This window comes from Zingiber officinale, chromosome 7B, assembly GCF_018446385.1.
Source record: "Zingiber officinale cultivar Zhangliang chromosome 7B, Zo_v1.1, whole genome shotgun sequence".
NCBI lineage: Eukaryota > Viridiplantae > Streptophyta > Magnoliopsida > Zingiberales > Zingiberaceae > Zingiber > Zingiber officinale.
This window is the reverse complement of record NC_055999.1, coordinates 115,269,895-115,341,983: the sequence shown is the minus strand read 5'-3', so window position 1 is coordinate 115,341,983 and position 72,089 is coordinate 115,269,895. Positions and strand designations below refer to the sequence as shown.

At 36.1% G+C, this 72,089-nt stretch overlaps 4 protein-coding genes and 2 long non-coding RNA genes across 7 annotated transcripts in view; 5 read left to right on the top strand and 1 right to left on the bottom strand.

The window, feature by feature from the left end:
* Window positions 1-4,856: 4,856 nt before the first annotated feature.
* Window positions 4,857-7,803, bottom strand: LOC122004696 (LRR receptor-like serine/threonine-protein kinase FLS2). Its single transcript, XM_042559543.1, has 2 exons — window positions 6,492-7,803; window positions 4,857-6,031 (listed from the first exon to the last, which is right to left on the bottom strand). The coding sequence occupies exons 1-2, from the start codon at window positions 7,801-7,803 to the stop codon at window positions 4,857-4,859; spliced, it is 2,487 nt and encodes an 828-aa protein (XP_042415477.1).
* A 17,621-nt stretch (window positions 7,804-25,424) lies between these two features.
* On the top strand, window positions 25,425-27,591 carry LOC122007048. Its single transcript, XR_006118834.1, has 2 exons — window positions 25,425-26,618; window positions 26,679-27,591. It is a non-coding gene; the product is annotated as an uncharacterized LOC122007048 (long non-coding RNA).
* Window positions 27,592-36,554: 8,963 nt separating this feature from the next.
* On the top strand, window positions 36,555-39,846 carry LOC122007047 (receptor-like protein EIX2). Of its 2 annotated transcripts, none has more exons than XM_042562806.1 (2): window positions 36,555-37,150; window positions 37,223-39,846. In XM_042562806.1, the coding sequence occupies exons 1-2, from the start codon at window positions 36,599-36,601 to the stop codon at window positions 39,614-39,616; spliced, it is 2,946 nt and encodes a 981-aa protein (XP_042418740.1). In that variant the 5' UTR covers window positions 36,555-36,598; the 3' UTR covers window positions 39,617-39,846. The 2 variants fall into 2 exon arrangements, with proteins under 2 accessions (XP_042418740.1, XP_042418739.1); XM_042562805.1 differs by having other exon boundaries at window positions 36,556-39,631; window positions 39,664-39,846.
* Window positions 39,847-43,633: 3,787 nt separating this feature from the next.
* Window positions 43,634-64,107, top strand: LOC122007044 (receptor-like protein EIX1). Its single transcript, XM_042562804.1, has 2 exons — window positions 43,634-43,777; window positions 61,091-64,107. Exons 1-2 carry the CDS (start codon window positions 43,649-43,651, stop codon window positions 63,926-63,928), a joined length of 2,967 nt encoding a protein of 988 aa, XP_042418738.1. The 5' UTR covers window positions 43,634-43,648; the 3' UTR covers window positions 63,929-64,107.
* LOC122007045 lies at window positions 46,435-47,495 on the top strand. The gene is made up of 2 exons (XR_006118833.1): window positions 46,435-46,732; window positions 47,425-47,495. It is a non-coding gene; the product is annotated as an uncharacterized LOC122007045 (long non-coding RNA).
* A 3,843-nt stretch (window positions 64,108-67,950) lies between the features above and the next one.
* LOC122004695 (receptor-like protein EIX1) overlaps window positions 67,951-72,089 on the top strand; it is a 9,655-nt gene continuing 5,516 nt past the window's right edge. Inside the window, exons 1-2 of the mRNA XM_042559542.1 lie at window positions 67,951-70,674; window positions 71,719-71,794. Coding sequence (XP_042415476.1) covers window positions 67,951-70,674; window positions 71,719-71,794 — 2,800 coding nt within the window. The remainder of the gene's footprint in view (window positions 70,675-71,718; window positions 71,795-72,089) is intronic.

Sequence of the window (72,089 nt, the reverse complement as noted above, 5' to 3'; positions counted from 1 at the left end):
ATGTTGGAAATGGGGATAGTGGGGAACGTGGCCCATGTTCCCCACTACACATAATGGAAAAGTCCATTATGCCCCTAGTATATTTCCCTATATAAAGGGGGTCCGTCCAAGACTCAGTGGGTGAAATCACGATCGTGCGAAGAGAGTAAGAGGAGAACATCCAAAGCGGCGGGATTTGGTTTGTGGAATTGCGGAGGGCTTTCCGATCTTGTGATCGCTCTTCCGATAGCGAGTTTCGCCATTGTCGATTGCGGATCTGCGGGAGATCGCTGTAAGTTTTTACCGCATTTAATTAATTCGTCTATCATGCATTTAGAACATATATACTACATCAACAACCTACGCATTAAGGGGGACTTATACTAATTAATATAAACTGGAAATATCATAAATGCATTCTTTATGTCATAGATTACATTGATGCCACAATCATAACATTGTTTAATTTGCAAAATATTACAATAATACGACTTCTAAAAGTACAATGTGTTGGTGCAGCGGAGGCCGGCAAGATGGGGGGTGAATTGCTCCTGAAAAAATAAATATACTCTCCTCGTACTTTCAACTCAATTAGTGCAATAGTTAAATAAAACAGTAAAATAAAGACACAGGAGAATTAACCTGGTTACAACCAAGGAGGTTGTTAATCCAGGACAGTAGAAAAAGCACAGTAAAAAAAAATCTCCTTTGCTGAAGGCCGAGAAGCCTTTTACACTTTCAAAAGCTCAGAACTATTGCTAAGAAACACTACAGATTGAATGCTTGAGTTGTTATTGAATTCCTAGCTCCAGGGGCCTTTATATAGGTCCTGGAAATTCTATCCTGAGGCTCCAAGGCGCCTCCAACGAGGGTCCAAGGTGCCTCCATGGGAGTCAGCGGATAAAACTTGATCCACGCCCAGAACGGTCACTTTGACTGGTTGAAGGCGCCTCCAACCTGACTGAAGGTGCCTCCAACCTGGTTGAAGGCGCCTTCAAGCTGGAGGCGCCTCCAGTCAGGTTGGAGGCGCCTCCAAGCTAGCAGCTCAGTTCCTTTGACTTTGTTTCCAGCTTGTTGCGACTTCCGATGTTCCGATCTTTTGGGTGATTGTGGCCAACCGAAATAGGGCTCACCCGAACCCAATTTCCGGCCTTCCTCGAGCAGCCTTCCGTCCCGGCTTAACGTCCCTCGAATGCCGCGCACGCTCTTCACGCCCACCAGAGTACTCTTCCGCAGCTCTCTCGTCCTTCGGACGCACCGAGCCCGTCGGCTCCCTTCCCGTGCCGTCCTTCTCGCTAGTTGCTTCTTCCGCTCGACTTCCTGTGCTCCTAAGATCCTGCACACTCAGACACAGGGATCAAATACAACGCATGACCTAACCAACTTGGTTGATCACATCAAAACTATCACAGGGTCCAACAATCTCCCCCTTTTTGATGTGCATCAACCCAAGTTCAAGTTAGGGACAACATAGACAAAAATAGTAATTTTAAAGGTAAATTACTAGACTAACAGGTTTAAGTACAATTTTGCAATAAATAAAATTGCAACACCTTTTTAAAAAAATTTACAATAAGTAAACATTTAAAATTTTATCTCCCCCTTGTTTAACTCCCCCTTGAACTTGTACCTTTCTCTCCCCCTTTGATCATAGCAAAAATGGGGTTAAGAAAATATGAAAAAAAATAACTTAAGTTAAGTGAAATGTATAGAATTTTTTAAAAAAAATCTAAGTTAAAAATGAGAAAAAAAAATTTAAGTCAAATTTTTGAATTTTCAGAAAAAATTTCTACGTCAATATGTATTTTTCAAAAAATTTCTAAGTCATAATGAAATTTTCAAAAAAATTTCTAAGTCAAATTTTTGAATTTTCAGAAAAAAAAATTTCTGCGACAATATGAATTTTTCAAAAAATTTCTAAGTCAAAATGAATTTTTTCCAAAAAAAAATTTCTAAGTCAAATTTTTGAGTTTTCAGAAAAAATTTTCTAAGTCATAATGAATTTTTCCCAAAAAAAAGTTTCTAAATCAAATTTTTGAATATTCAGAAAAAATTTTCTACGACAATATGAATTTTTCAAAAAAAATTTAAGTCAAAATGAATTTTTCAAAATATTTCTAAGTCAAATTTTTGAATTTTCACAATCTGACTTTTTAGAATTTTAAAAAGATTTAAAAACTTTTAAAGCATTATGTAATTCTAGTTTAATGCTTTTTCAAAAAGTTAATTAAACATTTTCTTTCAATATTTTAGCTTCCAGGTCGTGGCGAGGCACTAGGCCTTCTTGGTTATTGGAGCAACAACCAGAATTTCAATGTTTAATTTTCTCACTGTAAGCTTTTAATTTTTGATAGATTAATTAAGTACAGATTTTGGAACCCAATAGAGGTTCCTTCCTACAGAATTATTCAAAAATCTAGGGGGTACATAGTTTCTTGGTATTTTCCTAAGTTGTCCTTGATGATTCCTTATATACCAATTTAATTTACCATAAATTCTAATTTTTGACTTTGGAAATTTCTTTAAGCATGCATCATTTTTCAATTTTTCAATTTCTAATTTTAGATTTTTATTTTCAGATTTTAAATTTTCATTTTCTTTTTCTAAGTGATCTAATTCTTTAAACAAAGCTTTAATAAACTCAAAAGACTGCTTAGAGTTTAGGGCACGTACCTTACTTACCTCATCTTGCGATGCTCCCCCTTCATCATTGCTTTCTCCTTCTGATGTTCCTCCCCCTTCATCTATGCTCATTTCTGAGCTGGACGTTTCTTCTAGCTGATTGTTGGCCATCAGTGCTAGTCCCGAGAATTCTTCGACTTCGGAGTCTGAGGATGACAAATCATCCCACGTGGCCTTTAGATTGTGTTTGGGTCGAGTGAGCTTCTTGCTCCTTTCCTTACTTTTGCTCTTCAGTTTTGGACAGTCATCTTTGATATGTCCTTCTTCGTTGCAATTGTAGCAACGAACCACCCTTTTCTTTCGCTGGAGCTTTTTCGACTGCAATCTAAATTTGTTAGAATTTACAAATTTATTAAACCGTCTTACCAGTAGTGCCGCTTCGGATTCGTCGATCGAAGCTTCGGAATCGGGATCGTCTCTCCTTGCTTGTAGGGCGACGTCGAGGTTTGACTTCACGGCTTCTTTAGGCTCTACAATCCGAGACTCGTGAAGTTCAAAGGTAGAAAACAAACTTTCTAAGGTACTTACCTCAAGGTCCTTAGAGATGTAGTAAGCATCTACTAAGACGCCCAATCCGGAGTCCTCGGGAAGGCGTTGAGCGCGTATCGGATAGAGTCTCGGTTCGTTACCGTTTCGCCGAGATTCGTTAGTTGCGTTATCAGCTCCTTGATCCGTGCTTGGAGTTGCGCTACCTTCTCGCCGGTGTTTATTCGGAGATTCGTTAGTTGTGTTCGAAGAATGTCGCGCCTCGCTAGCTTTGCTTCCGAGGTGCCTTCGTGGAGCTCTAGGAATTTCTCCCAGAGGTCTTTTGCGGAGTCGTAGCTTCCGATCTGACTTACCTCTTGGGGCGGAAGAACGCTGAGCAAGTGAAACTCAGCTTTTCCGCTCGCCACAAAATCCGCCTGCTCCTTCGTCCATTGGAACTCTTCTTTGTCTTTAGGAGCTGCAAAATCGTATTTCATTGTTAGTAAGATATCGAACTCGGTTTTGAAGAATACCTCCATTTTTCGCTTCCAAGTGGCGAAGTCTCCGTCGAACTTCGAGGGATGGATGTTCGCTCCGGCCATTGTCTTGATCGTAGTGCTTCAGTTGGCGGTTAGTCCTTCTGAGGCGATCAGGCTCTGATACCACTTGTTGGTGCAGCGGAGGCCGGCAAGAGGGGGGGTGAATTGCTCCTGAAAAAATAAATATACCCTCCTCGTACTTTCAACTCAATTAGTGCAATAGTTAAATAAAACAGTAAAATAAAGACACAGGAGAATTAACCTGGTTACAACTAAGGAGGTTGTTAATCCAGGGCAGTAGAAAAAACGCAGTAAAAAAAATCTCCTTTGCTGAAGGCGGAGAAACCTTTTACACTTTCAAAAGCTCATAACTATTGCTAGGAAACACTACAGATTGAATGCTTGAGTTGTTATTGAATTCCTAGCTCCAGGGGCCTTTATATAGGTCATGGAAATTCTATCCCGAGACTCCAAGGCGCCTCCAACGAGGGTCCAAGGTGTCTCCATGGGAGTCAGCGGATAAAACTTTATCCGCGCGCAGAACGGTCACTTTGATTGGTTGAAGGCGCCTCCAACTTGGTTAAAGGCGCCTCCAACCTGGTTGAAGGCGCCTCCAACTTGGTTGAAGGCGCCTCCAACTTGGTTGAAGGCGCCTCCAACCTGGTTGAAGGCGCCTTCAAGCTGGAGGCGCCTCCAGTCAGGTTGGAGGCGCCTCCGAGCTGGCAGCTCAGTTCCTTTGACTTTGTTTCCAGCTTGTTGCGACTTCCGATGCTCCGATCTTTTGGGTGATTGTGGCCAACCGAAATAAGGCTCATCCGAACCCAATTTCCGGCCTTCCTCGAGCAGCCTTCCATCCCGGCTTAACGTCCCTCGAACGCCGCGCACGCTCTTCACGCCCACCGGAGTACTCTTCCGCAGCTCTCTCGTCCTTCGGACGCACCGAGCCCGTCGGCTCCCTTCCCGTGCCGTCCTTCTCGCTAGCTGCGTCTTCCGCTCGACTCCCTGTGCTCCTAAACTCCTGCACACTCAGACACAGGGATCAAATACAATGCAGGACCTAACCAACTTGGTTGATCACATCAAAACTATCACGGGGTCCAACACAATGCTTATATGAAGCAAACATTTGAAACATGAAAAAGTATTGATTGTTACATTGACCATTGACTTTTGTTTTTGTTAAAAAAAAATCTAATCATCCACTATTCTATTCAATCGTATCTTGATTGACACATAAGTTTTATCACAAATTTTATCGACTTTTATAAAGTAAGAGTACCTCCACTTTTCATTGAATAATAGGAGGACAAACATACTCCACAATCCAACAAAATATCCAAGTGTACTACTAAGATAGATTGATAGCATTGGAAACATTATGTGCTTTTTGCTTGTCATATTGATTTTGTTCCCATCAAAGCAACTCTTGTTTATTAAGTCTCCACAAAGATAAAGGTTGCCAATATAAATGCTTGCATCATCTAGTGTTTGAAGTTGATTCCCAGACGGGATGTTTCCTGATAGATTGTTGTATGACAAATTCAAGTGGCTTAGAGCATTCAATTCTGATAGGCCTTGAGGAATAACCCCTGATAAATTATTGAAAGACAAATCTAGAGTTTCCAATGAAATCATTTTGTCGATACTATTTGGGATTTTGCCACTCAAGTAGTTTCTTGATAAATTCAAAGTGTGAAGTCCAACAAGATACCCTAATCCTTCAGGAATCTCACCTGTCAAATTATTATTTGAAAGGTCTATGCTCTTCACAAGATAAAGAATAGATGAAAAGGTAAATTGATTTCCTTTTGTAATTAAAGTCATGCTCTCACTGCCCCCAAAATTCATATCTGAGAAATACTTAGTCTGAAAAGTTACTAGAAGTTGTTTTGCTGATGCCGAAATCATTGTGCTGAAATTTCCAAAGGAATGTGGTATTGACCCTGACAAATAGTTATTTGCAAGGTCGATGATTTGCAAATCCCTTAAATGTCCAAGTTGTGGATCAATATTTCCATTAAACATATTTGAGCACAATTGAAGAATGCGCAAGTTTTGCCAACTTTGTCCAATCCACAAAGGTATGCTCCCAGAGAGTTTATTGTCGCCAAGATCAACAACCAATAAACGAGTGCAATTTTGAAGTGATGATGGGATATGCCCTTTTAGATTGTTATTATTCAAGTGCAAAAACTCAAGTCCCATCAAGTTGCCAAGAGAGCTTGGAATTTCTCCAAAGAGCATATTATTTCCCAAATGAATATACTGAAGATATTGATCCTTCTTGAGGAATTTCTCCGGATATTTGATTGTTCGATAAGTTGAGACGTTCAAGTGCATAAGAATTGCACATATTAGATGGCATGCTTCCATTAATATGATTGTGCGAGAGAAGTAAATGTTGTAATTGTCGTGTGAATAAGGTCGGCGGTAGTTGTCCCGAAAATGCATTGACAGTTAGGTCTAAGAAATATAGGTTGGGCGGACAATCAAGAATTTGACCTTCGATTAGATTTGAACCAAGATCTAGATGAAATAATTTAGTTAAATTCTTTAGAGATGCTGGCAAAGTACCATTAATTTTGTTATGGGAGAGATCTAGAGAAGAAAGGATGGAAAAAGAGTTCCCAAACCATTCAGGCAAAGTGTCCTCAATACTTGTATTGTACAAATGAATGTGCATGATGGATCGTTGTGAACGGAGCCATGCAGGAAATCTAGGACCTAACTTACAAGAACCCAAGTTAATGGTTTGTAATTGGAAAGGAGGGGTCCAATTGTGGTTTGTTGCTATGGTAATGAAGGGGTTATCAGACAATAACAAACCCTTTAATTCAGTTAGGTTGGAAAGGTGGAGTTGAGAAATATCACCCTCGAGGAGAGTAGCAGAGAGGTCCAGAACATTTAAGTTGACTAATTTCCAAATCTCAACTGGTATTGGTCCAGAAAGTGAATTATATGCAAAAGAAAGAGAAACTAGTGTAGTCAAATTTCCAAACTCACTAGGAATTCGACCAATAAATGAACAATTATTGAGGATTAGTGTGGACAAGCTCGATAGATTCATAATCCCAAGTGGTAAAGAATTTCCAAACAAATTGTCTCTCAGCCTGAGATATGTTAGGTGCTTTAGTTTCCATATCACATCAGGAAGAGGACCAGAGAGCAAATTCCATGAAAGATCAAGATTTGTGAGACTAATTAAGTTTCCAATTTCATCAGGGAATGCCCCTCGAATTCCAGAGTGAGAAAGATGAAGAGAGGAGAGGCTTGTGAGATTCCACAACCAGTTAGGCAAAGAAGAGTTGAAGTTGTTAAAACCAAGATCGAGAGTTGCGAGAGAAGTGAGGTTGAGTTGACAATTAAGAGGAAGAGCGATAGTATTAATACTACAATCAACTAGTTTTAAGTGTTGTAAGGATGGTACTCTGTTGACTGCTGATACCAAACTATTGGAGACGGTGCTGAGATTCAAATAGGACATGTCCAGATAAATCAAAGAAGAAAGGCCGGAGAGCCAGTCTGGGCTGTGGAGAACTTTAGCAAAATTATTATTTGACCTGAGATCAAGATAAAGAAGATTAGTTAAGTTTCCGAGACGAGGGGGAATGGTTCCACTGAAGTTGGAGAATGAAAGATCAAGATGGCGTAGTTTGTGAAGAGAAGCAATGAGTGGTGGAATTTGGGTGCCATCAAAGTCATTATAACTTAGATTTAAGGTGTGCAAATGAGTTAAAGACAATAATGATGGATGCAGCAGCTCACCCCTCAAAGCCCTCTGCGTCCATTTGGGTTGGTGGGCATTTGGATTTTGAAGGTTGAGCACCGCCACCTGCACTCTGCCGGCCGTTGTGTTGTAGCATACGACGCCAGTCCATGCACAGCAGTCTACTTGGGCACGCCAAGAAGACAAGCGGGCAGAAGGATCTTTGATGGCGGCTTTGAGAAGCAAGAGAGCATCCCTCTCCCTCTGCAAGCACCCCGTGCTGCTCACTCTCGCTTCTACCTCCACAAGAAAGAAGGCGAGGATGATGAGCCAGCAGAGTTGTCTGACAAGACGAAGATAGTAGCAGCGGTGGGGGTGGAGCAGCGGCCATGGCTCACGGAAACGGACTCTGCTTCTCCAGGCCGTTGCCATACTACTCTTGGGTGGATTGTTATTCTGCAGCAGCAATGGCTACTTATCTTGAAGCCTGTGTCCGTTGAAAAGTAGTCTATTTAATTCCCTCGGAGATTATCAATTTCAAGAATTCAGTTGTTACCATCACAACTTTATTTACTATGAATACATCTAATAGGAGAATTAAGTAAGATTTGAAACTTCAAACAATCCAACCTAAAGTCTGGTTGATCTTTCAACTCATGACTTCAAATTCTTCCAGACTTTTACTTCCTCATTGCTGAAAAATCTTCAACACGACAGCTTCGACTCCAGAAAAGGATCAGCTATTTCTTATAAGACACAGCTAGCGTTGCAGGCTTGCAGGTTGCAGCATATACCCAATTGTCAGCCACTGCATGAGCTGTCAGTCATTATTTCACGTCTTAATTAGGAAAATGGACTTCTTCGCTGATTATTTTCCAAAAATCGCAATTTTCAATATGACGACTCACATGAGCCATGACTAATTCTTCTTCATCGATCCTAGTTAATTTCCGCACCAGAAATCAAAGGGATTTTCTTATTTCTATATTTGTTGAGTTCCTTATCTTTGTGCTGAGTTTACAAGAATCACAGAGATTTAAGACTTGGTAATTAAACAAGATTTTCTTTTACGAGAACAATATCAATGTGATAATTAAGAGCATACATTGAAGGTTACTTGTGCAGGAGTTGAATTTCTTATAATAGATCCCTCACAATAGATGACGGATTTATTGATTGTTTTCTCATTGTAGTAAATTTAAAATTGAAAATTTTGAAGGTAAAAATGAAATTTTCTACTAAAAAAAAAAAAAGCTTAAAACTGGTAATAAGATTCAATATCAAATGTTAGGATAAAAATAGTAATCAACTAAAAAACCTTGAGGGATATTTTGATAATTTTAAAAGTTCATGGAGATCTTGGAAAAAAACACTAAATTGATGGACCAAAATGACCAAAGTAAAATAATATAGTTTTATAAAAGAAATAAATGTGACATATAATTTAACAAATTTGAAGCGTTGAGAGGATAAATAGAAAATCATGAAGGCAAAGTAAAACTTCCTACCAAACAATCTCACTCATTGCATTACAGATTTTTAAAAATATATATATAAAGAAATGAATTTGTAGAGAATTTTAATAATTTGACTTTATAAATTGTTTGAAATAGAAAGGGGTGCTCAGTCCAGTCCCTAATGTCCAACATGACCCAAACTCTAGTCTAACTTGGCACGAGATAACTTATTCTTTAACGGGTTGTAAAAAGTGTTCGTGCTGCCTTAGATGTGAAATTTCGATGTTCGGCGGTATTTACTTATTTTATATTATTTCTTCTTATATTTTACTTAACTTTAAACTATGTTATCATAATTAAAAAGAAGGCATTGTTATTTGTTGGTGCATAAAATACTAAATAATCGAACCTAAATTTAAATTATGATAAAGAGTTTAAAGTTAAGATTTCTTAATGTCTAACCAGTTGAATTAAGTGTGCAAAAAAGTCTTAAGTGATCTTAGGCAAAGGAAAGTCTTAGCTGAGAATAGGCAGACGAAAAGTCCTAGTTGCTGTTAGGCAACGACGTCTTAGTCTGAGAGACTAAGCAAGGTCTTGGCAGGCTGAGGATGTTGGGCAAAATCCTAGAGTCGAGGATGCTAAGTGAAAATACTGGGGGTCGCAGACATTAGGTGAAAGACTACCTGGGTCGAGGATCGGACGTCCAGCATGAAGTCATGATGTCTCAGACACTGAGCAAAAGTCCAGACGGTCTACGAACCGATTTGGCCAAAGGTAATCTCTCCTGAAAGAAGTAGATGAGGACGTGCTCACCAAAGAGGGAACAGTAAGTGTCGATTCGACCTAGAGTTTCAACGAAACTCAAAGTCAAAACTGGATAGTCTGAAGGCTATCAAAAATTATTATGCTTCGTATATTATTGTTCGGACTAACCTTATTTTGTAGAAAGAAAGTTGTAGCAGAAAGCTGGTCTAGGCGCCCACGGGCAAGTGCCTCACCCAGGCGTTCCGAATGCCCGGATGACAAAAATTTCATCGACATGCTGAGCTGGAGTGCGACGACGGGGAATACAAATGGGCTCTAGAATTTTTTTTAATACCAACGGAATCAATATTCCATTGGTAAATATCCACTGTTGACGATGAAAATACTATTTCCATTGGTAAAACTTACTAAGGAATTTAATTTCCGTTGAAAATATTACCAACGGGATTTAGATTCTATCGGTATATACCAACGGGATCTAGATTCTGTCGATATATACCAACAGAATTTAAGTTCTGTCAGTAAAATTATTTCTGACGAATTATCTCTCGACAAATGAACTTCCGTCATAATGTCGTAACTAAATCATTACACTGATGGTATTACGATGGAATATTTCGTCAGTAATCCTGATTTTTTTTATGGATATATTTGACAATAAGTAAAATTAAAGGAAGATAAAATTGCAAACTATTATATGTCATGGTAACAGCAAGGCAAGCATCGTACATCTTATATATTCTTTTAATTTATTTGGGAAGGATTTGACAGATTTTGCGAGTAAACCATTTGTGATTTTATCTACCTCTATTAATATTATATTTGATCTTGTCTAAAATCGGGGAGAATGGAACATCGGGCACATGGCGTCAAGGTGACTCTGATGTTGACTATACAAAGACTGTGAATGGGAAGAACGTGGTTGAGCAAACTTGGAGCTAGAAACTGCGAGCTTGCACACACCATACAGAGAGCCAACAGAAACATTAGAGTGAGAACCGAAGAGGGGGCCCTGGTACAGGCACTCTGACGCTCAAGTCAGAAATATAGCTAAAAAGATGATAAATACTAGTAGAACAATAGTAGATGTGCGCGTAAGCGTATGAGCGTGCGTAGCGTACCTGGCCAATTGAGAAGACCGCCCTTTTTATAATGTCTCATGTAACCTCAGTAGAAATGAGGTATCAGAGAATGTCTTGTGTCGGACTATGTTTGGTGATGGAGGCTATACGGTAGCCTCCTAATAGTTGGAAGAAGGTTCCATTGTAGGTGTCAGAATAATAGAATATTATCTGATGAGTAGTTGTTATTCTCTTGTAGATTTGTGAAAAAAATAAATACACATGACCGAACCTAGAGAAATCATCAATAAATGTAATGAAATAGGAAGCTCCATGTCTAGCCTTCACATTCATTAGACCACAAATATCCGAATGAATTAACTGCAATATTGATTCAGATCTATAGCCTTACCAAATGGTTTCCTAGTTGCTTTTCCAGCAAGACAATGCTCACATATAGACAATTGAATCTTAGTCCGAGTGTCCAATAGACCCTCTCTAGCCAACCGATTCATACGTTCTTTGTCCTATGTGTCCTAATCTAGCATGCCAAACCTCATCAGTTATATCTGCATCACTAGTTAGAGCAATGTTTGAAAAACAACCATCAATAGCATAATTGACATCTGGTTCTACATCAAGAACCATAAAACCATTTGTTAAAAAATCATGTCCGATTGACACTGAGTCAATCTTAAGTTCAACAAACCGACTGTAAAAATTAATACAATACCCTAAATCAAGAAGACACAGAAAATTTCCAAACATAGATTTCATAATTAGTCTCTAAGCATTTAGAAATAACTTGGCTCTGATACCAATGTAGATATATTCTAAATACATGAAAGATTAATTAATTAAATTAAAGTGGTAAACACTTACAACGATCTCCCGCAGATCCGCAATCGGCAATGGCGAAAACTCGCTATCGGAAGAGTGATCACAAGATCGGAAAGCTCTCCACGATTCCACGAACCAAATCCCACCGCCTCAGATGTCCTCCTCTTACTCTCTGTGTTTCGTCTGTCGTTCCGAACCTTCGTTCGTTCCAAATGCACACTCTATTCCTTCTTCCCCCAATGATCTTTGGACGCATCCCCTTTATATAGGGAAATAAACCAGGGGCATAATGGACTTTTCCATTATGAGTAGTGGGGAACGTGGGTCATGTTCCCACATCCCCACTCTCCCCATTTCCAACATATCTAACAGGTTGTTGTGATTCTCTGACAATGTTGTCTCCTAAAAGGAGTCTGATCAGCTCTGAGGCTAATCGAAATATGCTGAGAAGTGAGGACCTAAGACCCTGAAGTCCGACCGGCATTTGGGGATGATCGAGAATTTATTGGGAGCCCTACTCTTTGTTGGACCGTGAGATTCGATAGAGGGGGGGTGAATATCGATAAACAAAATCATTCAAGTATAAACACAGCGGAAATAAAAGGACAATGCTAACACAAGCTGGTTTTACTTAGTTCGGAGCCTGTGTTGACTCCTACTCCAAGGCCCGCACACAAGGGTGCTTTCGGTGGGCAATCACTAGCAGTTCGAAAATTATTACAAATTAAAGTATAGGAATGCTAATGGAAATAAAGCAAATACCGACAAGAATTTAATAAAAAAAAAAAAGGAAAGGAGCGTATTGTCGGAGCTTTGTTAGCGTCGCAGGAGCGCAGAGCAGTAGAGCCAGTAGTGGAAGACTTTCTTTTCGTTGTTCTTTTGAAGCTCCCCTCTAACCCTCCTTTTATATGAGGCTCGGGGCGCCCTGGATCCCTTCCGGGCGCCCTGGTGGGACGTGGCAGGTCCAACCAGCAAGCTCCATGTGGCGACGCGCGAGTTTGGATGAAATTTGCCTCCCGGGCGCCTGGATCCCTTTCGGGCGCACGAACCCTGTTTTCCCGCAGAATCCGTCCTGCAAGACAAATGTTAGTCCGGAGGCAAATTTACCCTGCAACACAAATTGTTAGCAAAAGCACAATGAGTATGAATTAGCAAAAAAGAGTATGACTTAGATTCCGTCTTTCTGAGACCGGAATCTAGTCACGATCTCGACTTAGATATCCGAAATGGATCTAAGCCGGATCGACGCCTAATGTTCCCTTCCCGGGAACGCGTCCTCGCAGTCACTCCCCTCCAGTGACTTACCTTACTTACCTGCCAGAAGTCCGGTCAGCCCGTCGACCCGTCTGGACTTCGTGCCAGCTATCTGGTCAGCCCGTCGACCTAGCTGGACTTCGTGCCTAAGCGTCCGGTCAGCCCGTCGACCCACTTGGACTTCGTGCCAGCTATCTGGTCAGCCCGTCGACCTAGCTGGACTTCGTGCCAAGCGTCCGGTCAGCCCGTCAACCCGCTTGGACTTCGTCTGCATACTCGATCAAAGCATTAGATAACGACAAACCTAACTTAACCTATTTGTCATTCATCAAAACCTGGGTTAAATCGTTAGTACTAACCGCACCAACAATCTCCCCCTTTTTGATGGAATGACAACCTGGTTAAGTTAGTGAAAACATATGCAAGAAAAAACAAGAAACAACATGCATTTATGTGATTTTTAAGTTAGTTTGTATTTTCAGTTTGGTTTAGCTAACTTAACCACCTAACCCTCCCCCTTTGACATTCATCAAAAGTAAGCATGGATTAAGTAAGCATAAATACAGACTTCAGACAAAGTAAGAAATAATGTCAAGTTAATATGGGGGAGTTTAAAACATAGATTATTTTGCTTTTATTTCTTAAATCTTTGAAAAAAAAACTAAGTCTTGAAATATAGCTGATTTATAACTTTGTAATTTTGAAAGATAGCTAATTTTTCAAGTATAGTTTTTAAGGTCAAAGTTAAAAATTCAAGTTTTCAAACATAAGTTTTTTTTAAAAAATCACTTTCTAAAATAATTTTCAAAACTAAGTTGATAGTAATTTTCAAAACTAATTTTATCAAATCAAATTGTCAAAATTAAGTATGACCAATTTTTCAGAACTTGATTCAGGGTTATTTTCAAAACGAAGTGAAGTTAAATCGAATTCAAACATTAAGAAAAATGATTTTGAACTTTACTTTTAGTTTTCAAAGTTTGTCACAACTAATTTTGGTAAAGTAAGATCACATTTATGGAATTAAAATCAAAATAATGTTTCAAAATGAAGTAGTAGGAGTTTTTAAAATAATTTTGTAAAATTCTTTTTCCAAAATTAAATTTTCAAAGTTTAATGTACTAATTTCAAAACCATGATTTAAAATATTTGAAAAGCTCAGTTTTCAAAGACTAAGTAGAATCGAATTTTCAAAAACTAAGAAGATATTGTTTTCCAAAACCTAAGTAATTTTGAACTTTAAAGATTTTGATTTTATTCCTCCCCTTAAACCTGATATTTAAAATAAAGCTTTTGAAAATATTTGCTAAGAATTTTTAATATAAGATATTCAAAGTAATATTTTTTTTTAAAATTAAATTGAGGTAGAATTTTCTACAGAGACTTTAAAGAAAAAAAAAATAAAACTTAAGGAGATTAAAAAAAAAAACCTCCCCCTGAATTTGATACTCCTTTAATTTATTACACTCCCTTAATTTATTAATCTTCCTTATTTTATTATCCCCCTTAACATAATGCTAAGGTTTGGGTGTGTTAAATTTTAAAGCCCTAACACATTTTTCTACCCAAGTGTTCTAGGGGATTTAGTAACACATAATTATCTCTGTATCCTTGGTACAATTGTTTATTTGAGTTTGATTAATAATTAATTTTAGATTCAGGCATTTAAGCTTTAGTTTAAAGTTAAATAAGATAAGATTTTATTAATTCAATACCAGTTAACCATTATCAATAATTTATTGATTAGTTTTTTTTACTTGATTAAATAATTTAATACTTAGTGAAATAATTTAAATTTCGTATTAATTGATTGAGTTGGTTACTGAAACTGTTAGTTATAATTATTATTATTTTTATTTACTTCCTTTTAAGTAGGATTAATTTAGTTTGAGGTTAGCATGAAATAAAGTTATTAAACATAGTTAAGTAAGGTTTAATTCAAGTCAATTTTAGTTCTCAACTAAGGTTAGACTTAAACAATTAAGTTATACATAATTAGGTTTAAAGTTTAAGTTAATGGAATTAAAGTTTTTAAGATATGTGTCTAAGTTTTAAATGAATTTAAAAGATTATTATTATTATTATTGTTATTATTATTTTATTTATTTATTTATTTATTATTATTACTATTTTTATTTTTTATTATTATTATTATTATTATTAATTTTTTTAAAGAGATTTCTAACGGGATTTCTAAAACGGCGTTTAAAACGATTTAAAATGATTTTTATAATATGTTTCATGACAATTAACATACGTTTGATTCAGTTTTGATTTTAGATTTAAATTAATATTAGTGGTTAATTTAAGTTTAAGATTAATTTTAAGTTTAAGTTAAAATTTTAATTGTAATTTCAATATTAAGTTTTAATTTTCAGTTAAGTTAAATTAAGTTTAAAAATAATTTTAAGATTAAAATAATGTTTAAGATTAACAATAAGTTTAAAGTCTAAATAATAATTTCTAAAGTGAAAATAATCCATAAAAATAAATTTTTTATTATTATTATTATTATTTTTTAAAGTTAACAAAATTTTACTAAAGTGACAAATAATATTTAAAAGAATTTTTAAAGTAGTTTTTAAAGAATAGTTTTTAAAATAATTTTTAAAAGGATTTTTAAAAGAATTTTTAAAAAGGATTTTTAAAAGAATTTTTAAAATAGTTTTTAAAAAGGACTTTTAAAATAATTTTTAAAAGAATTTTTGAAAGAATTTTTAAAATAGTTTTTAAAAAGGATTTTTAAAATAATTTTTAAAAGTGTTTTTAAAATTATTTTTAAAAGAATTTTTAAAAGAGTTTTAAAATAATTTTTAAGAGAATTTTTAAAACACATTTTAAAAGAGTTTTTTAAAATAATTTATTAAAAGAATTTTTGAAAGAATTTTTTAAATGATTTTAAAAAGAGTTTTTAAAATAATTTTTAAAAATAATTTTTGAATGAATTTTTAAAATAATTTGTAAAAGAGTTTTTAAGTTATAAGAATTTTTAAAAGAATTTTCTAGGTTAAAATAATTTTTAAAGTTAAAATAAATTTTTTTTTAAGTTAAAATAATTTTTAAGTTAAAATAATTTTTAAGTTAAAATAATTTAAGTTTAATTTTTAAAATAGATTTTTAAGTAAAGAAATTAATTTAAGTTTAATTTTTAAAATAAATATTTGAGTTAAAGGAAAAATTAAGTTTAATTTTTAAAATAAATTTTTAAGTTAAAAAATAATTTAATTTTAATTTTTAAAATAAATTTTTAAGTAAAAAAAATTAATTTAAGTTTAATTTTTAAAATAAATTTTTAAGTTAAATAAATTAAGTTTAATATTTGAAATAAATTTTTAACTTAAAAAATATTTGTGTTTAATTTTTAAAATAAATATTTAAGTTAAAAAAATTAAGTTTAATTTTTAATATATATTTAAAAAAAACAATTTAAGCTAATTTTTAAGTTAAGAAAAATTAAGTTTAATTTTTAAAATAATTTTTTAAGAAAAAAATAATTTAAGTTTAATTTTTAAAATAAATTTTTAATTAAAAAAAAATTAATTGAAGTTTAATTTTTAAAATAAATTTTTGAGTTAAAAAAATTAAGTTTAATTTTTAAGTTAAAAAAATTAGCATCTTAATTTAATTTAATTGATTTAATTTTAATTTAATTGTAATTTAATTTAATTTAATGTAATTAATTTCTTTTAGGTCCTTAGTCATCTCACCCGATCTATGTTTTCAATCAGGGGATCCTATAATTTTGTGAGATGAATTAGGTTCAATTTTGAAATTTGTTTTAACTTTGTATTAGATTCAGGTTTAGCTTTAGGCTCAACAAATAGACCTTTTTTGGATAAACTTCTGGGCTATGGTGAGTCACCTGGACATCATTAGAGTAATCATGCCTTCGAGGTTTTCCAAATAGTCCTATCCACTAAACTTAATACAAAATCTTGGTCTAACTAGTTAGGATCTGTAAGGGGTAGCTTCGGCTAGTTCCACTTAGGCAAAAGCACCAGGTTGAAGCCATATCTTCCTAGACATGCATAGACTAAGCTTCCCTAACGTACTATCATCCAAAACTTCACCAGTACTGTAAGTCAAGTTAAACTTTTATCCCTTTTTATTCTAGTCCTAATTACCCTGCCGGGTAGGTTGATTTTGGGTACCCTACCGGGTAAGTTGGTTTCGGTTACCCTGTCGGGTAAATTATTTTTGGATGTGCCAGCTATTCTGGAGCCTCCCCCTAAATTGTTGATTTTTCTTTTTAAGATTTATTGTATAATTAGAGTTAGTTTTAGCTAAGTTTTAATGTTTAATTTATAATTTATAATTTAAGTTTTTAATCTTGAATTAATTAAATTGGTCAAATTATCTTTTTTTAAAAGAGTAAATTTAATATTTAAATTTTCTTTCAATTTTAATTTCAATTTTACTGGGTTAATTGAATTATCTTTCTTTAATAGCTTATTTTTAAAGTTTAAATTTTTGTTTATTTTTTAATTTTAGTTATTTAAATTGTTTGAATTATATTTCTTTAAAGGTTTATCTTTTATCTTTTTATTAATTGTTAATTTTAATTTTTCTAGATTATTTTTGTTTAATATGTTATCTTTAACATTTAATTTTAAGTTTGTTAACTTCCATTTTGATTTTATCAAAGTGTTTGATTTTATCCTTATATTTTCTTTACCTTTTAAGTTGATATAATTAATGGAATTTATTAAATAAGTCTTATCTTTAAAATTTAATTTTTTGTTAATTAAATTATCTTGGGTTTGGATAGGATTTTCTAGATTGATATTGTCTAGATTATTAAACAATTTATTAATTGTGTCTAGATTAATATTGACCTTATCATCATTATTATTTGAACGTTTAGTTTTGTTTAGGTTTAAATTTGAATTTTTAGGGTTATTAATTATTTTTAGATTTTCTAAATTTTCTAAATTAATTAGATTTATTTTATCAGAAAATATCCTAGGGGTATTTTTGTAAGTATTGCCAGCTACACTATTTTCACAGATATTTTTAGAAATATCCAAATTAACATGTATATTCTTTAAACTACTATTAGCGGGGGTATTTTGGTAAATATTACTCACCTTAACCGCATCCCCTAATTCAGTAGGCTTTTCGATTGGATCTGACCCGAGTTCGGATTCGATTTTTACTTGATCCTCGAGCTCTATCGGCTCCTCGTGAAGTTTGATCAACTGGGTCCAAAGCTCATGTGCATCTTTGTACTTTTCTAATCTGCATAAAACATTGTTAGGTAAAACATTACAAATAATTTTACTTACATTTGTGTTTAGTTCTGAGTTCTGAGAAGTTTTTCTCAATATCAGCCAATAATCAAAATCTAGGCTTCCTAAGAAGCATTCCATTAATCGCTTCCAGTAGTTGAAATCTTGATCGTATGGTGGTGGTTCGTGGGGGTTCCGTCCTTCAAGAAGAGTCATTGAATGCTGAAGATAGAAAACTAAAAAGTGGTGCCAAGACTTGGTCTTGGATTAGTAGTGCGGGAGGAAATAGAAATAATAGTAAACGAGCTAAATTGGTGTTGCACCAATTTAGATTAATTACAACGAAAAATATTTCCAAAAAGATAAGAGTACCAGTTTGGAATTATAAAAAAAATAAGAAAAATCACCCCTTGTCTGATTGGTGGTTGCACCAAATCAGAGCGGTACCTGCTCTGATACCACCTGTTGGACCGTGAGATTCGATAGAAGGGGGGGTGAATATCGATAAACAAAATTGTTCGAGTATAAACACAGCAGAAATAAAAGGACAATGCTAACACAAGCTGGTTTTACTTGGTTCGGAGCCTGTGTCGACTCCTACTCTAAGGCCCGCACACAAGGGTGCTTTCGGTGGGCAATCACTAGCAGTTCGAAAATTATTACAAATTAAAGTACAGGAATGCTAATGGAAATAAAACAAATACCGACAAGAATTTAATTAAAAAAAAAAAGGAAAGGAGCTTATTGTCGGAGCTTTGTTAGCGTCGCAGGAGCGCAAAGCAGTAGAGCAAACAGTGGAAGACTTTCTTTTCGTTGTTCTTTTGAAGCTCCCCTCTGACCCTCCTTTTATATGAGGCTCGGGGTGCCCTGGATCCCTTCCGGGCGCCCTGGTGGGACGTGGCAGGTCCAACCAGGAAGCTCCATGTGGCGACGCGCGAGTTTGGATGAAATTTGCCTCCCGGCCGCCCGGATCCCTTCCGGGCACCCGGACCCTGTTTTCCCGCAGAATCCGTCCTGCAAGACAAACGTTAGTCTGGAGGCGAATTTACCCTGCAACACAGATTGTTAGCAAAAGCACAGTGAGTATGAATTAGCAAAAAAGAGTATGACTTAGATTCCGTCTTTTCGAGACCGGAATCTAGTCACGATCTCGACTTAGATATCCGAAATGGATCTAAGCCGGATCGACGCCTAATGTTCCCTTCCTGGGAACGCGTCCTCGCAGTCACTCCCCTCCAGTGACTTACCTTACTTACCTGCCAGACGTCCGTTCAGCCCGTCGACCCGTCTGGACTTCGTGCCAGCTATCTGGTCAGCCCGTCGACCTAGCTGGACTTCGTGCCTAAGCGTCCGGTCAGCCCATCTACCCGCTTGGACTTCATGCCAGCTATCTGGTCAGCCCATCGACCTAGCTGGACTTCGTGCCAAGCGTCCGGTCAGCCCGTCGACCCGCTTGGACTTCGTCTGCATACTCGATCAAAGCATTAGATAACGATAAACCTAACTTAACCTATTTGTCATTCATCAAAACCTGGGTTAAATCCTTAGTGCTAACCGCACCAACACTCTTGAGAAGTAGGGAGTTAAGCCCATGAAGTCTGACCGGTCATTTGGGGATGACCGAGAATAAACTGGGAGCCCTGCTCTTGAGAAGTTGATAGATAATCCCTTGAAGTCTGACTAGTTGTTTGGGACGACTGGGAATATACTGGGAGCCCTGCTCTTGAGAAGTGGGGAGGTAAGTCCCTAAAATCCAATCAATCATTTGGGATGACCAAGATTATACTGAGATCCCAGCTCTTGAGAAGCAGGGAACTAAGTCCCTGAAGTTTGACCACTCATTTGGGAACGGTCAGAAAAATATACTAGGAGCCCTACTCTTAAGAAGTGGGGAGCTAAGCCATTGAGATCGACCGGCGTTTGCAGACGATAGAGAATATACTAGAAGCCCTACTCCTGAGAAGTGGGGATCTAAGTCCATGAAGCTTGAGTGGTCATTTGGGGACAACTGGGAATATACTGGGAGCCTTGCTCTTGAGAAGCGGATAACTAAGTCCCTAAAGTCCGACCGATTATTTGGGATGACTGGGGCCAGTCTGATGTACACATGCTACTACAATTTGAGGGTAAGACATCACTTTAGAAGCAACACTTTTATAAACTGTTACAACAGAAGAAGTTTTCTTAAAAATTTGCAACATTTTAAATAAGTGTTGCCTATATAAGAAAATGCAACACTTATTGTATAAATACAAGACTTTTTATAAGTGTTGCAATAATTATAAGAATGTGAAACACTTTTATATTATATATGTAACATTTTTTAAAGTGTTGCCAATTTCTTTAATTAGGCACTTGGGGTAAATTTTTTTTGACATTTTTTTATATATAAACTTAGGTGATGATTTACGTTAGGTTTTAATCTTCTGATCCTTTTCTCCTCCCAAACTCATCGCCATAAATTATGGTCGAGCCGGATCGAATTTGGTTTGATTTGAAGGTCAAATGGAGGAGATCAAGCTGAATCAATATGGACCGTTGATCCTGATCTAGAGAGATCTTGTTCCTTAATTCAGATCTAAGTGATCCAACCCTTCATTCTGATTTAAAATGATCTGGACCGTTGATCGAGATCAAAGCATCCATGAGTTCATCTAAGAAGTGGAGCTCCAATTCAAATTTGATCCAAAATCCTACTCTTTAAACCCAATCCTCGAGCCCAATCCAAAAGCCCACTCTTCAAGCCCAATTCAAAAACTCATTTTCCTTCTCTTATTGGATCCGGATTACTAAACTCCTCACCTCCTTAACCCAAACCCGGCAACCCGTTAAGAAACCTCTTCCTCACGCACGGCACAGTGCTTCGCCCCCATTCTCCTCGCGTTTCTTCTATTCACGATTTCCAGCGGCGGCTAGGGCACAACAGTTCTTTTCTTTTCTTCTCTCCGGTCGGCGGTACCTCTTCTTCTCTTCACTACCGCCAGCCGGTCCTCTACACCCAAGTTCCTCTTCTCGCGATCTTCCTCAATCCCGCAACGGACAGCATCATCTTCAGTTGACCTCTGTGAGCAGCGACGGCACAGTGAGCTCAGAATTAGGGTATCCTTGATGGTGGAGCATTCTCCTCCGGCGAGGCATCCCTTTCCATCCCTTCCTCAGTGGATGTTCTTCCCGCGGACGGCGTTGTGAAAGCGGAAGATTCCAAGGAGGAAGTCGGCCGATTCATCATCATCTTCTCCGGTGGATGCTGCGGTGTTCTCCTGTGGACGGTGTTCCGAAAGCAGAAGTCTCCTCCACCTCAGTGGTGCATCCAACTCTGGCAGAAGCTCATCATCTTTAAGCTCAGCCTCTGTTCTTCAATTCCGGTAAAACTTACTAAAGCAAATCCAAGGCTGATGCTGCGGTGAACTCCCGTGGACGGCGTTCCGAAGGCAGGAATTCCAGCAACCTCAGTCTCAGTGGTGCATGCAATTCTGGCAGAGCAAATTCTGTTTTGATTTCTATTTAGTTTCTGTTGATGCTGCAATTTATTTCCTATTCCATCTAAACTATCAACTTTGTGCCATCGGGAGCTGTAGATCAGAGATTCAGTAGTTGTGTTACAGTTCACCGGGGCTGGCGTTCCAAATCCGGGTCTCCATGTGACGGTGGAGGTAGTCGATTGGTGTATGATCGCGGAAGAGGGCTTGGTTAGCTTAGTTGATTTACTTATTTGTTGATTGTGTTATTTTCTTATTGATGTTTGATTGTTGTTATTGCACTTTGATTAGTTTGGTTATGCATGATAGTTTGTTTGTTATCGCACTCGGTTAGTTTCATTTATGCATGAATGTTGATCTTGTGTCATAGGGTGACAATGTGGTACAAGTTTAACTTTTATGTATAATTAAGTTTTGCTTAATCGTTGTTAAGGTTGTTTAGTTTAATTGCTTTTGTTTTTCTTGTATTTTGTTTTTCTTGTATTTTGTTGTCGTTGGACTGCTACCAAGGGTATTGTGTTTTTCCAGCTCTCTCAAACTTCTTTTTTTCCCAATCCTTGTTCTTCTTGCATTATTTTCCTTGTATTATGTTGTTTTTCTTCTAAGGTTGGATCTTCTATTTTCAGATTTACGAAATGAGTTATGTAAAATGATACCACAGCTTTAGATTGAACACTGATGAGGTATTTGATCATATTGTCTCAAACCATTGAGACTTAAATATTGCATATGATATACAGTCCAGAAGGTTCTTGCAAAACTACCTCCGGAAATTGCAAGAAAATATTTTTCCTAAGGTATGTTATAGTTTTATATGTATTTTCTTTAGTTTATGTATTTTCTTAAGATATGGTTACTTTCCGTCCAGCTTGTGGATTGCCTATTCCTCTTCAAATCTTTCATTTACATGTCATGTTTGCCTGATAAGACACAGGCAGGTAGAAAATGATTGTTCTACTTATAACTTCTCTGCTGTTAGAAAATCCTGCCTTACTATATATTTAGAAATACATGAAAATTGATAGATTTTGGTCTGGAAGAATTGGCTGTGATTGTTTCGCATCATGATTTTCTATCTTACAAATTATGTTGAAGGTGGCGTTCATGATCTCTAATATGCTTTTAGAGCTTGGAATTTGTTTATTTCAAGTATGCTCACAGTGATGGTCACGTTAAGGAACTTATGCATAGTTAACTTCAAGGAATTTATATTAATTTACATTGTTGTAAAGACAATTATCTTTCCTTATGAAATGCTGGAAACTCATTTCATGGCAATTCATGAATTACCAATTCACTTACCTTTTCTTGCAAAACTCTAGTGTATTTTATACCTCCGGAAATTGAAAGTAATCATTTTCTTGCAAAACTACCTCCAGAAATTACAAGAAATTATTTTTCCTAAATCACTTACCTTTTTTTCTTATAGGGCATAATTTGTTTGAAGCCATGATGCTTTTTTTCTTCCTGCATTGGTAAATTGATGAGTGATATACTTTATTATCTTATTCTATCTTAGCCACCATGCCCATCGACTAATGTATTATCTTTGGTTCATGACGTTCTTATTGTTGAATTGGTATTTTGTCATCATTGCAAGTTGCAACACATGAAATCTTCCATTGCAATTTGCACAGATTTGTCAAGAAATGCAGCAAAAAAAAGATTCTTCCATGGTTTGTTTGTCAGGTTACATTTTTTCATAGTTTTCTCGTTTTGTTGCTTAATCTTCTATGTTTTTTGAGACAAGCAAAGAGTTTGTGTTGTGATTCCACTATTGAAACTTTAGTAGCATAGGCATACTCCTCCCCTGCTCGTGCTTGTAAATTTATATGAATTTGGTAATAATTAACTTGGCAGTACTTTTGGAGATTGCTACTTTTGCATAAGGATGATAAATTTCTAATAATTTGTAGGAATGGTAACCTCAAAATTTGGAAAGTGACATGCCTTGACAACTTTTGAAGTACTAAAAGAATTTTTTTTTCTTGGTTGAGCTCCATTTAAGTTCTCCCTTTCCTTGTTCAGTTAAAAGGCTTTTCCTCTTCTTATAATCTTGAGTTGTTGATTTTTATTTTTTTAAAAAAATTTGTTGATAGCCTATTATTGGTTTTAGTATGTGCAATATTAATGTCCAATTTAATATTGAAACTGCATAGGTATGTTTATTTTTATTGGCATAATTGAATTATTTCTTTATATATTCTTTATGTTGTGTAACGTGCTTTACTGATTAATGTGTGTTGTTGTTTTTTGTTTTCATGACTAGTAGGACATTATTATGTCTTTTTTGGTGGGCACGTTCAATGCATGGACAAATGACTTATGGGGGATTAATGAAGTTGACCACACATTACCATCTATTGGCTTTTTGTAAATGAATATATTTAGTTGCCTTTTTTGGGGGAATTCAAGAAGCTAAGTATTAATTGATGACTTATGTATATTTTTAGATGCTAGTTGTTGGGTTTTTGTAAAATTTTTAATCAGAATATAGTGTGATATAACTTTTGTAATACAATGATCATATTTTGAATAATATATTTTGTACAAATGTGTTTGATTGGATTGTAAAATTGTAATATCAATAATATATTGGTGAAAAAATAAGTGTTACTGTTAACCGGTAAAAGTGCTACATTTTAAAAGTAAAACATAAATCTAAGTGTTGCATATGTATCAATAAGTGATGCGTATAAGAGGTGAAAAGTTTAATAAAAAGTGATGCATTTAATGAAAAAAGTGTTGTATTATTGGGTTAAAATAATTGTAAAAAGTGTTGTTATTAATAGAAAAAGTGTTGTAATAGCTTAAGAGTAACAAAAAAAAGTGTTGTCGTTGGAAGAAAAAAGTGTTGCATATAGACAAGCATTGCCTTTGGTATATATCACAACAGTTTAAGAAAGTGTTGCATAAAATGACAAAAGCGTTACATTATATCTAACATGACAGGACCTGATAAGATAGAATGAAAAATGTTACCTTAGGTATAATGCAACATTTATATGGCCAAAAACAACACTTTAGTGGTGATGTCTTAGCCTCAATTTGTAGTAGTATACATACCCTTGATTGTCAACTTATCTTAACATTGATCTCACATCATTCCTGGGTCCGCTCGCAACACGCCATATCACAAGTCTTCCCTTCAAATCTAGTCAAAAGAGACTCATGACCAACTAACTAGACCCAAGTCTCATTGTCATCTGATTGTCCGACTGGCTAGTTATACCTGAGTCCTACTACTATCCGATCATCTGACCGGCTAGCTATTCCATCAATCAACCGTCAATATTACTGTTAACAGCCTCAGTCTGTCAGACACTTTTGAAAACACAAGGTATGACGTCGGTGGTACGTTCGAGAGTGTATCAAGGGAATGATTTGAATGTTTTGTCCATCATAAATATTGTTAATGGGAAAGCGCTAAGTGTCTTACCAACTCACTTCTCTCTGATGTGATCTCTAATGCATGCCTTTTCGTACAGATCAGCGCGATCCATCTTCTCCAATTTAACAAGTGCAATCAATCAATCTATTTTAATTTGACGGTTGAGGTTTAGACACTATTTGATAGCTTCTGTTTAAAAATCCTAAGTGTCGCAGGAAGTCATCCACTCGTGCATCATCTCCTTGGATTTTCTTCTTCGATGATTTCCACCAACTGCGCTCTCTCTCTCACAACCTTCTTCGTAAGTGTCTTTCCCAATCCTTCTACTTTTCTTCTTCGTTCATCCATGGCCCAAGAGACCTTTACCCCCTGGTACACGTCTGTCTGCTCTGATTTTGATAACTGCGACCTGGAAATAATTCGTTTGACCCTGGAGATTCCAAAAAATCTTAGCATTCTCATTCCTGACCCTCGAGACTATCCTCATCGTCCTCCCCTGGGCTACGCCATATTCTTCAAAGATTAGGTTCAGGCTGGTCTACGCTTCCCTATCCCCCACTTTCTATCCGAAATAAGTCAATACTTTCATATCCCCCTTCAACAGCTTGCTCCCAATGCCTTCTATTCGATGTGCAAAATAGCGATATTATTCTGTCTTTATGATATTCCCCTGACCCCTCGCATTTTTCACTTTTGTTATTAACACAAAAAATCATAGCCCAGAGTATTTTTGTTTCAATCCCGTCCTAAGTAAGTCTTCTTCAAAGACATATCTTCATCTAATAAGGGATGGAAATCTCTTTTTTTTTATTCAAGTGTCAAATTCAGTCTCTTGACCGATCGTCTGGCGAATGAATCTTCCCCCTATTCTCGATTTAGAAGATCATCACCAAGACCCTACTTTTATTTTTTGCTTCAGGGAAATTGGCTAGTCTGCAATTCCGCACCCCTTAGCTGCTGCGGGAGGTCCTTCTGTATATGTTCAGACTGAGCCTAGTCTAAACGGCGCTTCCCTTATCTTTTGGTAAGATTTAGTAATTTAGTTTTCATGCTATTACTAATTGAGGTCTTTTTTATTTGGTGCAGCGGAAACCATGTTCAAGGTCATGTCTTCTGAGTCTTTGCGACTACAAGAGGCTAAACTAAATCGATGGGGAAAAGCCTTCTTGACCAAACGAGCAAATGAGCCGACTGGCCCTTCTGCAAACGCATTTAGTAGCCGAGCGAGCAACAATGGCATGAGCATCAGTGAGGAAAGAATACTACCTCCTGACCCTCTTATTGCTCCGGAGGAAGCTCCTACTGAGGAGTCTGAGCTTCCGCATTACCCCCACAATACGACCATCTCCTGAGCGGCCACCCTCTGTTGTTATGCCTCCGAGATCCTTATCGGCTGGGGAAAGCACCATGGCTCCTCCCAGGCATAGTCCTTCCACTTTGCAATCTTGTAGCCTAGTCCATGGGGAGATGGCTTCCCAACCGGGTAGATCTCCCATTGCCTACACACCTTGAGTGCCATCCCTTTCTCTGTTCATCCTTCCCGTGGTAGGGTCCTCCAAGTCGTTCAGCAAATCAAAAGGTCACTATTGATTTTCCTCCGCCTTCAACATACCATCTGTCCAAGGAGCGATGTCACCTCTAGATCCCTCTCTACCCTGTGAGCAAGTGTGCTTGAGGGGTCTGCTATTGGAGGTCTGGGAAGGTGCGGCAACCCAATTTTTAGACCGCCTGATGATCGAGTTGGTAGACAATTTTTCCCAAGATCTCACGCGGTAAGTTTTGATTAACTTATTCTTGTAACTAGCATGTTGCTAACAATGTTTTATCCTTAGTGTTGGGTGACTGGGATGAGCGTAGCCCAAGCTATGGTGCGGCTAGAATGCAAAAATGAGACATTTCGAGGGAGGATATTAACACTAGAGTCTTCTCAAGCCTCCGCCCAGATCCTCGACTTGACTACACCACAAGGGGCACAAACATAGGCTGAGCTACTAGGCGAGCTAGAGCAAAAGGCTCAAGAGCTGGTCCACACTGAAATAGAAAGATCACAAAGGATGGAGGCTGCCCTGAAAACTAGTGATGGTAAACTCTGATCGAAAAGCATAAGGAGGGTTCAGGTAGCAACTATTCTAAACAAGAAAACTCTTGAAGCCCAGAACCTCTCCAACAAATTAAAGGAGCAGGAGGATGCCCATGCCTCAGAGCTATCTATTAAAGATGCCAAGTTGGTTGCCCAGGCTTTGCTGGTGTCCAATCAACAAAATAATGTGGAAGTCCAAAAAGCACAGCTAGAGTCTTTGCAAGTTGAGCTGGAGGCTACGAGGTCAGAATTGACGACCTCTAAATCTAAGTTGATGGGGACCACCTCTACACTGACAGCATCCCGGATTGAGCTGGCAGAATATTAAGCCAGGGAAGATAAGCGATTCGACGCTAAGAAAGCGTCCTACCTTTAATCCTGTAACTTTCATTTGTAGCTCGACTCCTGCGTTACTCAGATGTTCACTTATGGAGCTGAAGGAGCCATTAAATAACTGCGGGAGGCCGACTACCTAGTCTCTGAAACCCCGGATCATTTTTTGAACTAGCAAAGCCTTTTGGACAAGCTCCTTGAAGATGTCGTCCCAAAATTCAAGTAATTCTCCTCAATTCAATCAATTATGTATTTAAGCCTTGTCAAGGCAAAAACAAGCATTTCCTGAGTCATGTTTGTAAACTTACTATCTTTTAACCGCTTGTCTCCTATGCCTTTGTCTTATGCTGCTACTTATCCAAGTGTTTTGCGATTACTTTGTGTGCCTGGCGAAGAGTCTAGATTTTACTTTTCTTATGCTCCAGTCAAACAATAATACTGAGCGGCTATTGTCATAGGTATTTAGTGAGTGTTAATAAAAGCATTGCTACCGTCGATCGGACGACAGGCAAAGTTACGCTAAACGTTGAAGGGTGCCAATCGGGAGATGGGTCGAGTGTTGGATGGACACTGAGTAGGTTATCAAATGGATGAAAGACCTAGTTGCCAAGCGGACAGTATTTTGAGCGGTAAAACTATAGATGAAGTGGGAAGCCATCCTATTAAGGACTCGACCGGCATATGTCTAACCTGATTGAGGTTGCAAGTTGGGAGCCTTGCCCAAATGATGGGGAATGAAGTCCCAAAATTGGATTGACTTTGAGGTTGAATACACTTTTGTTGGGGGGTCATGCCTATGAGAAATGAGGAGCCCATAGATCCGACCGGCTCAAGGGCTGATTGGATTTATATAAGCATCGGGTGTCATAAATGAGCAGAGATATGTGTGATAGCGTATCAGGCTAATGATTCGTCCATCACGTTTGTTATAAAGGCTTGCCCTCTACTATTGCCACATGTCCCAATGACTCCTTTTCTCAAATGTGACTGCTAACACACAACATTTTATACGAGCGATGATCCCTCTCTCCTCTAATTAGACGACCTTGGTAATTGACCTACTTTTTTACCTTTGCGATTGAACGATCTACTTTAAAAAGGCTTCTAGGGTGTCATTTTAAAGGGCTATAGTGGTTTCCCTGCTTGCCTACCTTTCTTCTTCATCATGTTCTTCATCTAGTGTCGCCAACTGATTTCTTGTTTCTGTGAGTTCCCTTGAGTTTCTTCCTTCTTTTTTCATCCACCTTGGATCGTATTTGTTGAATCTCTATGAATATTCATGGCGTGTGGTTTACTCAAATCTCCTCGATGTTTAATGAGGTAGATCCTGACTACATTCATTTTACCTATGAGGTTCTCGACTCTACGCATATGATTATGCCTAGCAATTAGGATCGTCCCCATCTTTCCCCTCCCTGTTATGTGACCCATTTTAGAGACCAAGTCGTGGTTAGCCTTCGTTTTCCCATCCCTACTTTTTTCTCTAAAGTGAGACAGCATTTTCGCCTCCCTCGTTAACAACTAGTCCCGAACTTCATTCACATTCTTTGTGAAGTTGTGATTCTGTTTCGCTTGTGTGAAGTCCCTCTGACTCCCCGAGTGTTTCACTACTTCTACTATCCTAAATAATTGACTGGTGAAGTATTTTGCTTTTGTCCTCGCCCTCGATGAAATTTTTTGATAATATGTCATCTTACAATAAGGACTGGAAGAATGCATATTCTTTATCCAACTTCCTAAGTCGGTACCTAGATTGACTGTGTGACAACTGAACCTTCTGCCCGTGCCCGAGCTATATGATTTTCGTATGGAGCTGAGTTATAAGGAAGTCTTGGAGCAGCTATCCGGTCTGAAGTTTGCTATTCTAGGACTGCTTCATGAATGACTCCTTTATATTTTTGTCCTAAATCTGATCCGAATTGAGCTACCATCTTCTTTTGGAAAGAAACATTAACTCAACTTTCACCTTATCTCTAACTGAGACGTCTTATTTTCTTCTTATAGCGGAGACTTTATCCCATGCTATGGTATCAGAGCTTTTAGAGATGGATAAGGTCGAGTTGACTTGACGAGGAAAGGCCATCTTGGCCGAGAGGGAAGGTCCGCCGCCTGACCCTTCTCGAGTGCCAGTAGGAGTGACTGCCAAGTTCTCGAACTCAGATGAGCCACTTAGCTTTCAACTCAATTGACGTCGATCAGTCACTCTAGATTCAGTTGAACAAGCAAGCACTGAGCGAATGTCCCCTCCTCTGGTTTCTTCCACTCGGGGAAAGGTTTCGCTTGAAATCGATCGGCCTACTTTGGTAGGGCCATCGTAACAACTGACTGGTCTTGCTCGTAGACCATCAACATCTATGTGTTCACCTCGATCTGCTGACCCAACTCCGGGTACCTCTTCAAGGCTCGGTAGTTCACATGGATCTGAGTCACAATTTGACATTTTCTTATGCTGACCCAACAGGGGTTGAATGTTGATCCCACGCTGCCCTCATGGCTAGTCAAACTAAAAGGGTTGCTAGCGGACGTATGTGATACAACGTGTTGCGAGCGGACCCAAGGATGACAAGGGGTCGAAGTCAAGATAATGTGACAGTCAAAGTCAAGTTGTACGTATACATCCGACCAACCCCGGTCATCCCAAATGATCGGTCAAACTTCAGGGACTTAGTTCCTCGCTTCTCAGGAGCAGGGCTCCTAGTATATTCTTGGCCATCCCCAAACGATCGATCGAGCTTCAGGGATTTAGCTCCCCATTTCTCAGGATCAAGGCTCTCAATATATTCCCGATCGTTCCCAAACGACAGTCGAATCACAGGGACTTAGCTCCCCGCTTCTCAAGAGCAGAGCTCCCAATATATTCCTGACCATTCCCAAACGATCGATTGGATTTCAGGGACTTAGCTCCCTAATTCTCAAGAGCATGACTCCCAGTATATTCTCAGTTGTCCCAAATGACAGGTCAAACATCAGGGACTTAGCTCCATACTTCTAAAGAGCAGGGCTCCCAGTATATTCCGGTTGCTCGAAATGATTGGTCGGACTTCAGGGGCTTAACTCCCCACTTCTCAAGAGCAGGGCCCCAGTATATTCTTGGTCGTCCCCAAATGATCGATCGAACTTGAGGGCTTAACTCCCCACTTCTCAAGAGTAGGGATCCCAATATATTCCCGGTCATCCCTAAATGGCAGTCGGACTTCAAGGACTTAGGTCCTCACTTCTTAGCAAGGCTCTCATCATATTTCGATTGGCCCCAAAGCTCATCGGACTCCTTTTAGGAGACAATTTTGTTAAAGAATCACAACAATCTGTCAAAGAATAACAACTACTCACTAGAGAATATTCCATTATTCTGACACATACCTACAATGGAATCTTCTTCCAACCATGGGGAGGCTACCATACAGCCTCCACCGCCCAACATACTCTGACACCAGACATTCTCTAATATCTCATGACTGTTGGATCGAGTCACACGTGAGAGAGAGGGTGAATCACGTGGTTTTGAAAACTTATTTCTTTTTGAAATTTAAAAGACATGTACGCAACGGAAAATTAAGAAGAAAAAGAACACAAAAAAACATGGTCGATTTTGTTAGGACCCTTGGCGGTCGGCTAGAGGGGGTTTAATAGCCCCTTCACAAATAAAAATAAAAATACCTTTTTCGGACAACTAACTTAATTAAAAAACACTTGCATAAGGATTGATAAAGAAATCAAAAAGACAGAGTCACAGAAGTTTTTATTTGATTACAACCGGGGAGGTTGTTAATCTAAGGATGTAGAGCGAACTTATATCTTTTTCAGGCGGAGAACCTCTTTATAGCAATGATCGCACAAAAGATGAAGCTAAACGGAAATTAGAAGCGTACAAGTGTTGTTTCTCAATATGCTTGTTGTTAATAGCTTTTGAGATCAAGGCTGTATTTATAGTCTTGGTTGGGACGCCTAGAAGAGTTCCAGGCGTCTGGAGTGGGATAAAAACTTATCCCTGACACAATGGTCAAATACCATGTCAAAATGGCTAAAACTTTGGTTCCGGGCGCCCAGACTGCTCCAGGCGCTCGGAATCGTTCTGGGCGCCCCGAAGGGGGGAAGTCAACATTTTGTTGACTTTCTCTCCGGGCCTCCAGCTTCGGCTCCGCTTACTTCGATCCGAGTTTTTCCACTCGCTTGGGTGATTTCGGCCATCCGGAATAGGGCTCACCCGAACCCAACTTCCGGCTTTCTTGAGCAACCATCCACTCTGACTTCTCGTCTCTGAGAAACGCCACGCGCCTCCTTCTCGTCTACCCGCGTACTCTTCCGCAACACCTCGTCCCTCAGACGCATCGAGTCATTCAGCTCTCTCCCATTTCGTCCTTCTCGCTAGCTCCGTCTTTTGCTCGACTCCCTGTGCTCTAAAATTCCTGCACACTTAGACACATGGTTAAACACAACAACAAGACCTAACTTAACTTGTTTGATCATATCAAAACAACTTTGGGGTACCAATAATCTCCCCCTTTTTGATGTGAGTAACCCAAATTAAGTTAGGGTAAACTAACATAAAGTAAAAGTAATAAATTTGTAATTAAAATGCAAAAAATTAAAAAGGTTAAACTACCTCCACATAGACTTAATCTTCCCTTCTCCCTCTTTGATCACATAAAAAATGGGGTACCAAAAAAAATATAAGGATTAATTTTTTTCAAAAAAAAAAAGAAGAAGGAAAGTTTTAGTTTTAAAAAAAAACTGATTTTCAACATTTTGAAGAACTTATAAGTGAAAAACTCTAAAACTTTTGAAAATTATTTTGATAGCACTTAAAATAATTTTAGAATTTTTTTTAAAAAAATTGATATCAATAATTTCCTAAGATAAACAAATTTGCAAAAACTAATTTTGTAGAAATAATATTTTTTTAAAAAAAGTATCCTAAGTTAAAAAGACCAAAAAAAAATTGAGTAACTATTTAAAGTATTATTTAATTATAATTAAATATTTTATTAGTTAGTCAATTAAACATTTTATTTCATAAATCGGCTTCCAAGTTATGGCGAGGCACTAGGCCTTCTTGGTGAAAGCGCTAAGGAAATTGAAACATTTAATTTTCTCGCTGAAAGCGCTAAGTTTAATTAAAATTCAAGTTAGACAAGACTTTGAAACCCAACATAGGTTCCAGCTAACTGGATTAATTAAGAATATTTTAGGAACATATTTCTTTGAAATTTTTCTAATTTGTCCTTTATGAAATCTAAGATGTCAACTTAATTTATTATAATTTTGAGTTCTAACATTCAAGCATGCATGATTTTTCAAGTTCTTTATTTCATTTTGTAAATTATCATTTTTCAATTTTATTTTATCAAATTCTTCTAATGGATAAGATTTTACTAGAATTAATTGTAACTCTTTAATTTCTTTTTCTAGCTTGCAACAATTCTTTGATAACTATTTTATAAACTTAAACGACTTATCAGGAGGAAGAGATGGTACCTAACTTACCTTGTCGATCCTGTTATCCGTAGCTTTCCCTGAAGTGCTGCTTTCTTCCAATGTCGCTGCCTCTTCATCGATGCTCTCGATGATCATTTCGGACGAGCTTGCTTCATTTTCATCATCTTGATAGCTTGCTATTAACGCGAGTCCAGAGAAAGCCTCAATCTCTGATTCGGATGATGTTTCGTTCCACGTCGCCTTCAGGTTTTTGTGTTTGTTCATTTGGACGAGCTTCTTGTTCTTCCCTTTGTCTTTGTTCTTCAATTTAGGGTAATTATCTTTAACATGCCCTTCTTCATTGCAATGATAGCATCTTATTTTTCTTCTCTTTTCTACCCTGCAGATGGTTAATTTTTCTAGATTTAAATAACTTTTTAAATTAGTTTACCATCATTATCGTGTCCTTGTCATCGAAAGAAGATTCTGACTCTTGTTCATCCATCTTCACCTTGATGGCAATATTGTGCTTTGGCTTCGGACGTCCCTTCTTGTAGCTCAAGGAACTTCTCCCAAATCTCCTTTGCTGAGTTATAAACGTCAATCCGGTGGACTTCTTGTAGCGATAGGATGCTCAGTAGATGGAACTCTGCTTTTCTGTTTACCACGTAGTTGGCATGCTCCTTCTTCGTCCACTAGTATTCTTCCTTACCTTCGGGTAATACAAAATCGAACTTCATTATTAAAAGTAATTCAAAATTTGTTTTAAAGAATACCTGCATTCTCTTTTCCCAACTCGCGAACTCCCCCTCGAACTTCGGTGGGTATATACTCGGTCCGACCATCGATTCGGTGCTTCGATCGGTGGTTCGTCCTCCTGAAGCATCCTCACTCTGATATCACTTGTTAGGACCCTTGGCGGTCGGCTAGAGGGGGGATGAATAGCCCCTGCACTAATAAAAATAAAAAAAAATACCTTTCTCGGACAACTAACTTAATTAAAGAACACTTGCATAAGAAATGATAAAAAAATCAAAAAGATAGAGGCACAGAAGTTTTTACTTGGTTACAACCGAGGAGGTTGTTAATCCAAGGAAGTAGAGCGCACTAATATCTCCTTCGGATGGAGAAACCTCTTTACAGCAATGATCATATAAAAGATGAGGCTAAATGAAAACTAGAAACGTACAAGTGTTATTTCTCAAGATGCCTGTTGTTAATAGTTTCTGGGACCAAGGCTGTCTTTATAGCCTTGGTCGGAGCGCCTCGAAGAATTCTAGGCCCCTAAAGTGGGATAAAAATTTATCCCCCATGCAACGGTCAAAGACCACGTCGAAATAGCTAAAACTTGGGTTCTAGGCGCCCGGACTGCTCCGGGCGCTCAGAATCGATCGGGCACCCTGGACTGCTCCGGGCACCCGGAATCGTTCTGGCTGCCCTGAAGGGGGAAAGTCAACATTTTGTTGACTTTCTCTCCGGGCCTCCAGCTTCGACTCTGCTTGCTTCGGTCTGGGTTTTTCCGCTCGCTTGGGTGATTTCCGCCATGCAAAATAGGGCTCACCCGAACCCAACTTTCGGCCTTCTAGAGCAACCTTCTACTCCGGCTTCTCGTCCCTCGAAAACGTCGCATGCCTCCTTCTCATCTACCCGCGTACTCTTCCGTAGCACTTCGTCCCTCAGACTCACCGAGCCCATCGACTCTCTCCCGTGTCGTTTTTCTCGCTAGCTGTGTCTTTTGCTCGACTCCCTGTGCTATTAAGTTCCTGTACACTTAGACACAAGGTTAAACACAACAAGACCTAACTTAACTTGTTTGATCACATCAAAATAACCTTGGGGTACCAACATATTTTACTTGGTTCGAAGCCTTCGGCGACTCCTACACTAAGACTCAAGTCCCGTGGACCTATCGATAGGTAATCCACTAAAATAACTCTTCCGGTACCTCCGGAAGAGGGAATCAAGTAAGTGCAACACCTTGCACTTGTTCTTTGGCAATAATTAATTACAAAAAAATAGTTTTCATTACCGACACGTATGAATCGAAGTGAGAGCGCTTGAGTCTTGGTGTCGATGTGCCGGTCACGATTGGAAGTCCTCGGAGTAGTAGTCAGGTGCAGCACCTTTGCAGCAGAGTCACAGCAGGATGCCGAAGCAATCAGAACCTCAAATAGACGCGTAATAGCTCGTATAGTAGTTATTGAATGAAGCTTGGTTGAGACTGCCTTAAATAGGGTATGGAATGAGCCTTCCATTGGTGTTGAAGGCGCCTCCAATGAGAGAAATTTTATCCCGACTTTACTGTACCTTATCTGTGCCGAGATCTAAATTTTATCCCTTGGAAGACGCCTTCAAGCCATTGAAAGTGCCTTCCATGAATAGTACGAAGACGTCTTCCAGTGCTTGGAGGCGCTTCGAGTATTGTTCATCCAAAGGCTTTTTGTTCCTTTTGCCCTGTAAATTATGTTAGTCCAAAACTAAAATATCTAATCTGTAAAACAAAGTTAGCATAGTAAAAATAAGAAATAGTAATTAGCTCCTGTCCTCATAGGACCAAGAACTAGTCAAGGTCTCAGATTAGGGATTCAAAATAAACCTAAGTTGGACTGATGCCTATTGCCCCTCAACCGAGACGCGTCCTCACAAAGTCACTCTCCTCTAGTAACTTACCTTTACTTATCATCTTGCAGTCAGTTGACTAGTTTTCTGACCCACCAAGTCTTCATGCCAGTTGTCTGGTCCACGGACCCAACTGGACTTATGCCGACTGTCCGATCCCTCGGATCCAACCAGACTTTCTGCAAGATATCTAGTCATCCCGTTGATCTATCTGGACTTCACACTAGCTATCCGGTCCCGCAGACCTAGCTGAATTTCAACATGGTATCCGGTCCTTTAGACTTGTCAATTCCTACATACTTGATAATGCAATTAGATCGCAAAACACCTAACTTAATTCACTTGTTATTCATCAAAATCTAAGTTACACCATTAGTGCAAACTACACCAACAATTACAATGGAGGTTACATGAAAAAAATATGGAACTGCCACATCTGCGGCCTCCCTAGAGTCTATCCTACGGATATGGAGGGAGGTAAATGCAAATACACAGCTGAAAGCGCTTAGTCGGGACGTTAACCCCAGGTAATGATACCCTGAGGATCGAACTCTGGATCTTGTAGTCACGAAACCATACACCCTCCAACTGTGCTACACCCTAGAGACTACTACGGAGACTACATGAGGTATTATAAAAATATATCCTCTCCGTTGGTCAGATACATTATGCATACTCATACACTTATATACATATCTACTATGATTCTACTATTATTCATCATCTTCTTTAATTATTTTTTTAATTTAAGTTTAAGAAGGTCTGTGTCAAAAATTTTCTTTCTAATTCCATTCTAATATTTTTTATTGACTCCCTATGTGATTTGTACAGACCCACGATTTCTAACTCCAAGTTTACTCAGCCATATTCTTTGCATTTGTAGTCTTTGTACAGTCAATATCAAAGTCTATTCGACTCTACGTGTCCGGCACTCCGTTCTCTCCGATTTAGATAGGATAAAATATCAAATTCAACTCTCACCCAAGTCCTCTTCAATTAGTCTCAACTCTCAATCTATCAATCTCATTTGTCTCTTTCTGCCGCGTCACCGACTCCCATGTGCCTCAATATTATTCGTTCTTCACTTGTCCACTCGTCAATGTTGGCGACTCACGAGTTGAAACTAATTAATTTCCACATAAGATGCCGACCGGAAATTCGTTGGCCGCTTATTGCTGAGGGATGAATGGTAATTTTTAATCTTCTCGGAACGGTGCGATTCTTAATATTATCATATAAAATCTTATGATTAAAATAAATACTTGGCCATTGGCATTCCATTTCTGCAAACCAACACTGAAGATTATGGCAGAGGCCTGGAGAAGCAGACTCCGTTTCCGTGAGCCATGGCTACTGCACCACCCCCACCACTGCTACAATCTTTATCTTCTCAGGCTCTGCTGGCTCATCATCCTGGCCTTCTTTTTTATGGAGGTAGCTGGAGTAGAAGGGAGAATGAGCAGCAAGGGATGCTTGCAGAGGGAGAGGGATGCTCTCTTGCTTTTCAAATCCGCCATCAAAGATCCTTCCGCCCGCTTGTCTTCATGGCATGCCCAAGTAGACTGCTGCGCATGGAATGGCGTGGTCTGCCGCAACAGAACAGGCAGCGTTCAAGTGGCCGAGCTCAACCTTGGAAATCCAACTGGTTACCAAGAAGAGACGGCTTTGAGGGGTGAGCCGCTGCATCCTTCATTATTGTCTTTAACTCACTTGCAAAGGTTAGATCTGAGTTACAATGACTTTGAGGGCACCCAAATTCCACCTCTCGTCGGTTCTCTTCATAAACTCAGGTATCTTAATCTTTCTCTGTCCCACATCGGTGGAACCATTCCCCCTCATCTTGGAAACTTAACTAATCTTCGACATCTTGATCTTTCTGGCTCCGAGTTCAGTGGAACCATTCCCCCTCATCTCGGAAACTTAACTAATCTTCTTTATCTTGATCTGTCACTTAATTATTATGTTGAAGGTGGCCACAGCCTAGACTGGCTCTCTAACCTTTCTTCTTTGATTTATCTGGGCATGTCCTATATGAATCTCAGCATTGCTTCCCATAATTTGATATCTGCAGTCAACATGTTACCTTCCCTACAACAATTAAATGTAGCTGGTTCTGGAATTAATAATATCCCTCTTTCTCTTAGTTTCCATCTCAACCTCACTTTTCTCACGACACTTGATCTTAGTCAAAACTTCTTCAATTCTTCTTTTCCTAACTGGTTGTGGAATCTCACAAGCCTCTCGTCTCTTGGACTTGAGGACTGTGGAATTCAAGGAACGTTGCCTATTGAAATTAGCAACTTAATTAGCCTCACACTTCTTGATCTTTCTTCGAATTTGCTCTCTGGTCCCCTACCTGATACGTTATGGAAATTGAAACATCTAACAGACCTCGGCCTGAGCTTTAATTTCCTTGGAAATTCTTTACCAATGGGGATTATGAATCTATCAAGCTTATCGAGACTGTACCTTGATAATTGTTCGCTAATTGGTCCAATACCCAGTGAATTAGGAAATTTAACAACTTTAAATGAATTATCTCTTGAATCTAATTTACTTTCTGGATTAATACCACATGAGATTGGGAAACTAGTCAACTTAGAGTATCTTGACCTCTCTATTAATTCCTTTGAGGGTGATATTACTGAGTTTCACCTTTCCAACCTAACCAAACTAAACACCTTGTCCTTGTCTGGTATTACCATTGCAATAGACCACAATTGGAACCCTCCTTTTCAATTACAAGTCATTGGACTTGGTTCTTGTAAATTAGGTCCTAGATTACCTACATGGCTTCATTCGCAAAAGTCCATCGTGGCTATTCATTTGCACAATACAAGTATAGAGGACAACTTACCTGAATGGTTTTGGAACTCTCTTTCTATCGTTAAATTTTTAGATCTCTCCAATAATAAAATTAATGGTACTTTGCCATCATCCTTGGAGAATTTAACTGAACTAGTTAGCCTTTATCTTGGTTCAAATTTACTTGAAGGTCCAATTCCTCATCTTCCACCCAACATTCAATTTCTAGACCTTTCTCTTAATGCTTTTTCAGGACCACTATCACCAACTTTATTCACACCAAATTTATATAGTTTGTTACTCTCACATAACCATATTATTGGAAGCATACCATCCAATGTATGCAATTGTCATAGTCTTGAACGCCTCGACTTATCAAACAACAAATTTTCTGGAGAAATTCCTCAATGTTGGCAAGAGGGAACACGTCTTCAAGTTATTCTTTTGGCAAGCAACATGTTCTTCGGAGAAATTCCAAGCTCTCTTGGCAACTTGATGGAACTAGTGTTTTTGCACTTGAATAATAATAGTCTGATAGGGCATCTTCCATCCTCACTGCAAAATTGTAAACAGTTAGTGATTGTTGATTTCGGTGATAACAATTTCTCTGGAAAAATACCTTTATGGATTGGGCAAAGTTGGCAGCAGTTACGCATTCTTCGATTGAGCTCAAATATGTTTCATGGCAATATTGATCCACAACTTGGGCATTTGAGGTATCTACAAATCATCGACCTTGCAAATAACACATTATCAGGGTCAATACCACATTCGTTTGGAAATTTGAGTACAATGATTTCGACATCAGCAAAACAACTTCCGAATCCGGCCAATATTTCATTGATATTTATAGAAGATCCTGCTTACGAGGAAATGGAGAGCATAACTTTAGTTACAAAAGGAGACAAACTTACCTTTTCATCGATTTTGTATCTTGTGAAGAGCATAGACCTTTCAAATAATGATTTGACGGATGAGATTCCTGAAGAATTAGGACAACTTGTTGAACTCAACACTTTGAATTTATCAAGAAATCACTTCAAAGGCAAAATTCCCGATAGTATTGGTAGAATGAGTTCTTTGGAAACTTTAGATTTATCCTTCAATAATTTATCAGGTGATATTCCTCAAGGCTTGTCACAACTAAATGCTCTGAATCATTTGAATTTGTCTTATAACAACCTATCTGGAAACATTCCCTCCGGGAATCAGCTTCAAACGTTAGATGATGCATCCATTTATATTGGTAATCTTTATCTTTGTGGAGACTTGATAAATAAGAGTTGCTTTCATGAGAACAAAACCAATGCGACAAGCGAGGAGCATGCAATGTTATCGTCAATGTTATCAATCTATCTAAGTAGTACACTTGGATATTTTGTTGGATTGTGGAGTGTGTTTATCCTTTTACTATTTATCAAAAAATGGAGGTACTCTTATTTTAAAAAGGTCGTTGGCATTGTTGATAAAATTTATGTGGCGACCAAGATAAGATTGAATAGAACAGTGAATGGTTAGTTGTTTTTAGAAAAAATAAAGTTTACGGTTAGTTGTTTTTAGAAAAAATAAAGTTTACGATGAATGTAATTATAAGAAGCTTCCATACTAGAATTGTGAGCTTTTATTGTAAGTGTACTTTTAGTAACCATATTCTTGTGATATTTTGCAAATGAAACAATATTACGATTGTGCTTTTAGTGTAATCTATGACACAAAGAATGCAGTTATTTTATTTCATTTTATGAAAATTATTATATTCCTCTGTGCAATACAGTATTGGAATTCCTAATAGTAGATGAAAATGAGATTGAAAATTACTCATACATACAAGTGTTGAATCATTTGTAGTAAGTGTTATTAAGATTATGATGGTTTAAGTGCACATTGTGTGATTAATTCTTAGTTGACAGATTTATTGATTATTATTTCAACTTAACAAACTTTAAATTGATAAATTTTAAAATTAAAATAAAATTTTCCACTCCATAGTTACAACTAAAAGAAGTTTTATGGATATTTTAAAACTTATGAGAATCTTAAAAGGAAAATGACTAAATTAATAGATCAGCTAGAGTTACAAAAAAAAATAATTATGTAAAAAGTAACTGTAATATATAATTTATCAAATTTTAGAAATTGAATGATCAGTTGAAAAACTATAAGGGTAAAATAAGACTTTCTTCCTAATAAACTCACTTTTATCCAAAAAGAAAAAAAAGAAAATGAATTTGTAAGTGTTTTTAATAACACTTGTTATAAATTTACTTCCACGCATTATATTTGGAATTGAAATAAAATTAAGTTGGAAAACGTACTGGTGATATTATAAATCAAGAGGGCATTTTTACTCTACCGTAACAGCTATTTACATGAAAATGAATTATTTTGTATGAGAATTGACATAAAATCTATTAGAATAAATACTCATATATCAATTGTGTTAACTGTGGGAGCTAGTAAATGTACAAAGGAAACTTATGTAGTTAGAAAATTTTGAAAATAAAGAGAATTTATTATGAAAAATTTTAAAATTAAAAAACAAAAGTCAAGGGAAAATGAAAAATAAATTTTTTTACAGAAATAAAAATATTAAAAAGTAAACTATAGCATAAATTTAAAGGTAAAATGAGATATTACGAAGAAATAGAATTTTTAAGGCCGATAATAAATATTAGCAAACATGTTGCATAACAATGAAAAAAAAAGATATTATATCAATTGAAAAACTTTCAAAAGAGGTGAAGTTTTAAGGTGAAATGAAAACTATAAAATATTTAAGGCAAGTCACATTTTCGTGAAAGATAAGAATGCAACAAAACTAATCTAAAATGTAAACTTTAAAATATAAATATAGCGGCCACAACTAATTAACCCAAATAAGAGCATAATTAAATTACAATTATAAAATCTTGAGTTGCAAATTATAATGCTACCTCAATTAATTTTAACTGAGGTTGATTTTTAAAAAATAGTTTTTAATATTTCATAATAAAAAATAATCATGTGCCATTTGCTTTTATAGAAGAACTATAATGAGCTTATAAAGAGTGAAAAATGTGAATTATAAGAAATGTGAATCATATCCGTAGTAGGTAAGTTGAAGATACATTTAATTAGCCGGTGAATTTTATAATAAATTTATCTGGCAATCAAAATAAGAGAGTAAAATACCCTTAATCCTCTGTGTTTTCAATCCAATAGTATTTTACCCTCTTGTGTTTAAAAAATAATATTTAACTTTCCTTTGACCAAAAGTCAAATGTGCAAAATCGGATAAAAGACAATTATTCCCCTATTTTTTTAATCATTTTTCAATAATAATAAATATCCATTAAAAATATCATAATAGTTATATATTTTAGTAGTGATCTCGTCAGAAAATCCAATTTTCAACAACGTGGTGTGAATTTCTTGGAGCACATCGGAAGCGCTTTGATGGCACAAACACAACAAAAGGTGAATTCATCCAGGGAAATATCGACTTCTAAGAGCCGCGACAAAGGGCATCAATAGGAAGGGAGTTTGAGGCAAGGGTAGAAGGGCAGATAGATTGGATTTCGTAGTAAATTTATCTTTAATTTGTTGAGTTCTGTGTTTTCTTTTTTTATTGTAATTTAATTCAAATTATTTTTGTTGTTATAGTAATGTATATGTGTATGCATTTAGTCTCATATTGCTAAGTTAAGAAGGTTAGAAGACCTTATATATGACCTTGCTTAGCAATGTTAAGGGGACCTACACGCATGCGCGGGCCGAGCTCAAATCAGGTGGTTTCGGGGGGTTTGAGTCGGAAATCTATAAACCGGGTGCGACGCACGCGATCATCGCGCGCAGGGGGTGCAAATCCCCAACTTGTGGGCCTCACGCTTGTAGGCGGCTTGATTTGTCTTTGGCCGCACACGTGAGGAAGCGATGCACGGTTTGGTTCATCACTGGTATTTAGCGATCTGAGGTTGGGTCCGAGTGCACCTACGGATGACGCTAGTAGTTGTCGGATCTTAGTCTTTTATTTACCTGTTCATTGCATGCTTGTTATTTTGGTGCAAATATATTTAGTGCTCTCAATCTACATATACAACAACATAATTCATATAAATCTAAAATTACTTTTATAATTAGTATTTATTTTATTTTATACGTGATTTTTTATTAAATTCGGTTTTAAATTTCTTTTCAAATATTATATTTTTATTAAAATAAAAGAATTAATAATTCCGTGATGAATCTATCTCTATTTATGCTGACTGTCCGGTCTCTCGAATTCAATCGAGTTTCTGCAAGATATCTACTTATTCTGTTGATCTATCTGAACTTCGCACCAGCTATCCGGTCCTGCAGGCCTAGCTGAATTTCAGCATGATGTCCGGTCCTTTGGACTTGTCAATTTCTACACACTTGATAATGCAATTAGATCACAAAACACCTAACTTAATTCACTTGTCATTCATCAAAATTTGAATTAGACTATTAGTACAAACTACACCAACAATTACTATGGAGGTTTCATGAAAAAATATGGAACTGCCACATCTACGGCCCCCCTAGAGTCGGTCCCACAGATATAGAGGGATGTAAATACAGATACATAGCTGAAAGCACATAGTCGAGACGCTAACCTTAGATAATGACACCTTGAGGATCAAACTCTGGAACTTGTAGCCACGAAATCATGCACCTCCAACTGTACTATACCCTGGAGACTATTACAAAGACTACATAAGGTATTATAAAAAAAGATCCTCTCTATTGATCAGATACATTACGCACACTCATATGCTTATATACGTTTCTACCACGATTCTATTATTATTCATCCATCTTGTTTAACTATTTTTTTTATTTAAGTTTAAGGATGTCTGTGTCAAAAATTCTCTTTCTAATTCCCATTCTAATATTTTTATTGACTCTCTATGTGATTTGTATAGACCCACGATTTCTAACTCCAAGTTTACTCAGCCATATTCTTTGCATTTGTAATCTTTGTACAGTCAACATCAAAGTCACCTCGACTCTATGTGTCCGGTACTCCGTTCTCTCCGATTTAGATAGGATAATATATCAAATTCAACTCTCACCCAAGTCCTCTTCAATTAGTCTCAACTCTCAATCTCTCAATCTCATTTGTCTCTTTCTGCCGCGTCACCGACTCCTATGTGCCTCAATATTATTCGTTCTTCACTTGTCTAATCGTCAATGTTGGCGTTTCACGAGCTGAAACTAATTAATTTCCACATAAGATGCCGACCGGAAATTCGTTGGCCGCTTATTGCTGAGAGATGAATGGTAATTTTTAATCTTCTCGGAACGGTGCGATTCTTAATATTATCATATAAAATCTTATGATTAAAATTCGATCGTTTAAGCTTCTATTTCTTATGATTTATCTCTTCATGATGGACCTAAGGATTAATTGATGGAAATATTGAGACGAGCGAATCATTTTTTTACCACGTGAATGACAATTTCTAGAGAGCACAGCATGCAATTGGATTCTTGCAAATAAATACTTGGCCATTGCCATTGCATTTCTGCAAACCAACACTGAAGATTATGCCAGAGGCCTGGAGAAGCAGACTCCGTTTCCATGAGCCATGGCCACCGCACCACCCCCACCACTGCTACAATCTTTATCTTGTCAGGCTCTTCTGGCTCATCATCCTGGCCTTCTTTTTTATGGAGGTAGCTGGAGTAGAAGGGAGAGTGAGCAGCAAGGGATGCTTGCAGAGGGAGAGGGATGCTCTCTTGCTTTTCAAATCCGCCATCAAAGATCCTTCCGCCCGCTTGTCTTCATGGCATGCCCAAGTAGACTGCTGCGCATGGACTGGCGTGGTCTGCCACAACAGAACAGGCAGCATACGAGTAGCCGAGCTCAACCTTCAAAATCCAAATGCCTACCAATACCAACTGAATGAGTCGGACACTGCTTTGAGGGGTGAGCTGCTGCATCCTTCATTATTGTCTTTAACTCATCTGCACACCTTAAATCTAAGTTTTAATGACTTTGATGGCACCCAAATTCCACCACTCATTGGTTCTCTCCACAAACTACTCCATCTTGATCTTTCATTCTCCAACTTCAGTGGAACCATTCCCCCTCGTCTCGGAAACTTAACTAATCTACTTTATCTTGATCTCAGGTCATATAATTATCCTTATTCTGTTACACTTGTCCATAGCCTTGACTGGCTCTCCGGCCTTTCTTCTTTGATTTATCTGGACATGTCCTATATGAATCTCAGCATTGCTTCCCATAATTTGATATCTGCAGTCAACATGTTACCTTCCCTACAACAATTAAATGTAGCTGGTTCTGGAATTAATAATATCCCTCTTTCTCTTAGTTTCCATCTCAACCTCACTTCTCTCTCACAACTCTTGATCTTAGTGAAAACTTCTTCAACTCTTCTTTTCCCAACTGGTTGTGGAATCTCACGAGCCTCTCGTCTCTTACACTTTCCATGTGTGAAATTCGAGGAATGTTGCCTATTGAACTTGGAAACTTAATTAGCCTCACACATCTTTATCTTTATTCGAATTTGCTCTCTGGTCCCCTACCTGATACGTTATGGAAATTGAAACATCTAACAGACCTCGGCCTGAGCTTTAATTTCCTTGGAAATTCTTTACCAATGGGGATTATGAATCTATCAAGCTTATCGAGACTGTACCTTGATAATTGTTCGCTAATTGGTCCAATACCCAGTGAATTAGGAAATTTAACAACTTTAAATGAATTATCTCTTGAATCTAATTTACTTTCTGGATTAATACCACATGAGATTGGGAAACTAGTCAACTTAGAGTATCTTGACCTCTCTATTAATTCCTTTGAGGGTGATATTACTGAGTTTCACCTTTCCAACCTAACCAAACTAAACACCTTGTACTTGTCTGGTATTACCATAGCAATAGACCACAATTGGAACCCTCCTTTTCAATTACAAGTCATTAGACTTGGTTCTTCTAAATTAGGTCCTAGATTACCTACATGGCTTCATTCGCAAAAGTCCATCGTGGCTATTGATTTGCACAATACAAGTATAGAGGACAACTTACCTGAATGGTTTTGGAACTCTCTTTCTATCGTTGAAGTTTTAGATCTCTCCCATAATAAAATTAGTGGTACTTTGCCAGCATCCTTGGAGAATTTAACTAAACTATTTAGTCTACATCTTCATTCAAATTTACTTGAAGGTCCAATTCCTCATCTTCCACCCAACCTACTATTTCTAGACCTTTCTCTTAATGCTTTTTCAGGACCACTATCACCAACCTTATTCACACCAAATTTATATTGGTTGTTACTCTCACATAATCATATCATTGGAAGCATACTGTCCAATGTATGCAATTGTCATAGTCTTGAAATTCCTCAATGTTGGCAAGAGGGAGCAGGTCTTCGAGGTATTCTTTTGGCAAGCAACATGCTCTTCGGAGAAATTCCAAGCTCTCTTGGCAACTTGATGGATCTAGTGTTTTTGCATTTGAATAATAATAGTCTGATAGGACATGTTCCATCCTCACTGCAAAATTGTAAACAGTTAGTGATTGTTGATTTCGGTGACAACAAATTCTCTGGAAAAATACCTCTATGGATTGGGCAAAGTTGGCAACAATTACGAATTCTTCGATTGAGCTCAAATATGTTTCATGGCAATATTAATCCACAACTTGGGCATTTGAGGTATCTACAAATCATCGACCTTGCAAATAACACATTATCAGGGTCAATACCACATTCGTTTGGAAATTTTAGTACAATTGTTTCGACATCAGCAAAACAACTTCCGAATCCGGGCAATATTTCAGGGGCATTTATAGAAGATCTTTCTGATGAGGAAATGGAGAGCATAACTTTAGTTACAAAAGGAGACAAACTTACCTTTTCATCGATTTTGTATCTTGTGAAGAGCATAGACCTTTCAAAAAATGATTTGACGGATGAGATTCCTGAAGAATTAGGACACCTTGTTGAACTCAACACTTTGAATTTATCAAGAAACCACTTCAAAGGAAAAATTCCTGATAGTATTGGTAGAATGAGTTCTTTGGAAACATTAGATTTATCCTTCAATAATTTATCAGGTGATATTCCTCAAGGTTTGTCACAACTAAATGCTCTGAGTCATTTGAATTTGTCCTATAACAACCTATCTGGAAACATTCCCTCAGGGAATCAGCTTCAAACGTTAGATGATGCATCCATTTATATTGGTAATCTTTATCTTTGTGGAGACTTGGTAAATAAGAGTTGCTTTCATGAGAACAAAACCAATGCGACAAGCGAGGAGCATGCAATGTTATCGTCAATGTTATCAATCTATCTAAATAGTACACTTGAATATTTTGTTGAATTGTGGAGTGTGTTTATCCTTTTACTATTTATCAAAAAATGGAGGTACTCTTACTTTAAGAAGGTCAATGGCATTGCTGATAAAATTTATGTGGCGGCCAAGATAAGATTGAATAGAACAGTGAATAGTTAGTTGTTTTTAGAAAAAATAAAGTTTACGATGAATGTAATTATAAGAAGTTTCCATACTAGAATTGTGAGCTTTTATTGTAAGTGTGCTTTTAGTAACCATATTCTTGTGATATTTTGCAAATGAAACAATATTATTATTGTGCTTTTAGGTATGTTTGGTTGGGTGTAATGTAATCTTGCTTGTAATGTAATTAAATTTGTAATGTAATCTTGATTACATTACTACGTTTGGTAATGTAATGTATGTAATCTTTGATTACAAGGATGATTACATTCTTTTGTTTGGTGTCCATTATTTTTTATAAAAAATGTAATTCGTATTATTATAAAATGACAAAAATATCCTGCGCTACCAATGGTCGTCGCACCTCTGCCGGAGCTTGCGGCAACCAACAGTCGTCGTCGTTGGCCTCCTCCGCCGGCACCCGCCACCGGCAACCGGCGACGGCGACGATCGCCAGCGGCGGCCGACGGTGGTCGCCGACGGCCGACGGTGGTCGCCGGCGGCCGACGGTGGTCGCCGGCGGCCGACAGGTCGCCAGCGGCGACCAGCGGGTGGGGCCAATGGCGATGGGCAGCGACAGCCGACGACAATGGATGGCGACCACGGTGGACTAGGGGTATATTCGACATTTAAATTTTGGTTAAACAGTGACCTCGTAATGTAATCCGATTACATAGTATTTACTTTGTAATCCAGATTACAAAACTTCACTACTTTTTGTAATCCAGATTACATTACATTACAAGTTTAAAATTAAACCAAATAAAATAATCAACCTTGTAATGTAATCCTGATTACATTACAAGACAGATTACACCTTACCAAACGTAGCCTTAGTGTAATCTATGACACAAAGAATGCACTTATTTTATTTCATTTTATGAAAATTATTATATTCCTCTGTGCAATACAGTATTGGAATTCCTAATAGTAGATGAAAATGAGATTGAAAATTACTCATATATACAAGTGTTGAATCATTTGTAGTAAGTGTTATTAAGATTATGATGGTCTAAGTGCACATTGTGTGATTAATTCTTAGTTGACAGATTTATTGATTATTATTTCTGTTGGTGCGGGAAGCATCCGACGATCGAACTCAAGTTTTGATAATGATAAAATGATTCAAAGTTAAGATTCTCTGTTATCTAACGTGCTTAAATGAGGTTTCAGGAAAGTCCTAACTGTGGTTAGGCAAGGTGAAAATCCTAAGGGGCGGTAACCTTAGGTCCTAGGGGGTGGTAACCCAAGGTGAAGGAAAAATTCTAACGCGGGGTAACCTTAGGTCCTAGGGGGTGGTAACCCTAGATGGAGAAAAACCCTAAGGAGCGGCAACCTTAGGTCCTGGGGGCGGTAACCCTAGGTGGAGGAAAATTCTAAGGGGGGTAACCTTAGGTCCTAGGGGGTGGTAACCCTATTTAGAGAAAAACCCTAGGGGGTGGTAACCCTCGACGGAAAGTCCAGTCGGTCTGGAGGACAGGACTGACATCAGGTAATCTCTCCTGAGGGGAGTAGGTGAGGACGCGTTCCCCGCAAAGGGAACAATAGGCGTCGGGTCGACCTAGGATTTCCGGTCGAAAATCCGAAGTCAGACCCGGATAGTCCAATGACTGTCAATCACTTGATTTACTATATCTTATGTGTGCTAACTTTGTCTTGCAGGTTATGTGTGTGTTTGGTGAACTAACATGCCTTGTAGGGATAAATGAGCAAGGCAAGCCTCAGATGAACAGTGTCCGAGGTGCCTCCATGGAGCTTGGAGGCGCCTCGGGTGCAGAATGTGAGCTGGCCGTGAAGCAATGCTGGAGGCGCCTCGAATGGAGCTAGAGGCGCCTTGGACCAGAGGTTGAAAGTGCCTTGGATTGGCTTGAAGGCGCCTTCAAGTGAACGAGTTGCAACGAGGTCCGTTCTGATCCACACGACTGACTCGGCTTGTTGGAGGCGCCTTGGATGGTGTTAGAGGCGCCTCCAATAGTGCATAAAAGGGGGCTTCGAGGCAGCACTCAAAATAAGACAAGAAAAGCAATCCTTACGCAACCAGATGCTAGCGAGAAGTTCCGACGAAGCTGTAATTTGACGCCGACGACTCTAGAACTCAGAATCTACTATTAATCTTGTCGTTGGGATATTTCATTATTAATTGTACTTGAAATTTGTAACTATCTTTACGAGATTATAGTTGTTGCCCAACGTAAACGCTCAACGAGCGTGAGCCTTAGAGTAGGAGTCACCACAGACTCCGAACCAAGTAAATACCTTGTGTTTGCGTTGTGTTCTTTTATATTTCCGCTGCTTTACTCGATTAGTGTTTTACGAATACGAAACGAAATAGCTACGAACGCTATTCACCCCCCTCTAGCGCTTCTCGATCCAACAATTGGTATCAGAGTGGGGTTGCTCTGAATTGGTACAACTACCGTTCGAGCATTTTTTTTTTCTCGCTTTCGTTTTTTCCCTCCAAAATTAATTTCGAAAATTTCATTGTCATCTTTTCACCATTGGTCTGCATTAGCGAAATATCACATTTTCAAAAAAATTTGGTAATATTTTTAAATATTATTTTAATATTATTTTATTATTATTTTATTATTTTTTTTCTTGAAATTCCTGAATTACTATTTCTATCTTTTTCCCGCGCTACTAATCCAAGATCAAGTCTTGGAACAAGTTTTATTGTGTTTATTTTACGAGATTCCTTCTTAAATGGCCTACGAAGATGGGTACAATTCCACATGCCTACCACTTCCGTCCGGTGAAAAATTTAGATACTGGAAAGACCAGATGGAGCACCAATTGAAGACCGAAGTAGAAATATGGACCATAGTCCATATTGGATTTACACTCCCCACCGAAGAAGGTGTACCCATCACCTGTGACAATTGGGATACACAAACAATAAGAACATTCGAGGCTAATGCAAAAGCAACATGGACTCTCCTATGCGGACTAACAAATTCAGAGCTTGATCGAGTCGGAAAGTTTAACAATGCTAACGAGCTTTGGGAGAAATTGCTCAAGCTTCATGAGATTCCTTCAGAGTTCCCAGAATCAACCTTTGAACCATACTCAGAAGAATTGGATCTGACTGATTTCATTGCACTAATGGCCAGAGAAGAAATTGCTGAATCTGACTCTGAATTCGAGACGACAACAGTCAAGGGGAAGGATCATGTCATGGATCAAAAAGGTAAAATTGTAAATTCAAATTTTAAAATTCCATAACGTGTTTCAAGTGTAGGGAGAGAGGGCATTATAGAAACTAGTGCCTTACTCGTAAGATTCGGCCGACACAACCAGAGAAGAAATTGATCCGGAAAGGGAAGGTGTACATTAAATGCTCCAAATACAAACAAATGGATCACTGCAAAAGACAATTCCTAGAAAGAAGATCCAAGGATCCAGAGGAAGAAATCAAGGTAAGTGAATTTACGTTACATGAAAATCTAATTTTTACAACGCATGCTTGTCCACTAACTAAATCTACTTGCTCTAGTATGAATTTCTTTCGAAAATCAGATATGCATGCTAACAATACAACGAATAGAGTTAATTCAAATTTAAATAAGAAAAACTCAAAATCATTTAATAAACATAAGAAATTAACATTGAGAAAATTAGAGAAACAAAGTAATATCTTAAAAGATAAAATAGATAAGTTAGAAAAGATTATTAATAATTTAACTAATCAACAAAATCTAGACTTGGGTTATAAGCCTAAAGTCAAATTTAAACACTACAAACCAAGCTATAATCAAGTACCTTTTATTTACTAAACTTAATTTAAATATAACTCAAATATAATTTACAAATTTAAATAAAAATTATTAATAATGTAGGGGGAGGCTCCAGAATAGCTGGCACCTCCAAAACTAACTTACCTGACAGGGTAACCAAAAGTAACCTACCCGGCAGGGTAATTAGGATTAGAATAAAAAGGAACAACAATTTAACTTGACCAATGGTACTGGTGAAGTTTTGGATGATAGCATGTTAGGGAAACTTAGTTTATGCATGTCTAGGAAGATATGGCTTCGACCTGGTGCATTTGGCTAAGTGGAACTGACTGAAGCTACCCCTTACGGATCCTAACTAGTTAGACTAGGGTTTTGTACTAAGTTCAGTGGATAGGACTATTTGGAAAATCTCGAAGACATGGTTATTCTAATAATGTCCAAGTGACTCACCATAGCCCAGAAGTTTATCCAAAGAATGTCTATTTGTTGAGCTCATAATTAAACCTGAATCTAACACAAAGTTAAACCAAACCCTATAATTGAACCTAATTCATCTCACAAAATTATAGGATTCCCTAATTTAAAATTTAGATCGACTTAGAAGATTAAGGATTAAATTGAATTAATTCAAATCAAATTACTAAGTAATAATTCAAATCTAATTAATAATTCAACTCAAATTAATAATTCAAATCTAATTAATAATTCAAATCAAATTAATAATTAATAATTCAAATTAAATTAATAATCAAAATTCAACTTAAATTAAAAATCTTTTAAAAAATTATTTAAAAAGATTTTAAAAACATATTTAAAAGTATTTTTTTTAAAAAAAAACTTATTTAAAAATATTTTTAAAACTAATTGAAAAATCTTTTAAAAATTATTTAAAAATCTTTTCAAACTTAATTTCAAATTATTTGAAAAATCTTTTAAAAATAATTTTAAAAATCTTTTAAAATTTAATTTCAAAATTATTTTAAAAATCTTTTTAAACTTAATTTCAAAATTATTTGAAAAACCTTTTAAAAATCTTTTAAAACATAATTTCAAAAAAAATTTGAAAAATTATTTTAAAAACTCTTTTAAAATTTATTTGAAAAATTATTTTAAAAATCATTTAAAAAACATTTTAAAAACTCTTTTAAAAATTATTTTAAAATTAATTTAAAAATATTTTAAAAACTCTTTTAAAAATTATTTGAAAAATTATTTTAAAAATCATTTAAAAATATTTTAAAAACTCTTTTAAAAATTATTTGAAAAATTATTTTAAAAATCATGTAAAAATCTTTTAAAAATTATTTTAAAAACTCTTTTAAAATTTATTTTAAAAATCATTTAAAAATATTTTTAAAAACTCTTTTAAAAATTATTTGAAAATTTATTTTAAAAACTCTTTTAAAAAAATTCATTTGAAAAATTGTTTAAAAATCATTTTAAAAAAATTTGAAAAATCATTTTAAAATTTTTTTCAAAATCATGATCGCACTTAATACATTTGAAATCATGTTCGCACTTAATATTTCAATTAATTTTAAAATCATGATCGCACTTAATATTTTCACACATAATCAATGTCAAAATCTTACTAAATTTTATTTTAAAATCATATTTGGTTTCCCTAATCTTAATCAATGTTCAAATTATAATTTCAACTCAACTAATTTTTAAATCCTCAAAATGTTAAATGTTTACTTTTTTGAAATTCTAGCTTATATTTTTAATATTTTTAAATGAAGTTAACTCCATCTCACATTCACTCATAAGTTGAACATGCTTGTTAATCTAAAATGAGTGAGATGGAAAGTTAGGAAAATAAATATTTTTTTACCTCTCATGCTTGGACTCCTAGACGCAAAGAATTTATTAAGGCATTAATTAAGGGGGGAGTGATTTTGAGTTGGTTTTAAAATTAGCGTTTCTTTAAAATAAAAATTTGACTTGACTTCAAAATTAAAAACCATTTTTGACCTGTCTTCGAAAATTCAGGTTATTTTTAACTTAGCTTTAAAATTAATATTATTTATGACCTGACTTTTAAATTACAACTCTTCTAGAATGTTTTCAAAGCTAAGTCTTTATGTAAAACCTCTTTAAGCTAAGTATTTAATCAAGTCTTCTTTAACTAAACTTAGTTAGATTATTCTCTAAACTTAACTATTTGGCAAGATGTTTTCTCAAGGCAATCATTTTTAAGCTGGATATATAGCTAAGTATTTCAAATTTAGCTAAGTATTTTTTAAAAAACATTTAGCTAAGTACTTTTTAAAGTTTTTTTTAAAAGGAAAAAAGGAATTTAGCTAAGTGTCTCTCAAAGCAATTGTTTTCAAATACTAAGGGAGTGTTTGGTTGATGGGTTTAGGAATGAGGGAATGAAATGATAGTAAAAAATAATGTTTGGATTGTGGGTTTGGGAATGACATTTTGGGAATGATTACTAGATTTATGGGAATCACCAAACCCATATAACTTGATGGGTTTCATTTCTATTCTTATTCCCATTCCACCCTACTATCAAACACATACTCATAGTCATTCCCATCATTTAACCAAACACCCCCTAAGTTTTGCTGAAAATGCTAAGTATTTTCCAAAACATTTTCAAAATTTTATCAAAACAATTCTTTTTAGAAAAACTAAGTCTTTTTAAGGTTAAATACTTAACAAAACTATTATCTTCATAAGTTTAGCTAAGTCTTTAATAAAAGTATTTAAAAGTAAAAATCTTAGCTAAACTAAGTCTTGATCAAATTTTGTTTTTACTAAGTTTATTAAACTCCCTCTTTAAAAACTAAGAATCTAAAGCGTTTTGATATCACAAAATTTTGCTAAGTTACTTTTTAAAGACAAAATAACTTTTTCTCATCTAAAAGTATCTCTCAAACTAAAGGAAGAATTTTGTTTTCAAAATTTATGATAATATTTTTTGATTTCACCTAGCTAAAAGTCTTACAAGAAAATACCTCTAAGTTAAGTGCTTATCAAAGTATGTTTAACCCTCTATTTTTCTATCTTTTTGAAAGATAAAATAATAATTATTTCTGAAAAGTTAAGGTTTCTAAAAACAAGCTAAGGCCTACACTCAATTTTTTTTTACTCTCTCGGATATTTTGATATATGGCAAAGGGGGAGAGTATAAAATTCAAAGAAAGTTAAAAAAATTCAGAGAAAGTTAAAGAAATTTAAGAAAATTTAAAGACAGGACTATTTAAGAAAATTTAAAGACAGAACTCCTTGAAAATTTTAAGGAAACTTTTATTAAGGGGGAGCTTTAGTAAACTTCTATTTAGGGGGAGCTTTATATGCTGAATTTATGCTTATGCTAATTTCATACTTGTCTTTTCATACTTATGTTATTACTGTCTTTTCTTTCTACTTAACTTTGAATTTCGGTTGTTATAATCAAAAAGTAACCTTAGGTCCTAGGGGGTGATAACCCTAGGTAGAGAAAACCCCTAGGGGGTGGTAACCCTCAGCGGAAAGTCCAGTCGGTCTGAAGGACCGGACTGACATCAGGTAATCTCTCCTGAGGGGAGTAGGTGAGGACGCATTCCCCGTAGAGGGAACAATAGGCGTCGGGTCGACCTAGGGTTTCCGGTCGAAAATCCGAAGTCAGACCCGGACAGTCTGATCACTGTCAATTACTTGATTTACTATATCTTATGTGTGCTAACTTTGTCTTGCAGGGTATGTGTGTGTTTGGTGAACTAACATGCTTTGCAGGGACAAATGAGCAAGGCAAGCCTCAGATGAACAGTGTCCGAGGCGTCTCCGTGGAGCTTGGAGGCGCCTCGGGTGCAGAATGTGAGCTGGCCGCGAAGTAGTGCTGGAGGCGCCTCGGATGGCGCTGGAGGCGCCTTAGATTGGCTTGAAGGCGCCTTCAAGTAGATGAGTTGCGACGAGGTCCGTTCTGATCCACGCGGCTGACTCGGCTTGATGGAGGCACCTTGGATGGTGTTAGGGGCGCCTCCAACAGTGCATAAAAGGGGGCTTTGAGGCAGCACTCAAAATAAGACAAGAAAAGCAATCCTTACGCAACCAGATGCTAGCGAGAAGTTCCGACGAAGCTGTAACTTGACGCCGATGACTCCAGAACTCAGAATCTACTATTAATCTTGTCGTTGGTATATTTCATTATTAATTGTACTTGAAATTTGTAACTATCTTTACGAGATTATAGTTGTTGCCTAACGTAAACGCTCAACAAGCGTGGGTCTTGGAGTAGGAGTCGCCACAGGCTCTGAACCAAATAATACCTTATGTTTGCATTGTGTTCTTTTATATTTCCGCTGCTTTACTTGATTAGTGTTTTACGAATACGAAACGAAATAGCTACGAGCGCTATTCACCCCCCTCCTAGCGCTTCTCGATCCAACAATTTCAACTTAACAAACTTTCAATTGATAAATTTTAAAATTAAAATAAAATTTTCCACTCCATAGTTACAACTAAAAGAAGTTTTATGGATATTTTAAAACTTATGAAAATTTTAAAAGGAAAGTGACTAAATTAATAGATCTGTTAGAGTTTAAAAAAAATAATTATGTAAAAAGTCAATGTAATATATAATTTATCAAATTTTAGAAATTGAATGATCAATTGAAAAACTATAAGGGTAAAATAAAACTTTCTTCCTAATAAACTCACTTTTATCAAAAAAAAAAAAAAAAAAAAAAATGAATTTGTAAGAGATTTTAATAACACTTGTTATAAATTTACTTCCACGCCATTATATTTGGAATTGAAATAAATTTTTTTAAAAAAATAAGCAATGTAGAGTTGGAAAACGTATAGGTGACATCGCTCATTTCGAGTGATCCAGTATTATCGTGGTAAAAAAGTCAATCTATTTCAGGATTAATACGGAGGAAGTAAATCATGGGCGACTACTAACCTTTGGAATAGTGAATAGTACATAAGGGAGATATTTATCACGATTTTACCGAGATTTGAATCTCAGATCTTATGGTGATAACACCTCATGTGCTAGCCACTACATCGTCTCGAGGGCGTGTACTAGCCATTAGACCATCCCGAATGATCCAGTATTATTGATCTATAGTAAAAGGGGTTTTTTTACTCTACCATAACAGCCATTTATATGAGAAAAATCATATATCTCCATTTATATGAGAAAAATCATATATCTGTATCCACTGAGAATTAATCTAAAATTTATTGGAATAAATATTCATATATCAATTGTATTAACCGTGGAACTAGAAAATGTGCAAAAGAAACTTATGTAGCTAGAAAATTTTGAAAATAAAAAGAAATTGTTATGACAAAATTAAAAATTAAAAATATCTAAACATTAAAAGTTTTTACAGAAATAAAAATATTAAAAAGTAAACTATAGCATAAATTTAAAGGTAAAATGAGATATTACGAAGAAATAGAGTTTTTAAGGCCGATAATAAATATAATTAGCAAACATGTTGCATAACAATGAAAAAAAAGAAGATATTATATCAATTGAAAAACTTTCAAAAGAGGTGAAGTTTTAAGGTGAAATGAAAACTATAAAATATTTAAGGCAAGTCACATTTTCGTTAAAGATAAGAATGCAACAAAACTAATCTAAAATGTAAACTTTAAAATATAAATATATCTGCCACAACTAACCCAAATAAGAGCATAATTAAATTACAATTATAAAATCTTGAGTTGCAAATTATAATGCTACCTCAATTAATTTAACTGAGGTTGATTTTTAAAAAATAGTTTTTAATATTTCATAATAAAGAATAATCATGTGCCATTTGCTTTTATAGAAGAACTATAATGAGCTTATAAAGAGTGAAAAATGTGAATTATAAGAAATGTGAATCATATCCGTAGTAGGTAAGTTGAAGAGACATTTAATTAGCCGGTGAATTTTATAATAAATTTATCTGGCAATCAAAATAAGAGGGTAAAATACCCTTAATCCTCTGTGTTTTCAATCCTATAGTATTTTACCCTCTTGTGTTTAAAAAATAATATTTAACTTTCCTTTGACCAAAACTCAAATGTGCAAAATCGGATAAAAGACAATTGTTCCCCTATTTTTTAATCATTTTTCAATAATAATAAATATCCATTAAAAATATCATAATAGCTAGTTATATATTTTAGTAGTGATCTCGTCAGAAAATCCAATTTTCAACAACGTGGTGTGAATTTCTTGGAGCACATCGGAAGCGCTTTGATGGCACAACACAACAAAAGGTGAATTCATCCAGGGAAATATCGACTTCTAAGAGCCGCGACAAAGGGCATCAATAGGAAGGGAGTTTGAGGCAAGGGTAGAGGGGCAGATAGATGGGATTTCATAGTAAATTTATCTCTAATTTGTTGAGTTCTGTGTTTTCTTTTTTTATTATAATTTAATTCAAATTATTTTTGTTGTTATGGTAATACATATTGTTAGAGTGTATACTAAAAGTCTAATTTTTAGTATAAATATTTATCTAAAAATAAGAATCATATTAGTCAAATGTCTACATTTATGATAAATGTAGTTGTTCAATTAATTTATATTGTAGATAACATGATGTGTGGTGTCACACACACAGAGGATCATGTTATTAGCACCTTATAAATTATAAACAGTAGCTCACGACCAAGATGGAAAAGAACAAACCATTGGAAGGTCGTAGTGTAATTAGGTATTAGTTTATCTTAACTATATAATTACACTAGTACACTTGAGTGTATTGAGTAGAACCATTAGAGGTCGTTTCTTTTTATACTAACTTGATAAAAGAACTAGACCTTAGTTATTATGGAAGTATGTGCTTTTAATCCTAATATAATAAAAAACACATATATTTAGTATTTATTTCTTTGACTTATCAATGGGTGAGATTTAGCTCGATAAATCAATAAGCCCGATAAGTTGGGAAATGATATTACTTATAGTGTGTGTTGTTGATTATAGAAGCAAACTGTGTCCTGGTAATCTAGGTTGAGAATGACCCCAAGAGGAGCTCATAAGGATTGTCATGTTAAACCTTGCAGGTGGACTTAGTCCGACATGACGATGAGGTTGAGTGGTACTACTCTTGGACTAAGATATTAATTAAGTGAGTTGTCAGTAACTCATTTAATTAGTAATCATTTGACATCTTAAACACAGGGAGATTAACACACTCATAATAAGAAAGAGCCCAAAATATAATTTGGGATTGGTGCGGTAGTTCAATAATAATTCTTTAGTGGAATGAATTATTATTGATGAAATTAAGTTATGTGTTCGAGGCAAACACGGGATGATTAATTTCATCGGGAGACCAAAATCAATTCCTCCTCTTGGTCCCTATTGTAGCCTCTTGTATATAGAGATTTATACTCACCGCATACCCACCTTCTTACTCACTCTTTGGTGGCCGGCCAAGCTAGCTTGGAACCCAAGCTAGGGTCGGCCAAGACCCAAAGATTGAGCTAAGTTGGTGGCCGGCCAATGCTTGGAGTCCAAGCATGATGTGGTCGACCACATCATATTAAAAAGGATTTTATTTATAAATTTTGTTTCTTAGGTGGATTCCATAGTTTTAAAAGAGAGTTTAAAATTTAAATCTTTCCTTTTATAGCTTTCTACAAAAGTTTAAGAAAAGATTTGAAAATTTTCTTTATTTGTAGATTAAAAGGTGGATTTTAAATTTTAAGAAAACTTTCCTTTTTAACCATGTTCATGATTTGAAAGAGAGTTTAAAAATTAAATATTCTTTTTATAAGTTTCTACGAAAGATTAAGAAAAGATTTGATATCTTTCCTTATTTATAGATTGAAAGAGATTTTAATTTTTAGAGATAACTTTCTTTTTATCCACATGTTTAAAAAAAGTTTTAATTTATAAAATTTTCTTTTTATAATCCACCATGAAGGGAAAAATTATTGGAAAAATTTTTTATAAAATTTTCGGAAATAAATTAGGAAGTTTTAATTCTTTTGTAAATTAAAATTTCCTTGATTTGGAGATTGTAGGTGGTCGGCCATTGATATTAAGAAAAGAAAATTATTTTTAATTAAATAATTTTTTCTTTTTCATGGCAAAGGAATTAAGGAAGTTTTTATTAAAATTTCCTTATTACCAAGACCAAGGAATATAAAAGAGGAGGTAGAGGTGCCTTCATGGTGAATAACTCTATTCTTTTCTTCCTCTCTTTTTCTCCTTGGTGTGGCCGACCCTTAGAGGTTCTCCCTCTCCTCTTCTCTTCTTCTTTAGTGGCCAGTTTTATCCCCTCTTGGAGTTCTTGATGGTGGCCGGTTCAAGCTAGGAGAAGAAGGAGAGAAAGGAGGTTCTGTTTCTTGCATCCCTTGAAGCTTGGTGGTGGTGGTCGGACCTCTACTTCTCTTGGAGAATTATGGTGGCCGAATCTTGCTTGGAGAAGAAGGTGGCTTAGGTGGATTCTCATCTCGGTAGATTGTTGCTCACACAACGTCCGGAATAAGAAGAGGAATATGGTAGAAGATCAAGAGGTTATTTTTGCTTACAAAGAAAGGTATAACTAGTAATTATTTTTCCGCATCATACTAGTTTTTCTTTGTATAGTTATTTTTGGAAATACCAAACACAAGAGGCATATGATTCTAGAGTTTTCGAATTTGTTTTGAATTTGTGTTTTTTTTGTTTTATTTTTCGAATTTGTGATTCGATTGTTCTTTTTGGTTAACCTAGAGTTATTTAAGGAAATTAAATATTAGCTTTTCTTAAAAGGCTTTGTCTAGGCGGTGGTGGTTGCTCCCATATCCAAGAAGGTCATATGCCTCGCCATGCAGTCTTGGAAGTCAATTTTAGAAATTAATATTTAATGGGATTAATAATATAGGTGGATTTGAATCAATAGTGTTAAGTTCCGCTTGCGATTCAAATCTAAACCATTAAGAACAGATAAGTTAAATTTGGAATCAATGATATTAAGTTCCGTCTGCGATTCCTAATTTAACTTCTAAAGAACACAATAGGTTATTTAAGGAAAGGTTCGACACTTGTACAAAATTTTGTACAGTGGAGCCGGTACAGTTTTCCTAGGACTAACCAACACATATGTGTATTCATTTAGTCCCACATTGCTAAGCTAAGAAGGTTGGAAGACCTTATATATGGAGCCCTTCCATCCTTACTTAGCAATGTTAATTAAGGGGACCTACACACATCCGCGGACCGAGCTCAAATCAGGTGGTTTCGGGGGGTTTGAGTCGGAAATCTATAAACTGGGCGCGACGCACGCGATCATCGCGCATAGGGGGGGTGCAAATCCCCAACTTGTGGGCCTCACGCTTGTAGGCGGCCTGGTTTGTCTTTGGCCGCGCGCGTGAGGAAGCGATGCACGGTTTGGTTCATCACTGGTATTTAGCGATATGAGGTTGGATCCGAGTGTACCTACGGATGACGCGAGTAGTTGTCGGATCTTACTCTTTTATTTACATGTTCATTACATGCTTGCTATTTTGGTACAAATATATTTAGTGCTCTCAATCTACATCTACAACAACATAATTCATATAAATCTAAAATTACTTTTATAATTAGTATTTATTTTATTCTATACATGGTTTTTTATTAAATTCGGTTTTAAATTTCTTTTCAAATATTATATTTTTATTAAAATAAAAGAATTAATAATTCTATGATGAATCTATCTCTATTTATGCCCACTGTCCGGTCCTCGAATCCAATCGAACTTTTTGCAAGATATTTATTCATCCCGTTGATCTATCTGAACTTCGCACTAGCTATCCCGTCCTGCAGACCTAGCTGAATTTCAGCATGGTGTCCGGTCCTTTGGACTTGTCAATTCCTGCACACTTGATAATGTAATTAGATCACAAGACACCTAACTTAATTCACTTATCATTCATCAAAATTTGAGTTAGACTATTAGTACAAACTACACCAATAATTACTATGGAGGTTACATGAAAAAATATGGAACTGCCACATCAACGACCCCCCTAGAGCCGGTCCCACGGATATAGAGGGATGTAAATACAGATACACAGCTGAAAGCGCATAGTCGAGACGCTAACCTCAGGTAATGACACTTTGAAGATCGAACTCTGGATCTCATAGCTACGAAACTATACACCTCCAACTGTACTATGCCCTGGAGACTATTACAAAGGCTATATGAGACATTATATAAAAATATCCTTTCTGTTGGTCAAATACATTACACAGACTCATACGCTTATATACATATCTACTATGATTCATTTATTATACATCATCTTCTTTAACTATTTTTTTTATTTAAGTATAAGAATATCTGTATCAAAAATTCTCTTTCTAATTCTCATTCTAATATTTTTATTGACTCTATATGTGATTTGTATAGACCCACGATTTCTAACTCCAATTACTCAGCCATATTCTTTGCATTTGTAGTGTTTGTGCGGTCAATATGAAAGTCACTTCGACTCGACGTGTCCAGCACTCCGTTCTCTCCGATTTATACAACAACAATAATAATAATCAAATCTTTTTCTAATAGATGGGATCGTTAATCTTTTTACACCATTAAATTTTATTTTTTATTATATTATCATCTATATTTAAATAAATTTTATTTTATTTTATTATTCTCTCCAATTTATATGGGATAAAATATCAAATTCAACTCTCACCCAAGTCCTCTTCAAGTAGTCTCAACTTTGAATCTCTCAATCTCATTTGTCTCTTTCTGCCGCGTCACCGACTCCCATGTGCCTCAATATTATTCGTTCTTCACTTGTCTACTCGTCAATGTTGGCTCATCATCCTGGCCTTCTTTCTTGTGGAGGTAGCTGGAGTAGAAGGGAGAGTGAGCAGCAAGGGATGCTTGCAGAGGGAGAGGGATGCTCTCTTGCTTTTCAAATCCGCCATCAAAGATCCTTCCGCCCGCTTGTCTTCATGGCATGCCCAAGTAGACTGCTACGCATGGACTGGCGTGGTCTGCCACAACAGAACAGGCAGCATACGAGTAGCCGAGCTCAACCTTCAAAATCCAAATGCCTACCAACTGAATGATGAGTCGGACACTGCTTTGAGGGGTGAGCTGCTGCATCCTTCATTATTGTCTTTAAAGCATTTGCAAAGCTTAAATCTGAGTGGCAATGACTTTGAGGCCACCCAAATTCCTCCTCTCATTGGTTCTCTTCACAAACTCAGGTATCTTGATCTTTCCGAGTCCAACTTCAGTGGAATCCTTCCCCCTCATATTGGAAACTTAACTCATCTTCTTCATCTTGATCTCATGTCATATCATTATCCTTATTCTGCTACACTTGTCTATAGCCTTGACTGGCTCTCCGGCCTTTCTTCTTTGATTTATCTGGACTTGTCCTTTTTGGATCTCAGCGCTGCCTCCCATAATTTGGTATCGACAGTCAACATGTTGCCTTCCCTACAACAATTAAATTTATATGATTGTAGGATTAAAAATATTCCTCTTTCTCTCGATTGCCATCTCAACCTCACTTCTCTCGCGTCTCTTAATCTTGGTATGAACAACTTCAATTCTTCTTTTCCTAACTGGCTATGGAATCTCACAAGCCTCTTGTCTCTTCAACTTGCTGGCTCCATCATTCAAGGGGCGTTGCCTAATGAAATTGGCAACTTAATTGGTCTCACACATCTTTATCTTGATTGGAATTTGCTCTCTGGTCCCCTACCTGATATGTTATGGAAATTGAAACATCTAAGATACCTCGACCTGAGCTATACTTTACTTGGAAATTCTTTACCAATGGGGATTATGAATCTATCAAGCTTATCAGCACTGTACCTTGATAATTGTTCACTAATCAGTCCAATACCCAGTGAATTAGGAAATTTAACAACTTTAAATGAATTATCTCTTGAATCTAATTTACTTTCTGGATTAATACCACATGAGATTTGGAAACTAGTCAACTTAGAGCATCTTGACCTCTCTTCTAATTCCTTTGAGGGTGATATTACTGAGTTCCACCTTTCCAACCTAACCAAACTAAACACCTTGTACTTGTCTGGTATTACCATAGCAATAGACCACAATTGGAACCCTCCTTTTCAATTACAAGTCATTGGACTTGGTTCTTGTAAATTAGGTCCTAGATTGCCTACATGGCTTAGTTCGCAAAAATCCATCGTGGCTTTTAATTTGCACAATACAAGTATAGAGGACAACTTACCTGAATGGTTTTGGAACTCTCTTTCTATCGTTGAAGTTTTAGATCTCTCCCATAATAAAATTAGTGGTACTTTGCCAGCATCCTTGGAGAATTTAACTAAACTATTAAGTCTATCTCTTGATTCAAATTTACTTGAAGGTCCAATTCCTCATCTTCCACCCAACCTAGTATTTCTAGACCTTTCTCTTAATGCTTTTTCAGGACCACTATCACCGACCTTATTCACACCAAATTTATATAGTTTGTTACTCTCACATAATCATATCATTGGAAGCATGCCATCCAATGTATGCAATTGTCATAGTCTTGAACGCCTCGACTTATCAAACAACAAATTTTCTGGAGAAATTCCTCAATGTTGGCAAGAGGGAACAGGTCTTCAAGTTATTCTTTTGGCAAGCAACATGTTCTTCGGAGAAATTCCAAGCTCTCTTGGCAACTTGATGGAACTAGTGTTTTTGCACTTGAATAATAATAGTCTGATAGGACATCTTCCATCCTCACTGCAAAATTGTAAACAGTTAGTGATTGTTGATTTCGGTGACAACAAATTATCTGGAAAAATACCTCTATGGATTGGGCAAAGTTGGCAACAATTACGCATTCTTCGATTGAGCTCAAATATGTTTCATGGCAATATTGATCCACAACTTGGGCATTTGAGGTATCTACAAATCATCGACCTTGCAAATAACACATTATCAGGGTCAATACCACATTCGTTTGGAAATTTTAGTACAATGATTTCGACATCAGCAAAACAACTTCCGCATCCGGACAGTATTCCATTGATATTTATAGAAGATCCTGCTTACGAGGAAATGGAGAGCATAACTTTAGTTACAAAAGGCGACAAACTTACCTTTTCATCGATTTTGTATCTTATGAAGAGCATAGACCTTTCAAATAATGATTTGACAGATGAGATTCCTGAAGAATTAGGACAACTTGTTGAACTCAACACTTTGAATTTATCAAGAAACCACTTCAAAGGCAAAATTCCCGATAGTATTGGTAGAATGAGTTCTTTGGAAACTTTAGATTTATCCTTCAATAATTTATCAGGTGATATTCCTCAAGGCTTGTCACAACTAAATGCTCTGGATCATTTGAATTTGTCTTATAACAACCTATCTGGAAACATTCCCTCAGGGAATCAGCTTCAAACGTTAGATGATGCATCCATTTATATTGGTAATCTTTATCTTTGTGGAGACTTGGTAAATAAGAGTTGCTTTCATAAGAACAAAACCAATGCGACAAGCGAGGAGCATGCAATGTTATCGTCAATGTTATCAATCTATCTAAGTAGTACACTTGGATATTTTGTTGGATTGTGGAGTTTGTTTATCCTTTTACTATTTATCAAAAAATGGAGGTACTCTTACTTTAAAAAGGTCGATGGCATTGTTGATAAAATTTATGTGGCGACCAAGATAAGATTGAATAGAACAGTGAATGGTTAGTTGTTTTTAGAAAAAATAAAGTTTACGGTTAGTTGTTTTTAGAAAAAATAAAGTTTACGATGAATGTAATTATAAGAAGTTTCCATACTAGAATTGTGAGCTTTTATTGTAAGTGTGCTTTTAGTAACCATATTCTTGTGATATTTTGCAAATGAAACAATATTATGATTGTGCTTTTAGTGTAATCTATGACACAAAGAATGCACTTATTTTATTTCATTTTATGAAAATTATTATATTCCTCTGTGCAATACAGTATTGGAATTCCTAATAGTAGATGAAAATGAGATTGAAAATTACTCATATATACAAGTGTTGAATCATTAATTTGTAGTAAGTGTTATTAAGATTATGATGGTTTAAGTGCACATTGTATGATTAATTCTTAGTTGACAGATTTATTGATTAATATTTCAACTTAACAAACTTTAAATTGATAAATTTTAAAATTAAAATAAAATTTTCCACTCCATAGTTACAACTAAAAGAAGTTTTATGGATATTTTAAAACTTATGAGAATCTTAAAAGGAAAGTGACTAAATTAATAGATCAGCTAGAGTTACAAAAAAAACAATTATGTAAAAAGTAAATGTAATATATAATTTATCAAATTTTGAAATTGAATGATCAATTGAAAAACTATAAGGGTAAAATAAAACTTTCTTCCTAATAAACTCACTTTTATCCAAAAAAAAAAAATACGAAAATGAATTTGTAAGAGTTTTTAATAACACTTGTTATAAATTTACTTCCACGCATTATATTTGGAATTGAAATAAAACGTACCGGTGATATTATAAATCAAGAGGGCATTTTGACTCTACCGTAACAGCTATTTACATGAAAAAAATCATATACCAAATGAATTATTTTGTATACATTGAGAATTGACATAAAATCTATTAGAATAAATACTCATATATCAATTGTGTTAACTGTGGGAGCTAGTAAATGTACAAAGGAAACTTATCTAGTTAGAAAATTTTGAAAATAAAGAGAAATTATTATGACAAAATTAAAAATTAAAAAACAAAAGTCAAGGAAAATGAAAAATTAAAAGTTTTTACAGAAATAAAAATATTAAAAAGTAAACTATAGCATAAATTTAAAGGTAAAATGAGATATTACGAAGAAATAGAATTTTTAAGGCCAATAATAAATATTAGCAAACATGTTGCATAACAATGAAAAAAAAAGATATTATATCAATTGAAAAACTTTCAAAAGAGGTGAAGTTTTAAGGTGAAATGAAAACTATAAAATATTTAAGGCAAGTCACATTTTCGTTAAAGATAAGAATGCAACAAAACTAATCTAAAATGTAAACTTTAAAATATAAATATAGTGGCCACAACTAACCCAAATAAGAGCATAATTAAATTACAATTATAAAATCTTGAGTTGCAAATTATAATGCTACCTCAATTAATTTAACTGAGGTTGATTTTTAAAAAATAGTTTTTAATATTTCATAATAAAAATTAATCATGTCCCATTTGCTTTTATAGACGAACTATAATGAGCTTATAAAGAGTGAAAAATGTGAATTATAAGAAATGTGAATCATATCCGTAGGTAAATTGAAGATACATTTAGCCAGTGAATTTTCTAATAAATTTCTGGCAATCAAAATAAGAGGGTAAAATATCCTTAATCCTCTGTGTTTTCAATCCAATAGTATTTTATCCTATTGTATTTAAAAAATAACATTTAACTTCTTTTTGACCAAAAGTCAAATGTGCAAAATCTGATAAAAGACAATTATTACCTTGCTTTTTTAATCATTTTTTAATAATAATAAATATCCATTAAAAATATCATAATAGTTATATATTTTAGTAGTGATCTCATTGGAAAATCCAATCTTCAACAACGTGGTGTGAATTTCTTGGAGCACATCGGAAGCGCTTTGGAGCACATCGGAAGGTGAATTCATCCGGGGAAATATCGACTTCTAAGAGCCGCGACAAAGGGCATCAATAGGAAGGGAGTTTGAGGCAAGGGTAGAAGGGCAGATAGATTGGATTTCGTAGTAAATTTATCTTTAATTTGTTGAGTTCTGTGTTTTCTTTTTTTATTGTAATTTAATTCAAATTATTTTTGTTGTTATAGTAATGTATATGTGTATGCATTTAGTCTCATATTGCTAAGTTAAGAAGGTTAGAAGACCTTATATATGACCTTGCTTAGCAATGTTAAGGGGACCTACACGCATGCGCGGGCCGAGCTCAAATCAGGTGGTTTCGGGGGGTTTGAGTCGGAAATCTATAAACCGGGTGCGACGCACGCGATCATCGCGCGCAGGGGGTGCAAATCCCCAACTTGTGGGCCTCACGCTTGTAGGCGGCTTGATTTGTCTTTGGCCGCACACGTGAGGAAGCGATGCACGGTTTGGTTCATCACTGGTATTTAGCGATCTGAGGTTGGGTCCGAGTGCACCTACGGATGACGCTAGTAGTTGTCGGATCTTAGTCTTTTATTTACCTGTTCATTGCATGCTTGTTATTTTGGTGCAAATATATTTAGTGCTCTCAATCTACATATACAACAACATAATTCATATAAATCTAAAATTACTTTTATAATTAGTATTTATTTTATTTTATACGTGATTTTTTATTAAATTCGGTTTTAAATTTCTTTTCAAATATTATATTTTTATTAAAATAAAAGAATTAATAATTCCGTGATGAATCTATCTCTATTTATGCCGACTGTCCGATCCCTCGGATTCAACCGAACTTTCTGCAAGATATCTAGTCATCCCGTTGATCTATCTGAACTTCGCACTAGCTATTCGGTCCTGCAGACCTAGTTGAATTTCAGCATGGTGTCCGGTCCTTTGAACTTGTCAATTCCTACACACTTGATAATGCAATTAGATCGCAAAGCACCTAACTTAATTCACTTGTCATTCATCAAAATTTGAGTTAGACTATTAGTACAAACTACACCAACAATTACTATGGAGGTTTTATGAAAAAATATGGAACTGCCACATCAGCGACCCACCTAGAGCCGGTCCTACAAATATAGAGGGATGTAAATGCAGATACACAGCTGAAAGTGCATAGTCGAGATGCTAACATCAGGTAATGACACCTTGAGGATCGAACTCTGAAACTCGTAGCCACGAAACCATGCACCCCCAACTGTCCTACGCCCTGGAGACTATTACGAAGACTACATGAGATATTATAAAAAGAGATCCTCTCTGTTGGTAAGATACATTATACACACTCATACGCTTATATACGTATCTACTGCGATTCTATTATTATTCATCATCTTCTTTAACTATTTTTTTTTATTTAAGTAACAGAATGTCTGTGTCAAAAATTCTCTTTCTAATTCCCATTCTAATATTTTTATTGACTCTCTATGTGATTTGTATAGACCCACGATTTCTAACTCCAAGTTTACTCAGCCATATTCTTTGCATTTGTAATCTTTGTACAGTCAACATCAAAGTCACCTCGACTCTATGTGTCCGGTACTCCGTTCTCTCCGATTTAGATAGGATAATATATCAAATTCAACTCTCACCCAAGTCCTCTTCAATTAGTCTCAACTCTCAATCTCTCAATCTCATTTGTCTCTTTCTGCCGCGTCACCGACTCCTATGTGCCTCAATATTATTCGTTCTTCACTTGTCTAATCGTCAATGTTGGCGTTTCACGAGCTGAAACTAATTAATTTCCACATAAGATGCCGACCGGAAATTCGTTGGCCGCTTATTGCTGAGAGATGAATGGTAATTTTTAATCTTCTCGGAACGGTGCGATTCTTAATATTATCATATAAAATCTTATGATTAAAATTCGATCGTTTAAGCTTCTATTTCTTATGATTTATCTCTTCATGATGGACCTAAGGATTAATTGATGGAAATATTGAGACGAGCGAATCATTTTTTTACCACGTGAATGACAATTTCTAGAGAGCACAGCATGCAATTGGATTCTTGCAAATAAATACTTGGCCATTGCCATTGCATTTCTGCAAACCAACACTGAAGATTATGCCAGAGGCCTGGAGAAGCAGACTCCGTTTCCATGAGCCATGGCCACCGCACCACCCCCACCACTGCTACAATCTTTATCTTGTCAGGCTCTTCTGGCTCATCATCCTGGCCTTCTTTTTTATGGAGGTAGCTGGAGTAGAAGGGAGAGTGAGCAGCAAGGGATGCTTGCAGAGGGAGAGGGATGCTCTCTTGCTTTTCAAATCCGCCATCAAAGATCCTTCCGCCCGCTTGTCTTCATGGCATGCCCAAGTAGACTGCTGCGCATGGACTGGAGTGGTCTGCCACAACAGAACAGGCAGCATACGAGTAGCCGAGCTCAACCTTCAAAATCCAAATGCCTACCAATACCAACTGAATGAGTCGGACACTGCTTTGAGGGGTGAGCTGCTGCATCCTTCATTATTGTCTTTAACTCATCTGCACACCTTAAATCTAAGTTTTAATGACTTTGATGGCACCCAAATTCCACCACTCATTGGTTCTCTCCACAAACTACTCCATCTTGATCTTTCATTCTCCAACTTCAGTGGAACCATTCCCCCTCGTCTCGGAAACTTAACTAATCTACTTTATCTTGATCTCAGGTCATATAATTATCCTTATTCTGTTACACTTGTCCATAGCCTTGACTGGCTCTCCGGCCTTTCTTCTTTGATTTATCTAGACATGTCCTATATGAATCTCAGCATTGCTTCCCATAATTTGATATCTGCAGTCAACATGTTACCTTCCCTACAACAATTAAATGTAGCTGGTTGTGGAATTAATAATATCCCTCTTTCTCTTAGTTTCCATCTCAACCTCACTTCTCTCACAACTCTTGATCTTAGTGAAAACTTCTTCAACTCTTCTTTTCCCAACTGGTTGTGGAATCTCACGAGCCTCTCGTCTCTTACACTTTCAATGTGTGAAATTCGAGGAATGTTGCCTATTGAAATTGGAAACTTAATTAGCCTCACACATCTTGATCTTGATTGGAATTTGCTCTCTGGTCCCCTACCTGATACGTTATGGAAATTGAAGCATCTAACATACCTCCTCCTGGGCTTTAATTTCCTTGGAAATTCTTTACCAATGGGGATTATGAATCTATCAAGCTTATCAACACTGTTCCTTGATAATTGTTCACTAACTGGTCCAATACCCAGTGAATTAGGAAATTTAACTACTTTAAATACATTATCTCTTGAATCCAATTTACTTTCTGGATTAATACCACATGAGATTGGGAAACTAGTCAACTTAGAGTATCTTGACCTCTCTATTAATTCCTTTGAGGGTGATATTACTGAGTTTCACCTTTCCAACCTAACCAAATTAAACACCTTGTTCTTGTCTGGTATTACCATAGCAATAGACCACAATTGGAACCCTCCTTTTCAATTACAAGTCATTAGACTTGGTTCTTGTAAATTAGGTCCTAGATTACCTACATGGCTTCGTTCGCAAAAATCCATCATGGCTATTGTTTTGCACAATACAAGTATAGAGGACAACTTACCTGAATGGTTTTGGAACTCTCTTTCTATCGTTGTATTTTTAGATCTCTCCCATAATAAAATTAGTGGTACTTTGCCAGCATCCTTGGAGAATTTAACTAAACTATCTTATCTATATCTTCATTCAAATTTACTTGAAGGTCCAATTCCTCATCTTCCACCCAACTTACTATTTCTAGACCTTTCTCTTAATGCTTTTTCAGGACCACTATCACCAACCTTATTCACACCAAATTTATATTGTTTGTTACTATCACATAATCACATCATTGGAAGCATACCATCCAATGTATGCAATTGTCATAGTCTTGAACGCCTCGACTTATCAAACAACAAACTTTCTGGAGAAATTCCTCAATGTTGGCAAGAGGGAACACGTCTTCAACGTATTCTTTTGGCAAGCAACATGCTCTTCGGAAAAATTCCAAGCTCTCTTGGCAACTTGATGGAACTAGTGTTTTTGCACTTGAATAATAATAGTCTGATAGGGCATCTTCCATCCTCACTGCAAAATTGTAAACAGTTAGTGATTGTTGATTTCGGTGACAACAAATTATCTGGAAAAATACCTCTATGGATTGGGCAAAGTTGGCAACAATTACGCATTCTTCGATTGAGCTCAAATATATTTCATGGCAATATTGATCCACAACTTGGGCATTTGAGGTATCTACAAATCATCGACCTTGCAAATAACACATTATCAGGATCAATACCACATCCGTTTGGAAATTTTAGTACAATGGTTTCGACATCAGCAAAGCAACTTCCGAATCCGGGCAATATTTCAGGGGCATTTATAGAAGATCTTTCTGATGAGGAAATGGAGAGCATAACTTTAGTTACAAAAGGAGACAAACTTACTTTTTCATCGATTTTGTATCTTGTGAAGAGCATAGACCTTTCAAAAAATGATTTGACGGATGAGATTCCTGAAGAATTAGGACACCTTGTTGAACTCAACACTTTGAATTTATCAAGAAACCACTTCAAAGGAAAAATTCCTGATAGTATTGGTAGAATGAGTTCTTTGGAAACATTAGATTTATCCTTCAATAATTTATCAGGTGATATTCCTCAAGGTTTGTCACAACTAAATGCTCTGAATCATTTGAATTTGTCTTATAACAACCTATCTGGAAACATTCCCTCCGGGAATCAACTTCAAACGTTAGATGATGCATCCATTTATATTGGTAATCTTTATCTTTGTGGAGACTTGGTAAATAAAAGTTACTTTCATGAGAACAAAACCAATGCAACAAGCGAGGAGCATGCAATGTTATCATCAATGTTATCAATCTATCTAAGTAGTACACTTGGATATTTTGTTGGATTGTGGAGTGTGTTTATCCTTTTATTATTTATGACAAAATGGAGGTACTGTTACTTTCAGAAAGTCGATGGCATTGCTGATAAAATTTATGTGATGATCAAGATAAGATTTAATAGAACAGACATGAGTGGTTAGTTTTTTTCAGAAATAAAGTTTAAGATGCATGTAATTATGAGTAGTTTTCATACTAGAATTGTGAGCTTTTATTGTAAGTGTGCTTTTAGTAAGCATATTCTTGTGATATTTTGCAAATGAAACAATATTATGATTGTGCTTTTAGTGTAATCTATGACACAAAGAATGCACTTATTTTATTTCATTTTATGAAAATTATTATATTCCTCTCTACAATACAGTATTGGAATTCCTAATAGTAGATGAAAATGAGATTGAAAATTACTCATATATACAAGTGTGGAATCATTTGTAGTAAGTGTGATTAAGATTATGATGGTTTAAGTGCACATTGTGTGATTAATTCTTAGTTGACAGATTTATTGATTATTATTTCAACTTAACAAACTTTAAATTGATAAATTTTAAAATTAAAATAAAATTTTCCACTCCATAGTTACAACTAAAAGAAGTTTTATGGATATTTTAAAACTTATGAGAATCTTAAAAGGAAAGTGACTAAATTAATAGATCAGCTAGAGTTACAAAAAAAAAATTTATGTAAAAAGTAAATGTAATATATAATTTATCAAATTTAGAAATTGAATGATCAATTGAAAAACTATAAGGGTAAAATAAAACTTTCTTCCTAATAAACTCACTTCTATCCAAAAAAAATTGTAAGAGATTTTAATAACACTTGTTATAAATTTACTTCCACGCCATTATATTTGGAATTGAAATAAAATTTTAAAAAACTAAGCAAAGTAGAGTTGGAAAACGTATAGGTGATATCGCTCATTTCGAGTGATCCAGTATTATGGTGGTAAAAAGATGAATATGTTCGCCCTCAGCGTCCCCGTCAACCCGTCTCAGGATCAATACGGAGGAGGTAAATCACAAGTGGCTATTAGTCTTTGGAATAGTGATTAACACATAAGAGAGGTATTTACCTCGGCTTTGTTGAGATTCAAACTTCAGGTCTCATGGTGGCAATACCTCATATGCTAGCCATTAGACCGTCCCGAGAGCATGTGCTAGCCACTAGACCATCCCGAGTGATTCAGTATTATTGATCTATAGTAAAAGGGACATTTTTACTCTACCATAACAGCCATTTATATGAAAAAAAATTAGATATCTGTATCCACTAAGAATTAACTTAAATCTATTAGGGTAAATACTCA

Bases quoted from the DNA above. Each gene is read 5' to 3' on its own strand.
- LOC122004696 (XM_042559543.1), bottom strand. From the start codon at position 7,803: ATGGCAACGGCCTGGAGAAGCAGAGTCCGTTTCCGTGAGCCATGGCCG. The intron at 6,032-6,491 runs GTTTGTTATTGT...TATTAATGGAAG, and splicing joins CAACCTAACTGAATTAAAGG to CATGCCATCTAATATGTGCA.
- LOC122007047 (XM_042562805.1), top strand. From the start codon at position 36,599: ATGGCAGAGGCCTGGAGAAGCAGACTCCGTTTCCGTGAGCCATGGCTA.
- LOC122007044 (XM_042562804.1), top strand. From the start codon at position 43,649: ATGCCAGAGGCCTGGAGAAGCAGACTCCGTTTCCATGAGCCATGGCCA. The intron at 43,778-61,090 runs GTAGCTGGAGTA...TTTCTTGTGGAG, and splicing joins TGGCCTTCTTTTTTATGGAG to GTAGCTGGAGTAGAAGGGAG.